Raw genomic sequence first — 72,089 nt, 5'->3', positions numbered from 1 at the left:
GCGAAACACGATTTTTGGTGAATTACCCCACCAATACGGTGTCTGCGTGGAGTTCTAAACAAAATTCTATTTCAAAACTTTAAAAAGTTATTTATTAAATATTAGATCCAAAGGGAAAAAATGTTTTTAAATTTAAAATATTCATACGTGATGCAATAGGGTTTTAGATCTAATTGAATTTTGGGTTTCAGGGTTGGGTTTTAGGAATTTTAATTTAATAGAATATTGTGTTCAAATCTAATTACTATAGCGTTTCCAATTTATATATATACATATTTATAACTCATAATTAACAATTTAAGTTGCTAACACAATACCAAATTCTCTCTACAATAACTAAATATGGATTCAGGTGAGTTGCAATATTTAATACATATATTCTTAAATTTGTAGCTACTGGTTTTGTAATTTGGATGCAAATTAGGCAATTCTACTTAGGAAGTTTGTTGATTTGATATTATAAAAGTTAGTTTCAATGTCGGACAATTTACGATTTGGTGGCGTGGCATAGTGCTGCAATGGAGAACATCGACTACATGTCTCCAAAGCTCCCTAACTATATAGCATCAAAGATAACAAGTTTCTTCCACTCCGATTCCAAATATCTCATGCCGATCGATTTGTTGGCTCTTTCCACGGATAGTTGGTCATTGTGGATGAGGATTTAGCTCTTCATTTACTCAATCCATTGTATTTGGTCTCCAACAGACAAATCAGTTCTAATCTAAATACTTACATTATTCTTTCTTTACTAAAACTTCAATCCCCTATAGTTTCTTGGTTCCAAACTATGATTATCACATTTGCAAGGTTGTACTTATTGCCAACCCAACATCGAGTCCTGACGATTAAACAATCATGGTTATGTTTGGTTCCTATGATCATCTAGCTTATATTAGACCAAGCAGAGAATGGACTTACATTTACCATGACTGGGGCATGCTTCATGATGTTATATACTGTCAACATCACTTTTTTCAATTGATTGCAAGGGTAGAGTTGTTTGTTTTAATCTGGCTGATAAATCACGTTTTACATATTTGCCCTTAGATCATAACGTACAAAACTAATAAATTTTGTATAGAAACATATTGTAGAGTCACCTATAAGGGAACAATTGTTGGTTGAAAAAATAACGAGGTGGCTTTGGAAGGAGAATCTGGGATATGATTGGAGCCAAAGTTTGGAATATGAAAATGAATTGTGAGACATGAGGCTGGAGGGAGAAGAAAAGCACAGGAGACTGTACTTTGTTCGTTAGTGATAACAGTTCTTCATCTATGATGACATTCAATTTCTCTAGATGTCAATCAAATTGTATATACTTCACAAATGATCACATTAACATGAATTTCTCTTGCCCAATGGCCTAAACACCAAAGGTCAAGTAGAAAATTTGTCGGGAATTAATATATATATACACAAATATGTAAAAGTCGAAGCAAGAAAGATTTCACAAATTATGACACTATTTTCAAATTATTATTAATGGCACTATCAATTGCTTTTAAGTTAGAATAAATATTAATACAATTTTTATAATCATATATTTTAAACTAATAATTATACCAAAACAGGATTTGAGGAAGAAAAAAAAGGACCTTAGAATTGGACCGATGGGGTCTGGGTTGTTTTTGCCATCCCCATACTGGCTTTAGTCCATCAATTCACATTGTTAATTTTGCAACCCAACTGCTCGCATTTACTCTTACTCCTTTAGAACGTCAATTCAGCCCGTTTGAGCTTGGGGTTTCACTTAATTTAATATACCTTAAGTAATTTATGAAATTAACTTAAATTGAATTAATCTAATATAAACAATGAAAAGAAATTCCTTAAATTAATTAATGAAATTGAGAGAACACAAATATCTTGTGAATGTGAGAAAAAAAAAAGTGAGAATGGTAACAAAAATTTTGCAAGTTTTTTAATTAATAAATTTTAAAAATATTTTTTAACAATGAATTCCAACAATTTTTATGTTTATTGTTGTTTGGATCCGACCATCATGATTTGAACATGATTTTTAAAAATGTGTCTTACATAATGTGCTTTTGTGTCATGTAAACCAAACTTCAATATTTACTTTAAAAATAGGAGTATATCATAGTCCCAATTGTTTTCATCTAGAATTATTAATGATACAAGTAACCTACTATATGTTAGTTTTTTATTGATTTTAAAATTTTGATTTAAGATAAAATATTTATTTTAGACATATTATGAAATAAATATATATATTTAAATAATGTTCAAATTCATTATTAATATGATAATTTAGTAACAACATAAAAATAATAATATTTTGATATAGTAAATATAATTTTAAATATTTTCAAGTAATTAATTTAAAGCTTAATTTAATATATAAATTATATATTAAATATTATAATATAGCCATTACAAATTTAAATATGTAATGTTTTATATTTGAAATAAATTTTAATAAGAAAATAATTGTATAATAAATATAAATATTAGGTAAAATACATTGGATTAAGAATAAGGGCTAAAAATATTATTTAATTGCAAGAGTGCTTTTCCACACGTAAAAACTGTTTGGGTTCCAAAAACTTTTGAAAAAGTAACAAAAAAAACACTTATATGAAAATTGTCGTGTTGAGTTAGTAATAAATGAAAATTTTGAAATAGATAAAATAATTATTTAATTACAATTTTAAAAAATATATATTGTGAAATAGTTTATAACTGGTTTTGTGAATTATTAGATAAAATGAGTAGGATTAGGATTATAATTATAATTGTAAATTCAAAAGAAAAATTCTCCAAAATCTAGTCATATATAATTAGAGGGGACATGGAGAGGACGAACAGGCAGGGGCGAAACCAGGGGGGCAGGCATGTGCCCTGGCCCCCCTAAAATGGGAAATTTTCATTTAGGTCCTTTAAATTTTTTTAAAATTTTAAATTAATAAAAGTAAAATTTTACTTTGACCTCCCTTAAAATTATAAAAATTCAATTTAATCTTTTAAAAATTCATTTTTCAAAGTTTTTGCGCACAATACGTGTAGGCTGTTAAACCTCTATCTCGGTCTCACCATCTCATCCAAAAAGTGACCGCGATTTCTCCACGCCTTATAAGCTTCCCCACCCCCTATAAAATCCAACCCATCTGCTTCCAAACCCTTAACCCTTCTTTCACTCACTCTACCTACTACGCATACATACATGCACGCATACGTAGAATCACAAATATGGCCAATTTGTCCCCCGACGAGAACCCACCAACCCCTCAAATCCCCGACTCTACGCTCTATCTTGTGCAGTTGCCAAATCACAGCAGCCTACCTTCCATCCCGACGCCAAGTCCTGTTCAATATAGCTGGCCTGGTTCCGGAAGGCATTCTAGTTATCGGGGAATACGAAGCAGGAGCGGCAAATGGGTATCTGAAATACGAGAGCCTCGTAAAACCACGCGTATATGGCTCGGAACGTACCCCACTCCTGAAATGGCAGCCACCGCGTATGACGTGGCTGCTATTGCTCTAAAAGGTCCCGACACGGATTTGAACTTTCCGGATATGATTCTTTCGTATCCAAAAGTGGCTTCTACATCCGCAGCCGAGATTCGAGCGGCTGCTGCTAGTGCTGCCGCTTCCAGGCTACCCATGCCAGATACGGGGTCATCAAAACAGGATCAAGGCAACCTTCAAAATGAGGGTACCGCTTCGACGTTTAGCACTTGCATGGAGTCTGGTTCAGGTCAGGAATATATTGACGAGGAAGAGCTTTTAAACTTTCCCAATTTGATGGTGGACATGGCAGGAGGAATGCTCGTAACCCCTCCCAGGATCAACTCACTCGCTTCAGATGATTCACCAGAGATTTCAGATATGGAAAGCCTATGGACTTACCCTTAAAGGGTCTCTAAATTTACTAAGAAATGGATAGCAGAAAGTACAAAATAAGAAATGTGATTGAAAAAGTAGATGAGATGATCACAAATGTGAAGGTATTTGTCCTTTTTGATCTCTTTTGGGGTGTTTCTGTCATGCCCTGTATCTGTATGCATTCCTGAGTATTGCTAGTTAAAGTTTGCTTGAGGTAAATTAAACTAAAGAGAGACTAACTTAATTTCGCAGCCAATTTCCAATATTAGAAAGCCTTCACCTTTTATATTATATGCCTAATGCCTTGAAAAAAGCCTAGTTTTCTAAGCTAAAGTCATGAGATGACAAAAGAAAATTGGGAAATTTTGGGAACACTATCAGTCCTACTTGATAGTTGAATAACTGGGTTCATAGCGTATTGGAGAAAAAAGTTGTGAGACTGGGATTTGATGCTCGATTCCAGCCTTTCGGTAAAGAATGAAAAAATCGGAAATATATAAGATGCTTTGATCCTTTTAACGGTGAAATCTTTCTTCATTCAAAATCAGTGTCCTGGTGGGATGTATGCTAATTTAAGTTCCCTCATTTTTTTCAACTTTAATGCAACTTCATCCTTTGCTTGGTATAGATTGTAGCGTTCGACTACAAACCCACAAAACGATCGACTTCACCTTAAAAAAAGATTAATCCCTTTAATTGAAAAACGAGTTAGGGCAGATCAGGAAAATATCTTATTAGCTTAGAAAGAAAGTTGAGTCTTGAAGGGCATGGCTACATAATGTCAAAATTCTTGCTTAATAGGATTAAGGAAGATTGTTTTTTTTCCTTCTTTTTAAGCTGATGTGGTAAAATATATTTCTCACAAATGAATTTTGGATGATAAACTATAAAGAAGGGGAGCTCATTTTCTTGCAATTTGTTTATTTAATTGAGGGATAGAGAATGATGATTTAAGTATGATCTTACCTAAAAACGCTTCTTGAAGTAGGATACAAATGTATTACTAATGAATAAGATTTGGGTCCTCTCTTTTAGTTTCTCTTCTTCCTGTTTTACAACATTTAACATGCATTCAAAAATACATTAATACGTTTGCTTCACTAAAATGTGATATTCCCATTACATAAAATCCAAATTTTATGAACTTTAAAATTTTCAATGATATCTATTTTTAGTAAAAGTCCCTATGACATTAACAAATATCTAATTCAATCAATTTTTAAAAATAATATTTATTTACTTATTTTTATAAAATAAATAATGAATTTCTCTTAAAAACAATATATATAATTAAACAAAATAAATTTTAAAAATTTAATATGTATTTTAATTAGTATGTAAATTAAAATTTAATCTGATAGTACCTAAAATAAATTTAAAATTAAATATTTTTTTAAAATTTTGATAAGTAAAAAAGTATTATATAAAAATAATGAAAATATATAAGAAAAAAATAATTTAGTCTCAAAAGTAACATTTACTTTTCTATAATTATTAAAAAAATCTCATTTCCTAAAAGTAATTCAAAAGGAAAATTATATTGTTGCAAAGTTAATATATACTAACATTGGTTGAGAGTGTACTACATGTGGAATTTTTAAAAAAAGTTGATATTCAAAAGTAACATGTAGTGTACTACATGTAGAATTTTTAAACTTCACAAGTAAGGTCAATGGGTTGACAAATGTCCTATAGGGTATAGTAAAATATTTAAGAAAAGAGAGACACATGCCAATTTTTAAAGCTATTTGTGGAATAAAAAAAATGCACTACTAGTATATCAAATACTCATCCTTTTTTATAATTATATTTGTTAAATAATTTTTTCACAACATCATGGGTGTGTCATAGTTTAGTATACTTGTTTTAATTCACTGAGTTGGTATCATAAGTCAACTAAACACCAATTGAAATTACTAAAATACTCACTCATATACAAATTAAGTTATATTTTATGAGAGTATTTTTTCCTTTTATATAATAAATAAAAATTTGATCATAATAATATTTGAACCCAAAACACTATTCATCATAAACAATTAATTTTACCATTGCAATCAAAAATTAATTAATTTTATGTGGACTTTTAATAAATATATTAATAATAAATATTATATAGGGGTGTTGTATAATTTAAAAAAATATTTAAATAAAATAGATACATGATAATTTTTAAAATTATTTATAAAATAAAAGAATATTAATGGATTTAAAGTTTTAAAGTATAAATAACATATTTTGTATTTTACGAATTACATAAAAGCATAGTATGGGAGCATCTATGTGCATTTCTAATAATATCTAACAACAATACAATTCTAATTTAAGTTACACTTGAAATAATTAAGTATTTAACACCTTAATCATCATGTTAACGAAAGTCTATTTCCAATAATATCTTTGAAGAGACGTTTACGCAATATAAAATATACCATTGAAGAATATGGTTATAAATTAATTAAAAGTAATAAAAATATAAAAGAAAAGCCAAGTGTCGATTGAAGATTACGTCAAAGAGAAGTCGATGGTCCAGGTTCAGATCTTTGGGTTTATAATAATACACGTGCTGATGTTTGACTCAATCCCAGGGGAGGTGTTTGGTTGCCACGAAAATAACAAGGCTAAGGATAACGACAAAATCACTAACGACAAATGAAAAGTAATAATCAGTCTCCAGACTTCTGACGTGGACAATCAACACAAGGGCCAAACAAGCCTTGACCTTGATGACAAAGACAACCTACCACACTATAGGGAGCAAGAGGGATGGCCTCCAAGCCCTAAGCAACCGGAGAACACTGTATCACCCACAACCCAAACATCTCAAAGGAAGGAGACATAGCCGAGTTGAGATCCAAAAAGTGATACGGACATCACCATGCAATTGAATAAAGATTAGAGCAAGACCAAAACTAAACACAAGATGCAGCGACCTTCAACCCCAAGATTTGGAGATTTAACACTAAAGACAACAAGTTCAAAAGGGGCACATTAATGGAGTACAACAAAGTACATGAGAAGATCTTGTTGGAAGAAAACTCGAGACCCAAGAGCAAAAAAGGAGGAAAGCTCCAAAGCAACCAAAGGAGATACCCATGAGACCATTGGGGGCAAGGAGAGGCCCACCAACAAAAGAGCAATGGTCAACTGCTGGAGGATATTTGGGAAGACACACACTCACAAGAGGAGCCGCCACTCAGGCCAACATCCGCAAGAAACCCCATCTCAAGGTCGGAGCAAACATAAAAGGAAAACAGAAGAAAAAGAAAAACGAGAGGAAAAGAGAGGGAGGGAGGTGGGGAGATGGAAAATAAAGCAGCAACTACTCTAAGGTCAACGGCACCCTCCTAGGGCCAGGGTTGAAGCTAGAAATTATTTTTGGGAGGGTCAAAATTAAGTTATGTATATTTATGAGAACTGAAAATTACCTCATCAGATCTCCACGTCCTAGCAGCCAAAAAATTACCACCACCATCCTGTAATATAGCCCCAAAACCAGCAGCATTATTAGCCTATCCAATGTCGCATCAACAAGCATATTCATAGCCTCAGTTGAAGGTCGTGTCCAGCGAGCTGCCAAAGGCATGTTGTTCAATGCCGAATGTGGTTAGCTCATTGACAGTAAGTCAATCATCTAAAAAGTCCCTGCACCAACGCTCCACATAAAGTAAACTCTGGTAACCTATTAGCATGGTAAAAAAGGTCCGAATGTACCAAATTCTCCAACAAATCATTACATACATCCTAGAGTGTCACAATCCCCATCTAGAATAATATTACGAATTAAGTTAACGGCAAGAGCTGGAAGCTAGAGAAAGTAGTAAAGCAATTATCATGAACAACCTCTTGATCACTTGGGCAAAACCTGTACATCACTCTCAACCATTTGAAAACATAACCTGGACGTCCCATTCAAAAGAACACCCCTATGAGTTAGCCTTAGTAGGAAGTAAATTATTATAAAGTCTCCATCCAAAATTTAAAATTTTATTAGGAAGCTTTAATCTCCATTATGTTTAATTCACAAGAACCCGAGCTTTCATTATGGTCCTAACTTTTAATCTTAATTAGTATGATTTTCACGCTTTACGTTAGGTTGATTATTTATTTGTGTAAAATTTTGGAATAAATATTTTAAGGTTAAAATATACTCTATTGCTATTTTTATTTTTAAAGATTTAGAGTCTCTACTTTTGGATTTAAAAATTTAGGTCTTGTTGTCACTGTTAAAATTCCACTGGTGTGACATTTTGAAATGAGTTGATTATTTATTTGTATTAAATTATGAAGTAAATATTTGAATGTTAAAATATAATCTAAGTCCCTATACACTTTGTACATTTGAAATTTAGTCTCAATTTTTCTAGAAATTTAATTTCTCTACTTTTCAATATTAAGAATTTAGGTAAGTTATTAACCCCTTAAATTATTTAGCTAAATTCAATGGTGTGAAATTTTAAAATTAAACAAAAATTACTTAGTAATGATGTAATAAAAAATACGTTGAAAATGCTTTATGTGAATTTTTGTTCTTAAAATAAGCATTCGAACATGTCATGTTAGAATAATTTTTATTAGAATAGTTTTCTTAAAAAATGACAACATTGTAATTGAAATAGTTAACAATATTAACTTTTAGACTAATTAATGAAATTATAAAAGTAGAAGTACCAAATTATGTCAAAAATAAAGTATGTGGATTATATCCTAGTTTTAGCATGGTATAAGGGCCAAAATTGAGATTTGACCATTGTCTCATAATGTAAAAAAGGTAAGGCAAACCCAAAAAATGACCCTTAAAATATTCAAATTATATATAACTAAATAATATTTTAATAAAAATTTAACTATTTGGGCTAACTAATAAAATTATGAAAATATATAGGATTGGATTATATTAGAAATTAAAGAACTAGGATTAAATTTCAAATTTAAGCATAATAGAAGGACTAAAAATGAAATTAAATCATTTTTTAAAATGCAAAAAAGAGGAAGAAGAGAAAATTGATAGATGTCCACGTGTCAATAGGAAGTAGGTGGACTTCCTTTTACATGTAGTTATGTAGATCCTATATGCCCCACGTAATTGAGTACCACTTGCCATGACGTGCTGAAAAATAAGGGATGGACTTAGCTCAGAGTCCGTAGACTTACGGATAAATGTGAGCCGTTCATTATTACTATAATAACTACTTTAATTTTTAAAATTTTTTTAATATGTAAAAAATCTAAAATATTAATTTAGTCCCAAAACTTCAAACTCTTAAATATAAATTTTAAATCTAATAAAACAATTTAAAATAAAAAAAAATCTATGCTGGATAATAGTCCGTGTATTTAGGCAGCCTATAATTTCTCGAAAAATAATTTCAGACATGCTGGGCACAAAAATATTCTAAGTAGAGATGTCACTAATTATTTTTAAGTTAGTGTGATTAGTCACCTATTAAATATGATTAAAATAGGGTGTTTTAAAATTTTCAAAATTGTTTTGGAGACAAAAATATTAAATAATTTTTTTGTATTTAAACTGACCTTAAGTCTATTCAACTATGATTTATTTTAAGTTCAATTTTTTTTTTAGTATTCTGTATTTCTGTAATTTATAGCCTGAGGTTTAAGATTGTTCCTCTCAACAATGTTGACTTCAAGATTCGAATTTGTGTTCTCTTATTAAAAGTTTAATGTGTCTTACCATTACACTTAACCATTTGTTAATAATATTTGCTGAATTTAAAGTTAAAAAAATCTTTTTAAAAAAAGTCGAATCTAGCTATGTTATACCAGATTTGAGTCCAGACGAATGGATTAACACCACTACAATGTCTATCCTAAAGAATAATACCATATTAGTATTGAAGAATAGTACTATATTCGTCTCTTAAAATTTTGATTAAATTATCCTAAACCATAATTTACCAATTTATATTTTACCCAAAATCGTATTTTAAAACAATTTTATTTTAATAAAATAGACCTCAACCATCTACGAGGTATAATTTGAGGAATAACAAAACTTGAATTTACTGCTATTTTTAAAGAAAAATAAACCCCGAGGATTTGATGAATTAACCATTTGTGATTCTTAAAATATTTAATAAAACTTATTTTTATTATTTTATTATTTGTAGCGACGTAAAAATTTTAGCGTAGCTTGGTCGCTAATTGTGGCGATTTATCGAAAAAAGTTTAAAATTTGACGTTTGATTTTGAAATAAACAGGGAGTCGCCACCGATCCTTTTTTCTAGGTGTGATTGGACACCTATTAGATCTCTTATTAAAACAAATAAAAGGCTGAGTTTAGGTCTACGTTAAAATCCAGAGAAAATTTAGGGTTAGGGAGTCAGTTACGCGCGAGGAAGGTATTAGCACACTCGCGACGCCCAAAATTGGTATATTATAAACACCTGTTTTCTTCATTTTGAAAAATACGAGTTCAATATAAGATTAAATCGTGATCCGTTTGAAAAGACAAGAATTTTCAATCTTTTTGATTTTTGTTTTGAGAATGATATACCGTTTTAACACGAGTCGATTGATATTCACCCAACATAGCGATGAAATCGATGACATAGTGTTTAAATCGGCACGTAACCTTGCTTATTGAAATAAACAAAAACACGAATAAATATGTTCGAAACTATGTAAAGCAAATTAATAAATAAAAATAAGCAAAAAGACAGATCTAGAAGCATATTGAAGCAAATATAAGTGTGACAATAATATTACAAACAATGAAGATACATGTAATACTAGAATAAAACATGAAATAGAAATAATGAATGTATACACATGATATTAAGAGTATGTATGTAAACTATATATAATGTTCGGAGTATATACCTAAGATAGTAAAAATATAACTAGTAATAATAAAATATTTACATAATATATACATATATATATATATATATAAAACAATATTTAAAAGGTATATATATATATACGTATGATAAAATAAATGTATTAATATCAATAATAAATATAATAGGGTAAAAATAAATATATATAATATATACGTAATATAGTACTAAGAATATATATATATACATATACAATATAGTATTTAAAAATATATACATAAAATTTACATATATATAAAATAAATATTGAAAATGTATGCACATAAGAAATATATACACCAATATATAATAATATAAAAAGGAAACAAATAATACAAAATATTGGAATGAAATGATGAAAACTACTATATATACATATACACGTATATAATAATAGTATTAATAACAATAATAAGGATTATATAAAATATATATACATGAGATAGCATGAGAAATGTACACATAAATTAGCATATAAAACTAACTAATAGAGTATAGACATATACATATATAATAAAAAATGTATGTACATAACAAAATAAGAAAATGATACATTTATAATAAGTACATGAAAATATTTATATATATGTAAATAATAACAATAATATTAAAAGTAAGTAATAATAGCGAAAATAATAAGAATAATATGGTATTAAGAGTATAAGAATATAATATTGAGAGTATATATACATATAATAAAACACACTAATATTAATACTAATAATAAGGATAATATAGAAAATATATATATGAAATAGTACAAAAATGTATAACTAATGGTATTGAAATATATACATAATAATAGTATTACAAAGTGTACACATAACATTAAAATATATACATAATATGGCAATGAAAAATACATACATAATATAGTATTAAAATATTTACATAGCATTTACATATTAGAAATAATAATGTTAAAAGTACCTATTAATAATATTATATAAATATAATAAATAATAATAATAATAATAATAATAATAATAATAATAATAATAATAATAATAACAATAATAGCAATAATAATAAAAATACAAAAGAAAATATGGCATAATAATAAGGTAAGGAAAGTAAAATATAATATATTAAATATAATAAGTATAATGGTAAATATAATAATGTTAAAAAATACCATACATAAGGAGTATATATATACATATATAATAAAATATACACTAATATTTGTAAATGATAATCAAATAATATTTAAAGTGAAATAAAATAACGAAAATACTACGAAAATAAACTAAAATCTAAAAAAGGACTAAATTTTGAAAAAAAACTAAGTTTTGGGGCAATTTTAAAAAGAAATAAAGAAAAAGGATCAAAATGTCATACGCGCATAACCTAGGAGGACTAAAATAGCAAATATTCCTTCCCATTAAAACATAAATATCAGTGAGGACTAAATTGAAAAGCGCGACAACTTTTTGGGGTAAATTTTTAAATAAAAAAAACTTAATTGCAAAGGCTTGAAAAAGCGGAGGGGCTAAAAGTGCAATTAGTCCCTCCAATGAAAAACATGCGGATCCTTAGAGCGGGTCGGGTCAACAAACGGGTTAGGCCAAAACGACGCCGTTTTGGGGCTAAAGAGCAGCCCCAAAACGACGTCGTTTTGGCGGGCTATATAAGGCCTAAAATTAACAAAAAAAAAATCATTTGGTGAGGGAGAAAGAAAAAAAAAGAGAGAAGGAAGAGAGAAGGGAGAGAGAAAGGGGGGCTGTCGGCCGTAATTTTTTTTTTTACGTTTTATAATATTATTCCTTTATTTATTTTTATGTATTTACAGATACAGAAGAACTGATTTCGAAAATAAAATGAAAAAAAATAAAAAATAAAAAATAGAAGATTCACCTTAGGTTTTAGTTTGATTTGATGCTATTCTACTGCTTTGATGTTTTGAATCATTCTTGTATTTGCTTTGCTAGTGTTTAAAACAAAGAAAAATCCTTTGTATTCATAGAAAAAATTCCCCCCCCCTTTTTACAAATGATAGATTTCGGCTTTTAAAGCCAATGTTTTTTTTTGTTCCTTTTGTTTATTACTTCCCCCATCATTCGCATGCTTTCTTTTGCTGTTGTGTTTGTTCTTGTTGCAGGTGGTGTCAGACGCGTGGAAGGCCGGTGATTGGCACCCCGAGCGGTGGTGGCGCGCGTGAAGAGGCTGGTGGCTGAAGGCATGAGGCTAGGGTTTTACTCTTCTTTGTTTTTGCTGAAAATTAGTTAAAGTTATGGGCCAATTGGGTCTTTAGGTTTTAATGATTTTGGGCCTATATTGGGCTATTGTAATTGATTTGGTTTGGGTTTATTTTTTTGTAAAAGGCCCGGGCTAATTTGGGCTTCTACATTATTCATTTTAAGATAAATAGACTCCCACCCTTTTCGGGGTACGATTAACATGAACCAAATGTTTGCAACTCAGCATTTGAAAAATCAAGGGAAAATATAATTTTAAGAGAAATTGTCCCCAACCATTTGCAAGGTACTATTATAGGTCAACTTTAAAATAAACTTTTCAATTCTAATTTGAAGTATATTTATAATCACTAGAAAAATCATATAAAATAATTTAATAACTAAATTGAATAAATCAACACTAAATTTAAGGATTACATTAAATCAATAAAAATTATGTCAAGAGACTGAATCAAATAAATTAGTTACAAAAACAATTACAACTATGCCTATAACTACTCAGAAACAATAATTTATTCTATTTGTTGTTACTAATCTTTTGAACCAAAACAATAGAGCTATGACTAAGTTGATCACATGTAATGACCTAAATTTTTAGGTCATCGGAAAAGTGAATTTTCGGGTCTTCGATTTTGAAAATTAGATTCGTAAATATTTATTAGAAATATTCACGAAGTTAGGTGAGAGACTAATTAGATTTTAGTTAAGTAAGTTTAGCTTAATTAAGGTTAATTTAGTGAAAAGACTAAATTGAATAAAATGTAAAGGCTTAATTAAAACTATAGAAAAGTCAAAGGATTAAATTAGCAAATAAGCCTCATGTGACAAGTGTGTGGTATATATAAGTACATTTGCATTATTTTGATTGATACAAATGTATGTATAAATATGTATTTACTTATTAAATAAGAAATTATATTTATAATTTAAAACATAATAATAATGATATAATATAATAATAAAAGAATAAAGAAATAAAATAGAAAAAAAAAGAAAGAACAGGGAAGGTGGAATGAAATAGAAAGGAAAGAAAAAGAAAAAGGAAAATTAGGGTTTTGAAGTTTGAAGGTTATTTGGTAAGTTAATTTAGTTTTTTTTTTTTGTAATTTTGATGTTTTTGGAATCCTAGGAAGAAATACTGTAATACCCCCTACCCGCATTCATTGCCGGAATAGGGTACGAGGTATTACCGGAGTTTACGAATTAAATTTTTTAACTCAATATTACTCATTTATAGATATCTAACATTCCCTACAATTTTAAACCAAAAACAATCCACATCAACTAATCCAATTCAACATATTTTCAAGATAGATTAACGCATATAGATTCACGCATATTTATAAGATAACATCATCACATACCAAAATCAGGTTTGTTAACCATACCAATGACTAACTTTACATTCATTTCACGTTAACATTTACTTTATTAGCTTATACATGCCATTGATTTTCAAAATAAAGTTTCTTGATATACCGAAATCTTGAAGTTGATAGTGTGATGTGTCTCCGACCAAATCCGACCTCCGAGCTCTTAACACTACAAAACAGGAAAAAAGGAAACAAGGTAAGCACTTTGTGCTTAGTAAGCTCATGTAACAAGAGTTATACTTACGTAATATTTTCAATACAATGCAATAAACATTCAAATATTCATTCAATGCATTATTACCCTAACATGCACAAACTCAACATTCAAGTTAGTACAATAATTTTCATGTGTCAATAATATATATATCATGATTGATGAACTCATCAATAACATGATTTTCATTCCCTTATATTTTTTTTCATATTTATCGCGTTGAATTTCTTGAAATTTTCGTGGATTTTCAGAGGTACACTTTTAGTGTACATTTGCGGGTCTGTCAATTCATATTCAGGTGTGCACATTTCCATTTCAGAGTGCACACTCTCGCAAACCTCATCCTTACAGCGAGATTACCAGTCCAGGCTAAATCCCTTGTGTAGCGACGTAAAAAAAATTCTCTTTCGGTCGCTAATTGTGGTGATTTATTAAACATTTGAAAACCAACTTTTGATTTTATTAATAAAGGGAGTCGCCACCGATCTTTTTTCCAGGTGTGACCGGACACCTAATAAATCATCCTTTTTAGAAAAGAAAACTTATTCTTGCACAAAAATGAAGGCCGAATTTAGGTCTACGTCAAAAGCCAAAGTAAAGTTGGGTTCGGGAGTCAGTTACGCGCGAGGAAGGTATTAGCACCCTCGCGACGCCCAAAATTGGTATCTTATTAAACAAGTATTGTCTTAATTTTCAAAATTGCAAGTTCAAAGTAACATTGAATCGTGATTCGATCAAAACACGAGAAATTTCAAGTTTCGTTTTCTTTTGAGAAGGACGTACCGTTTTAACACGAGTCGATTGATATTCACCCAACATAGCGATGAAATCGATGACTTAATATTAAATCGGCATGTTGCCTTATTTATTGAAATTAAAAATTATGAGTAAAACATTATTTAAAATAAGAATTCGTAAATAATACAAAACAACGATGCAATTAATAATGAAATGTTAAAACTGAGAATATTAAAACAACAATATTAATATTTACAAAAAATAGAAATGATGCACTACCAATATAATAAGAAAAATAATATATTCATAATGACAATAGAAAATAACAATATATACATAAAACATACATATACATATATATATATATATACATGACATACCAAAATGAAAATATACAACATATATTAGAAATATTAATAACAGAAAAATATATTTTATATATATATATGCTAACGACACTACATGAATATGTACTTATATGTATTAAAATATCTATATATATAATGGACATGTACTAATAATGATAATAAGAGTAATAATAAAAGACGCATATATACCAAATAATACATAATAATTTAAAACAAAATAGTAAGTAACAATAGAGAAAATGATAAGTATAATAATAAATATAACGATATATGAAAATAATACTATATAAAGAAAAGAATATATATACTCCTATAATAAAATATGTGTACTAATATTAATAATAAATATAATAGGGATAAAATAAATATAATAATATATACATGATATGGTATTAAAAATACGTATATATATAATAGTATTTGAGTATGTACATGAGACAATATAAAATATATACATGGAAATATACAAGAAGTATACAACTAATAACATTAAGAATATATATATAATATAAATATAATATATACAATATACACATATGATAAAAAGCTAATAATATGTACATGTATATCTACATACACATTAAGTAAAAGTACTAATGCTAACAATATTAATAATAAATATAATAATAGATATATATGCATATAATAGTAAGAAACGAAACATAAAGAAAATATATATATAAATAGCTAAGTATAATATAATAATAACAATATATAAAAATAATAGTGATAACAATATTACATATATAACATGATTAATATTTAAAGCTAAATTAAGTAGCAAAATAATATGAAATCTAAGGTAAATACGAAAAATAAATGAAAAAGAAGAGAGAGGGAAGAGAGAAGGGAGGGGGGAAAGAAATCCGGCCAAGGGGGGGCCGGTCACCGGTCGATCGTCGGTCGCCGCCCGTCACCGACCACCGTCGGCCACCGCCCACGGTGGCCGGAAAAGGTAAATAATTTTTTTTAACAATATATGTATATATAAAGAAAGAAAAAAACAACACAAAAAAAGAAAGAAAAAGATTCGAAAGAAGAGGAAAAAGAAAAAATGCAACCTTTTATTGATGTTTCTTTTGTGTTAAAAATTTGAAGGATTTTTGTGTTTTTTCTTCTTCAATCTTTGTAAAATCCTCCTCCTTTTTACATGATTTTTGAATGGCTTTTATAGCTATCTTTTACATGATTTTCTATTTTTTTTCTATTTTGTAGGTGGTGGTGGTAGACAATGGGAGGAAAAATGGGGCAAGTGGGAAAGTGGTTAGGTGGCTAGGTTTTTTTATCTTTTTTTGTTAGGTTTTTCTTTTTTCTTCTTTTTTTTTGGGGGTTAGGTTTTTTTGGGGTAGGTTTTTCTTTTTCTTTTTTTTTCTTTGTTTTTTTTTTAGGTTAGGTTTTTTTTGGGGGGGCTTAATGGGCTTTTGAATTGGGTTTGGGTAGATGTAAATGGGTCATGGATTAAGGGTTTTAGTGGGTTTAGAGGTTTGGTTAGGTTTTCATATAATTGGGCCCGGGCAATTTGGGCTTCTACACCTTGTAATATAAACTCATAGAGTATTGTCGGGATTACCAGTCCAGGCTAGATCCCCTACAACGACAATTACTCTAATAAGCTTGGATCTGAATTACAGTCAAAGCTAAATTGACTCGATTTGAATTACGTCCGGCTAAATCCATTTTACACATATTCTTGGAGGGCTATATCGGGATAGGGTCACCCGTCGGGCTAGATCCTTTTTACCGTCAATTCCTTTTCAGAAATCCATCGAAATTTCCTTTCATTCAACTGGGATTTCTTCCCCTTTTTATCAAATATATCAATGTTTTATCAATTTTCATACAATGAACATTCAAATCATATTCACATCAATAACATACATTTCAAGTATTTAAGAATATAATTCAAGTTACATGAACTTACCTCGAGACTTGCTTGTAAACAAAAATCTACTAATCCCGAACTTTTTCCTTTCCTCGATCTAGCTTTGTATTTGAATCTTCTAGATCTAAATAAATAAATTTAATTATCAATTTAATACATTTCATGTTCATATGTAACATTCTCTATAATTTCATTATTATTTATAATTCATTTAAAGCTGTCTACTTGAGTCATAATCATTAAATTATTTTTATCTTGAGATACAGAACTCTAAATTAGGATCGGCTAATTTTTCCTGAAACTAAACTCACATATATTCTTACCATAAAATTTTCAGAATTTTTGGTTTAGTCAATAAGTACAGTTTATTCTTTAAATTCACCCTTGTTTTGCTGTCTGATAGTTCTGACCCTTCTTTACTGAAAATTAATTGTCTCTTTATACAGGATTCAAATGATGTTCTTGTTTATTTCTCTTAAAAATAGACTTATTCAGGATTCTAGAAATATAAATTTAAGCTCTTATTTATTTTTATTCAAGTTTTTATGATTTTTCAAAGTAAGAACAGGGGAACCCGAATTCATTCTGACCTTGTCTCACACAATTCATTATATCTCAAGATTTACAAATCTATTGCTTACACCGTTTCTTCTATGAGAAACTAGACTCAATAAGATTTAATTCCATATTTTTTTCATCTTCTAATTCTATTTATAAAATTTATGGTGATTTTTCAAAGTTAGTCTATTGCTGCTGTCCAAAACTGTTTTAGTGCAAGCAGTTTATTACTATTTTTCCCCTAGGCTTTTAATAAATAATAATTTCGTCCCTACTCAATTAGCCTCTCAATTGAGCTGATTGTTCTCAATTAACACTTTATTCTATCACCTTAAACTAGTTTACAACCTTTGGAAATCATAATTTTAACACTAGACTTTAATTCCAAACATTTTCACAATTAGGTCCTAAAAATCAATTTCCATTAAAATTGCCTAATAAAATCATCTCATAAACAAATTAAAGCTTCAATTTCATTCTATTTAATCATAAACTTACAGAAATAAACCATGGTGACTTTAAATTTCATCTATGAAATAAGAAACTAATGAATTTAAAAGTAGGACCTAGTTGTAAAAGTCTTAGAAACACAGAAATTATAAGAAATAGGCATGGATTAACTCACTTGGTGCAAAAATTATGAAATACCAGCTTAGATAACCCCTCCTGTGGCATTTTGGCTGATGAGAATAAAGAAAAATGAAGAGAAATCTAGATATTTTCTATTTAGTCCTATCTTTATTTAGTTAATTATGCAATATTCCAATTTTGCCCTTAAATCATCAATTTTCCTGCTGATTTCATGCCTTGCCGTCCAGCCCAAATAAATTTTGGGTCTAATTTTCTTTTAAATCCTTTCTCATTAGACTCTTAAGCTATTTAATCATTTTAGCAATTTTACACCTTTTACAATTTAGTCCTTTTCATTTAATTGACTACCCAAACATTAAAATTTCCTAACGAAATTTTAATACCACATCGCTAACATTTTATAAATATTTATAAAAATATTTCCGACTCGGTTTTATGAGATAGAGATCTCGATACTTTGTTTTTACCCAATTTCTTCAATAATTTCTTTTTCTAACTAACCACTAAATCGGTAAAATTTTTTTATCGATATTTTCATCTGATTTTCCTATTATATAAATATTCATGCAAAAATATTAAAATAAATTTCTTTTTAAATCGGATTTGTGGTTACGAAACCATTGTTCCGATAACCATGAATTGAGACCATTACAAATACTACTTGAATTATGTTAAAAATAAGGAAGTTAATGAATTTTTTAGATGTTGATTAAGTTGAATAAATTGATGAATTATGATATTAAGTGATAGAAATTCAAGTTAGAAGTGAGAGATGGATTAAATTATAAAGAGAGATATAAGTTTTGTTATAGTAGGGATTAAATTGTTTAAATTGTAGAATTGATGTTTTATATTGAATATTAAGAGTTGAAACTTGTTTAAAGTAAGGATATAATGAAAATTTTAAGGTTTATTTGAAGAAAAGAATAGTTATGGTGGAAGGACCTAATTGGAAATATAGTAAAAGTTATATGAAAATAAAAGAGCGTGTTATTAAATAACAAATTTTGATAATTTTAAATGTTAAATTTTATGTAGCCAACGTAACACCGGAAATGTCATCGAAAAAAGGAAAGGATAAAGTGAACGAGGATATCGAATAAACCCGAGAATTTCGGTTTGTATTTCTATAAACTATGCTTAATGATTTAATACAATGTAATTGTCATTTTTAATAGTTAGAATGTATAATGAATGATATGATGGAAACTGTTACTACTTCTGTATTGAAATGAAATGATTTGAATACCCTATTAACAGTGTCGGGCTAGTTGGATACAATTGGCATGCCATAGGATTGGAAGTGTTTAGGGATATTTCGACTGTGTGCCGATGAGACACTATATGTGTCGACTACTGTGACTGTTCCGGATTCGTTTCGAAGTGTTACTCGTACCTGACTATGACTGTTACTGTTACTGTTTGTTACCCTACGGTGTATTTCGGTTTCAGCCGATGAAACATTGTATATTATCCCCGGTGTGTGGGTTGGATCCGCGTATCCGTTTAGGTCCGAGTTATGTTAATAGGGGTAAATGAAAGTACTGAAGATTGTCTGATATCAATTAAGTAACTGTGACTGATTTACGAATGTTTAAGTTATCGAATAATATGAAAATAGAAATATATATGAATTGCTTAACTACAGGGAAGAGATGTAAAATGAATGTAAGGGGTGAAACTATTAAGATTATGAAAGTAAAAAGTTTACGTTATAATGTATATACATAGCTTATTATTGTTTTAAGTATTAGTTTATAGAAATACCACTGAGTGCATACTCAGCGTACGGTTTGTTTCCGTGCACAGCTTAGGTATAAAGTAAGTAACAACTCAGCATCCAAGTCAGTTCCCACACTCAAAAACTTGGTGGTGTATCTATCTTTGAAGAATGGCATGTACCTAGGTTATCTAAATGATATCAGGTTGTAAGTGATGTTAATGAAGAACGTTAATAGATAATTAATGGATATAATGAGAATGTTATGATGTATAATCCTTTGAATTGAATATAATGGAATTTAGATGCAACTTTTGAAATGGTTTAGTTTAAGGCATTATTAAATATATGTATTAGATTATGATATGATGGTTTAATGAGTATTAAGTGTGTTTAATCATGTTTGGACTAGTTGAATGGAGAAATATTGAAATGCTTGTTGTCTACAATTTGCAAGGTTGGTAATTTTAAAATATAAGGTTTGATTTGAGTCTACATGGTTTGTCACACGAGCGTGTGACCAGACCGTGTGAGACACGTGGCTTGTACACGGGCATGTTGCTAGGCCCTGTGTCTCCTGCACCTAAAATGCTACAAATAGGTTTGCACACGGGCTAAGCACACAGACGTGTGCCTTAGCCGTGTGAAATTAGTGAATTTATAAGCTATAAGTCAGAATACTCCACGGGTAGAGGACACGGGAGTGTCCAGGTCGTGTGAACTACTATTCAAAAGAAGAAATTTTAAAGTTGCATGAAAAATTTTCTATGGTTTTGATTGAGCTCCGGTTTGATTTAATTATACTTAATAACTACTGTGGGCCCATTAAAGCTATGTTTAGATGTATAGCATTACATTTATTCTTATTTTATGTGCAAATGTACAGTAATTGTGACACCCCTAATTTGACCCTAGTCGGAAAGTGGTTTCGGGACCACAAAATCGAGTCACAAAAATAATTAATTGTTATATTCTATGCTTATTATTTGTGAATAAGTATGTGTAAAAATTTCATGTTTTAATTTTGTCATTTGGATGTGAAATTAGCTAAAAAGGACATATTTGAGAAGCTTTAAAAATATGATAGGCAAATGTCCAAGTGATTAAAATGTTAAATTACTAAAGTTGTGGACTTGCATGTCAAATGGCCCACTTTTAACATTAGTGGATGGTAATGATGTTATGATTTTGGCATTATGTGTATATTATATTTAGTAAATAATATTTAATAGTTTATATTTTGAAAACATGAATTAAATAAGAAAAGAATAGTGATAAAAACAGAGAAACTTTTCTCTTTGTTTTCTCCTTTTGCCGAAACCATAAGGGAAAAAGAAAAGAAAAATGGAGACAGTTTGCATGTTGAAGGAAACTAAGGATTTAGCTTGTTTAAGAGTTGTATCCTAAGTTGGTAAGTTTTCTAAGCTCTCCTCTATCTTTAACTTTGTTGTAAAGAAAAATGATGATGGATTGTGGTTGGAAAGCATGAATATGGGTTGTAGAAAAGAAAAGCTCTTTGATTAGTTGTAAAAAAAAATTACTACTGTCCAATTTTGTGCCTTCGTTATGCTGTCCAAAATTTGAACAAATTAATGGTTCTATTTTCATGCCGATTGGGGGTTGTATGGACAGTCCCATTTGTTGCATTATGCTGTCCAGTTTAGGGACCAATTAATTGAGTTATTACAGGATTAAAAAGAATGGATTTTTGTTGTGATGAGCTAATAAATTTTAATACTATTAAGTGTGTTCTTGCGGGATATAATTTTTGCTGCCTTGTGCTGTCCAAAATAGGACATATTGAATGTGCTTGTGAGTGAGTTTTTCAAAGGAAACTTTGTAAATTCTTATGTTTAAATTCCAATGTTTGCATGCAGGTAAGTTATGGTTATAGGGGTTGATAAATTGAGTTTAATAGCTAAAATATTATGTTATTCTTACTAAGTTTCAGTTGTTAGTAGTGACGTAACAATTTGACAATTAAATGCATAAATGACTGCTGGAAACTGCAGCTTGAAAACAAATTGTTCCAGCATGTAAATGCTGATTTGAATGTGCTGCAATATGTGGAGGAATTGGTCTGCTGCATGTTGGAAATAAAAGAAAACAATAGTTGTTAAATATTAGTTTTTGTTGCTAATCGAATGGGTTTAATTCATTGTTCAAGGGGCTATAAATTGGTGTTAATTAAGCTATTCGGATGGTCTAATAAAATAGTCTGAATGTTAAATAATGCTTGCTGTCTAGATTGAAATTATGCTAGAAGGTTGAACGATTGTTGTTCAAATGGAATTTTGGAGTGTCTAATGGACTCCATGTTGCTAAAATTTACATGAATAGAAATTTCTAAGTTTAAATTGTAAGAATTTGAGTTGTGTGGTTTAAATTGTCAAAGATGCATTCGGCAATTGATTATAATTTGTTAAAGGGTGTAAAGTATTGATAGTTCTAAATGGTACATAGTTAAATGAAGATGGAAGCTTGATAAAATTTTATTTAGAATGGAAGTAGGAGAAATGTGTATTCGGCCATGAGTTTGTATATTTGGTTTGTAATAGATTAAATTTGTTTATTCAAGCTCAAGAGCTTAGGGAGTCTAATTCGGATAAGAGAAAAAGCTACCTAACCGAATAGTCGATCTGTAATCGTTCGACAACTTCCGAGGTAAGTTCTTAAGTAATTGAGTTTGATTCCTTTGTAAGTTTTAAGTTTTAAAACAGGATGAATATGAATTATGTATATACGTTAAGGTCAATGACTTTTCTAAATGACGGCATATACGATATTATATTTTAAATATGTGAATGAGAACTTTACAGAGTAAATTGTATAAATCTGCTAGGGACAGCAGCAGTAGCGTGTTTTGGAAAAATTACCATAAATTGTGGGAGTTGAGTTAAAGGCTGAATAAATTATGTAATTAAAGATTGATACGTCTAGTTTTGTATAAAAGAAATCGTGTAAGCAAAGGGGTTGACGATAATGAGATTTTCAAGGTTGTGTGAGACAGAGTCAGAATGGCTCCGAAATCCCCTGTTCAGTATTTGGAAAATCATCATAAATCGTACAAAAATTATTATAAGATAAAATTATATGCTTAGACTCCTTAATGAGTCTAGTTTCAAACAAAATAAACGAAAACATATTTTGAATTCTGTACAATGAGAAATTAAATTCTTAGTGAAGAGTAGTCGGAGTAGTCAATTAGTAAAATAGGGGAACTTTAAGAAAAATCTGGTATTGATTGGCCAAACCAAAAATTCTGAAAATTTTGTGGATAGAGGATATACGAGTCTATTTTCATGGAAAATTAACGGCACATAATTTGGAATTTCGTAGCCCCAGTTACAAATAATTTAACAACTGTTGCTCAGGAAAAACAGCTTGTAGAGAATTTGTGGTTATGTTGTAAACATGGATAAAACTTGTTTTAGTTGCTCATAAGCTATTGATTAAACCCATACGTGAATTCTAAATTGTGATATTGTAAAATGATATATGAGTGTTAGATGGATCTTTGATATTAAAATTTGTGAAATTGTAAGTTTATAAGTATTCGAATATGAAATGATAGTATGGCATGAAATTGAATTATTCATTGGAAAATGATAGATGTAGATTCAGCCAAGGCAAAGTGTATACATGAAAATTTATATTTTGATTTAGGATTTTATGAGATGAATGTGAATGTGTATATTTGAGATAAGGCCGAATGGCCAATGTGATGAATGTGAACATGCATATATGTGATAAGGCCGAATGGCCAATGTGATGAATGTGAATATGCATATATGTGATAAGGCCGAATGGCCAATGTGATGAATGTGAACATGCATATATGTGATAAGGCGAATGGCCAATGTGATGAATGCGAACATGCATATATGTGATAAGGTAGAATGGCCAATGTGATGAGCGTGGAAGAGTATATATGTGGCGGTCGAATGGCTAATCTAAACGTGTATGAGATAGAGACGTGGTAAAGCCAAATGGCTAATGTGAGATATGTATGAGATGTGTATATATATATATGTGGCCAAATGACGAATGCGGAAGGTGTGTTTTATTAGATATTTGATGAGGTAAATGAATTACAAATATGATAGTCGATGTGAATGTTGTAACATGTGAATAAATATGCATGAAACTCTATGATGTAAACCCGGATTAACGACGGATGACCGGATGTGGTGACTATGTGCAGGTTAAGACCATGACTTCATGTGGAGATTTCATCGAGCTAAAGGTCTCCGATAATCTGAGTAGAGTTTAAAGCTATAAGACTTCGCAATAAGAATTGCTTATAAATATATTCAATGCAAAAGGTTAAACAGGTATGTACTCCAAGTTTATATGTGAGCTTGATTTGAGCTAAATCATAAGGTAGTTATGTGATGTATACGTGAGCAATCTATGAGACTATTCCTATGATTATGTGACATCGGATCAGTGTGAGGGGTTATGTGAAATTATACAATATATCTATGTCACATGAGCTCACTTTTATGTGAAAGTTTATCTGCCAATTATATATGATGAGATGTGCATATTCGGTAAAGGGATGGTATGCCGAAGGAAGAGTGAAATAAAAATACGAACAACTATGTTATAATTTGATTGTTATCTATTGACACTGCTTAAAACTTACTAAGCATTGTAATGCTTACTCCGTTTACTTTGTTTCCTCTATTTTTTAGATCTCATTTGGAAGCTACAGGCTCGGGGATCGTCAGCAACTAGTCACACTATCACTATCCATTGCTTGTTACTGTTATGTTTTGAATTATTTTATGGCATGTATAGAATAGACCAGTGGCCGAAGAATATTTTGGTTAATGTATATAAGCCATGCGAAAATGACATCTTTTGAATGTGTACTTATAGAAGTTTAAATTGTATCCCTGACTGTCTTTAGTACTTATCTAAAGGAATGTTCAAAAAAAAAAATAAAAAAAAATTACTGTTCTGATATGAGTTTCAAGTCCGGTAATACCCCTTTACCTATTCCGGCGACGGATACGGGATTGGGGTGTTACAGTAATGATCGGCAATACTCTATAATCCTGTTCCAGCAACGGGACAGGGTTAGAGGGTGTTACATCTCATCTAAATGTGTTGGCCCATTTATGAAGGTTGTTCTAATGGAGAAACAAATCGTAGAGAATTGGATTGAACTTGATCATATAAATAAGATTTTCTATTTTTTAGAGATTGGATTGAATGATTTGAAGAATATCTTAAATGTATCTTATTTATTCTGGACTTTATTAGGAGAATTTTAGTTCTATTTTGTGACTATTTTGATAAGGATTTGTACTGTATAGAGAAGAACTCTTGACAACACCCATCAATTCGTCACCTGCTCAAACTTGATGACACTTCACCTAGCCACCTTGCATTGACTCCAACAATGCCCTTAGCTAGCAACTAGCCACTCTACCCCCTACACATGTGGAGTAAGATGCTTGATGGTTAGGGTTGATGACCAACTAATCTCCTTCTATAAATACCTCATCTTTGCACAAAAACAATGGGAAGATCCATAAGACAGAAGACTATCTACTCACAATATAAGCACTCTACAGCCACTCTTAGTCACCTTAAACTTCCATTGTTAATGGCACTTTGCATTATCTATGGTGTGAATTATAATATTTGTGCACGCTAAAATTTTGTATAACTTAAATGTTTTGACTATTTACTATAACAACTTATACGCCATTAAACGAATTCTTCAAAACTAATATCTTTAAGTGAATATGTTTAAGTAGAAAATTATTATTTAAATAGTAATTTAAAATAGAAGGATATGATTGTAATAATTAAGAATTTGTTTTAAATTGTATCCAGTTTGAGCTAGATTTATTATATCGAATAGATGACCTGAGTATTAGATAAATGTACTTTCAAGATAAAGAAAAAATGTATCACAATAGTTGTTACCTATTTCCTATAATAGAACTTCAAATAGTTGGCATATACATATTGCTCCCCTCCATCAATTCTCTCATTTTCATAGCAGCATCTCCATCTATTTGAGCTCGGAAATTTGATATTTAGCTTGTAGCTTTTGAATACGAAATTGCTGCCTACACTTTTTCTGGTAGCCACTTTCGTGTAAAGCCAAGTTTAGCCAACTTTTGAATATTAACGCTGCGAAGTATATAGTTCACGAGGCTAATTATGCACTAGATTTGCTAAGTGGTCAAATCACCTTCTATCATTTAGTAATTATATTGAAATAAAGTTCTTTTTGCTTTTGATATTATTAGGCGTCGAAACTAAATATTCATGGGTGTCCTACAAGTGGTTCTTCCTCAAACTAGCAAGCTAGAAAACATGGGAAGTATATTATTCATCACTTTATTCATTTTAAGATGTAAACGAATAATATTATTGTGGATTGAATCATAAATAGAATAGTACAAAAATTGATATTAAATCTTTAATTGGTATGAAATTTTAGATTCCATCTCTCATCAATTTCTCTAGATAGATTGGTTTTTTGCGTTTAAGCTGAAGAAGTTGAAATATAGAATGAAATTATGTGCCTACATAATAATAACAATGTGGTTGAAAGCCTCTCAACTTGAATGAGGGATGATTGTTGTGAGTCAATTATTGCATCAGTTCAGTCCAACAAGAACAGGCATAATACCTCCCATTGAACTGAATTTTGAGTAATTTTGTTTTAATTCATCAATTGCTTTTGTCTAATTTTCAAACAAAAGGTTAATACATCATAATCAACTGGTGTGAGCTATGATCAATATATATTTATAATGGATTAACTTATATTGCATAATTTTTATAATCTTATGTGTAGGGTATTAGGAAGAAGAGTTTGTTGAAAAATAGCAGCCTAAGATTCTAAAAACAACAAACTATCACAAAGCATGATATTAAGCTTAATAAGGGCATTATTACAAAATGTAACAACTACTTTTAAATTATCTTTACCAACCATTGGTGTAACGTCCCCTAACCCTATACCGTCACCGGAACAGGGTTACGAGACATTACCACCAAGACTGATCCAATTTCGGTCATTAATTAAAATAAATATTCACACACATCCTAGTTTTAAGATGTCATCCCTTTAATGGGCCCTCGCGGTCCAATATGAACAGTAAATTCAATTCGGGACTAATTTAGAATCACTACGAATTTTTAGTAAATTTCAAAATTCATACTATATACCGTTACCAACCATAATTTACTTATTTCATCAATACTTTTACAACCTAAGTGACTCTCATTAAACATCCTGGGTACATGCCATTATCAATACTCAACATATTTTACCTTAATGAATTCGGGATCGTCTTGGGATACTGATTCAACGTACTATCTTTACTTAACTCAAGCACGAAACAAACGTGACGCTGAGTATGGTATACTCAAGTGGCATTTCTATAATCCGAACATTTAATAATATAACAAATACTTAAGATCATAATAACAATTACAATTATGCAATTATTTATTCATAGATAAATTTCAACTACTTACCATATAAATTTTATACAAATCATATAATAAACACAATAACATAATTGTTCAATTCTTAACTAAATCCATTATTATTTACTCCATTCTTTCACTTACTACTCGGTATAGCTTTCCTTAATTTACTCATAATTCAATATCATTAAACTATATTCAACTATACACTTATCAATCATATTCCATTTTAATTCATTTCAATAACTGTCAATTTCATTTATATCATATCAACTTACTATCCTGGTAGCTTTCCAGTATATACATACGATTCATATATCTCAAATCACATTTCAATTCATCAAGTGGCATCATATATCATCAATTCGAACTCCAATCATTTCATGAACCTTTGGTTCATATTTTCAATTTCATATCTAAATTTTCAATTCTCAATTCAATTTCTCGTTTCATTTCAATAGCTTGATCAATCAAATTTATTTGATTTATCTTTCGCTTATTACCCTATTAACAAATCCGGACTTTGACGGATACAGATTCCAACCCAAACACACCAAGACGGCACATTGTGTCTAAAACGGTACATAGTACTGGTCGATATCGACACATAAAGTGCCTAAAACGACACACGAGGTGCCTGATACGACACACGAGGTGCCTGAAATCGACACATAAAGTGCCGATCGATAAAGCCGGCAAATCCCGTACACTTCCAGATCCTATGGCATGCCAATTATATCCGACTCAGCCCGACTAGTTAATAGGGTATTTCATTCACTTTCTCAATTTAATAATTCTTTCATCAATATACCATTCTGATAATCACATATATTCACCCATTTTCACAATTCACACAATTTCATTCAATTCAACAATATATTTCAATTATTCACATTAATTCATAATTCAATACAATTCAATTCACTTTTCAATATCAAATATTCAATTATCACAATCTCATATATTCATATCAATTTCCTCATATTTCCAATCAATATATTTTTCAATATAATATTCATTCAATATTCAAATTTCTACATAAATCATATATATTATATAATTCAATCAATATAAATTCAATCAAAATAATTTCAATCAATATAAATTCAATAAATTCATCGCATACTAAAATCAATCTATTTCAATTGTAAAACATCATAATTCAATCACTAACATTTTCTATATGTATATAAATATAATAAATAATGACTAAGTTCGGATTATAGAAATACAAACCGTAATTTTCGAGCTAACTCCCGTTGACTTTGTCTTGTCCTTTCTTAGCCGAGATTTTCGATACCACATTGACTATGAAATTAATACAATTCATAATCATTAATACATTACTAATTTATATCTTGAGTTACAGAATTCTAAATTAAGATCCGCTAATTTTTCCTGAAACTAGACTCACAAATCTTCTTACAATAAAAATTTCAGAATTTTTGGTTTAGCCATTAAGTACAATTTATTCTTTAAATTCACCCCTATTCTGTTTGTCGACAGTTTCGTCCCTTCTTCACTAAAAATTAATTATCTCACAAAGATGAACTCGGATAATATTCTGTTGATTTCTCCTGAAATAGACTCATTAGGGATTCTAAAATATAACTTTAAGCCTCTAATTATTTTTCTTCAATTTTGGTGATTTTCCAAAGTCGAACAGGGAACCCAATTCATTCGACCTTGTCTCACAAAATTCATTATATCTCATAATTTACAATTCAATTGCTTATATCGCTTCTTCTATAAGAAACTAGACTCAATAATATTTAATTTAATTCCATATTTTATTCATCCTCTAATTAAATTTCTACAATTTTGGGTGATGTTTCAAACTTAGACTACTCTCTTTGTCCAAAATAGTCTTAGTACAAAATGTTGATTTACTTTAATTTCAATTTAATTCTAACTAAATTCACTTACTTTTCTATCTTAATTCATACTTTATTTCTACTCAATTTTAACCAAACTTAGACATAATTATCTATTTTTCATCATAAAACCATAATTTCGAAATTCTTTCAATTTAGTCCTTAAAGCATAAAACTTATGAATCACTTTACAATTCAATCCTTGTATCATTTTTAACTTGAATTTCTATCAATTTATCCCTTAATTCATCATTTTATTTAACATGGACAATATCTAGAAATCTAATAACTATCAAAATATCAACTTAATTTCATCAAAACTTTATTCTAAAACTTCTAAAACATCAAAATTAAGTAAAAAAGGCTTGATTGACTTACCTATTAGAGCTTAAAGCTTCAAACCTTCAATTTTCCCTTTTCTCCCCTTCTTTCTTTCTTTTTCTCCCCTGCTCTCTGTTTCGTTTCATACTGTTCCTATTTCCTTTCATTTGCTTCTTTAGTTTATATATATAATATAATATAATATAATATAATATAATATAATATAATTAAAATATAAAGTATCTTTATTATATAATAATATAATAATATAATAATATACTAAACATAAAAAAATCTTAGATTTTTTCACGGTAAACCGCCTCAATTTATACTTTTGTATAATTTCCTTTTAGTCCTTTTATTTTTTAATCTATAATTCAACTTTTCCCTTATTCAATTTAGTCTTTTTTTAATTACTCTTAATTAAATTAAATTCACTTAATTAAACTCTAATTAACCACTTAAAATATTTACGAATCCATTTTTCAGAAACGGAGACCTAAAAATACACTTTTTCGATAACGGTAAAATTCGAATCGTTACAATTGGTCTATAAATTATTACTAAATATCTTTACCAAACCTTAATCAACATAATTACTTTTTAAAATATTTTTACCAAATACTAGTAACATCCTCTCATTTCCTCACTTCCCTATGAATATCTAACATGCCTAGCTTGGACTTCAACTTCTCTAAAGTATTTCAAGGTAATGCCTCTAAGAATGCTCACAGTCTGTTAATATGTAAGTGTGTAAACTAGTCTAACAATTCCTTTCTCTTATCTTTTCCTTGATGAAGTTGCAAATCTCCACTTGAAATTGAGCCTTTCTCGTATTTCAATGTAATTTGTTGTATTTGATTGTCATCTTTTAACCAAAATTATTGTTCTTTAAAAGCATATCTTTGATTATTTTTGGCAACAATCCAATTCTTTAATAATAGCAACTATAAAATAGTAAAAACAATTTACTAATAAAACCAATGTAAAGTGAATTATTGAACATACGCTTCAAAGAAATTTTAATGCAATCCTAATCATTTTCTTTGTAATCCAAAGGGTTTAATTTTAAAATGGATTAATCTCTAAGATTGGACTTCCATCAATATTAACACAATTTAAAATTTAAAAATTTATTTCAATAAATTATCAATACCAAATTTGACAAGTAATAGGCTATTGTAGGACCACTTTTAACTTGTACTTAACATACTACTTCATAAACTTGCCCCAGCAAAAATAATGAAGATTGAAGAATAGAATATATATATATATATATATTTGTAATCATATTTTAAATATTCTACAATTACTTTAATTATAATTTGATTTTTATTAATATATTATATATGTTTTAATTATTTTTAATATGGGAGAATCCACCTATATATATGTAAAATTAATATTTTTATATTTTTATACAATTAATATTTAATTATTCAACTATTAAATTTAATATTTTTATTCATATAAATCATACAAATCAAATTTAATATAAATTAAAATATTCTAATAATTTATTTTATGAAAAAATCGATCGTAAAATTTTCATTAAATAATAAAATATGTAGAATCACAAACAACTCACATAATCTAAAAAAAAGTAATTCAACATTGAAACTTAAGCCATCGAGGATCATGTAATGTAAGATCAATTATTTTGAAAATTTAAATTGATAAAACCGGACCCAACTATATTATTATAACAAAAAATTATAAGATTTTATTAGTTAAACATTTTAGCCTTTCCCAGTTAAAACACTACCCTAGTAAGGGTTTCTAACTCAACTTGCCCGCTGAATGCTGATACTTCATTTACGCCCACCTCAAAAAAAGTTCGAAAGTTCAGTGGATGGTATTGTCTGGGTGGCTTCAATTATGTATACCAAATCCCCAAGACATTGGTCAATAATAATCATGAACCAAGAGTACTACATCCTATGAATTATGGGTGGGAATGATAGCTCTTGTAATTGGACCTCCCAAACACTAAACACTTCTTAAACAGGTCAGCTTGGATGGTTTGCACGCCTAAGACTCCGGCATAACTCCAAAATTCCATTTTGGTCCCAAGACTTTCCCAGCCACTGAGATATTAAAGTGTTATGTATCAGGCTGGATCATGAACTCATCTTTTTTATGCAACATAAGGTTGGATGGGTTTACTGGAACAGCTAAAAATTTCATATTATTATTTAAAATAATGTTAAGAAAATTTTATTATGATAACAATAATTCAAACCACAAAAGGCTTATCTATTCGAGTTTCAAGGTAGACCCTGCCTTCAACAAGTCTACGCAGATATAAGTAGAGCAATAGTTAAAAGGAAAAACAAAAATATTCTGAATGTGTATACATGATAACCAAATCACCAAGCCCACACAATATTGGCAACCGCCAGCTCTCTCAAACATTTTCCCAATACCTTCGAAAAAATTGCATTTCATTTTTATTTTTATTTTGTATAAATAGGATTTTCATAGATACTCTTATGACTGGATTTTTTTTGGGGAAATGGTGGAACTCCTTTATTTTAATTTTGAAATTAAGATATTTTTATGTCTAATTTAAGGTTTATATAGATGATTTTTTAAATCTGTGATTGTCCCATCGAATAATATTATTTCTAAAATTTGAATACAAATTTTTTATTAAAAATGTAATATATCCTATCATTATATCAATTATTTATTATTTATTTTCTTAATCATTAGTTGTACAAAATACCAATGAAAAGAAAATTAAAATGAAATAAAACATATACCAACTATATATACATATTTTTCCAGTTTTCATGAATTCGAGTGATAGCTCTATGTTACTACCCTTCCCAGGGTAAAAGCCTTTTTAACGGTTTGTAGAAATAAATATTAAAGAGGAAGAAAAATATTTATTTCTTACACATAATCTCCTATATGTGCTCTTTTCGTTGAAGTAACAAATAAAATGAACATAAGATTTTGAATAATACATTAAGAACAAATCATATGATAGGGTGTGAAAAGCCATTAGAATAAGAGTGATTTACATAGTGAATGGTGTGAAGAGTCGTTAGGTTTGATTGTCAGAGAAGATTGAGGAAATACTAGAGTAAAGTTTCGGTACTTAATTCTTGCTTATGTCTTTCTTTTTAGAGTAAGAGGTCTTTATAGATAAAGAAAGGATTAGAGTGAATCTTTATATCATGATTATTTCATTGTAAAATTCAATCTTAAGTACGATTTAAAATAAGAGATAAATGTAAATTTATTAAGAATTGATGTGATAATTATCTTAAATAACTTGTAAAAATACGTTTCAAAAATTTATAATGGTGTGAGCTCTATCCATAAGACATGCGGGTACTGTGATAAAAGAGTATAACAAAAGTAACAAAAGTGGGTGTATATATATATGTAAGAGATAAAATTATCCAGCAATTAAATTTAGAAATGTATCAACTAAAGATTTAATATCAAATTCTTTACTATTTTATAATCTTATCTTATATTTATGCACAACTTTAAGAAAAAGCAAATAATAATTGCTGTATGAGTAACTTATATACTGAAAAATAATTTTGGACAAGAAGAATTTGATAATTTGGATCGATTAATTACAATATCATAGTGAATAATATGGACGATAGTTATACAATAACTCATAAGGTCATTAAAACAATATTGAAATAGATTGCAATCAATTAATTGGATTCTTTCCTACTTCCCCGACATGGTGTTAATCGGAAGAGCTGTTTTGGAGACTTAAAACTTCATAAATGGCGACTAATTTTCACATTATATAGCTGGGCTTTTCATAGATAAACATTTGCATATGATCTCGGTTTGAAATTGTTTGTAAATCAATTGCATCATATTTTTATTGCTTTATCAGTTGTCTTGAGGTCAAAGGTTCAAACCATATATGATTATTAAATATTTTGTTATATTATTTAAATATTTAATTGAATTGATATTAGACCGAATTATATTATTAAAAATTATATTATTATTTAGATATTATTAAAACTCATAATTTTTATAAACTATATATATATATATTAAAAATCAATTATATTCATATTTTTATATAAAACCAATAAAAATTTATAAAAAAGAAATAGTTTCAAAATACAAATAATCAAACCAAAATCAACAACTTCATATTTAAAATTTTTATGCTATTATTTCTGGATTTTCTCTTACATAAAATTTGAGTAAATATACATTTTACCCAAGTGGCATGAAGTAATTGTAATTCATAAAATTGACAGAAAAATATGATACACAAATTACGAAAACATGATGATCTGGTTTACTCAAAAGAAGTTACTTCTTCCTGGGTTACCGATTTCAACACGTCAAAGATTTCGCTTCCAGTCATCATCTCAATATAATACTAAAGAATGCATAAGTTCAAACCATAAATTATTTAACATTAGAAATTAAAGATTACACTTATTTAACACCAAATCCTTTTCGGCAATTTGGTGAGTAGAAATTAGGAAGGTGATTCATGTCTTAAAAAACAGTAAAAATATTGAAAATACCCCTTCTCCTACTCTCTAACAACCAAACTTTCTACCAAATTACTAGTTTTTATATAAAGCACTAAATTTATTTCTCCAAACACTCAAAATCCCCATCTTCTCTTTTTCTTGTAAATCCTGGAGCAAAACCATGAAGAAATCCATGGAGATAGTTGATTCAGCCTCTTGGTACTGTGCCCTTGCCTTGTTGACCTTAATACTGATGGGTTGCATCAAGACAAGTTCCGTATCATCAGATGAAGCTGCGAGAGGGAAGCAGCTTCTGAAGCCACCCTGTGATGAAATCTATGTGGTAGGAGAAGGGGAGACACTTCACACCATCAGCGACAAGTGCGACGATCCTTTTATCGTGGAGCGCAACCCTCACATCCATGATCCTGACGACGTTTTCCCCGGCCTTGTTATCAAGATCATCCCTTCTACTGCTGGGAAACTCTAGAGGTAGCCATTCGTCGCTTATCAAAGCCCCAGTTGGTAAATTGGTGGGGATGGTGGATCCTCTCTACTTCTCTCTTATCCAAATTCCATGCACACACGACATATATATGGGGTAAAACGATCCTTATTGAAAAGTTCATTATTTTGCTAATTAAACTCGAATGTTATCTATTATCCCACCATCTCCCTTACACTTCTCACTCTCTTCCTTTTATTTCCTTGTATACAATGAATTTTGAATATTTACATCAATTTTAACTCATTAATAGAAGAGTTCATTCATTTGGGTCGATGGTAAAATTGATTTTCAGTGACACTAATTTATGTAGCGATGAGATTGATGAAATTAGTGATGGAATATATGTTTAATTAAATTTCATTGTAGAAGTAGTAGTAATATGAAATAATGAGATAATGAACATTAAAGATATTATTTAAAATTGGTATATAATAAATTTTTAACAATATTTCATATTTTAAATTTAATAATTATAAAATATTAAATTATTTTTATATCTAATATTATTTGAATAAATAAAACTATTGATAATGATAATATTTGTTTCAAATCTATATTATTATTTAAGCCACTAATTGAGTTGATGTCACGAGTCAATCAAATATTATTTCGATTAAAGAAATTATAGAAATGTTCTTTCGTAATTAAATTAAGTTATATTATTTGAGGGTACTTTAGTCTTCTTATTTTAACAAAAACAAATAAAAACATGGTGAAATTAAAACTCATGTCAATTAAATTGGTAAAACCTTAAATTTCTGACTAAATCAAAGCTTTATTTTAATATGCATAATTTAATATTTGCATAAATTGTATATCTCTACTATTATTTAAGCACTTGACTGAGTTAGCGTTACGAGTCAATTGGGCACAACTCGATTAAGGAGATCACAAAATTATCCTTTTGCATTTAAAATAAGTTATATCATTTGACGATACTTTAGTACTTTTATTTTTAAAAAAATACTTATATTTATTGTGGGATTTGAACCAGCACCAATGCGTAAAACATTAAATTTATCACTAAACTAAACTTTATTTTAATTTTTATACATTTTATTACACCCATGAACTACATATGTAAAATAATATTTTTGATTGAGATGGTATCACAAATTAACTCGATATTAACTTAAGTTCAATGACTGCACCATGATAAATAATTGTATTTGTTTAATATTTTAATATGATATATTCATATGTTTAAATTTTATTTTGTGATAATTTAATCAATTTTTATTTTAAGGGCTTATGTGAAGAGATATTGGTGTGAAAATATTTATCCAAACCCATTTTAAGTTGGGCCGAGTCCTCCCCAGCCACAGAAATCAAAATCAGTTAGGGTGACTGAATGGAAAGCATAAAATCAAGATTTGGAGGATTAATACATTTCCTTTTATATAATTAACTTTTAAGAAAGTAAAAATCGAATGATAACATTTATTTATACAAAATAGAAAAGAGAGAGAGAATCATATTAAAAAAAAAAAAGAAGGCCACCAGGTGTCACCATCTGGGGTCCTTAGAGAGAAGAGAAATACGCCTCCTTTTGGGTCCCTCCGTTTCTCAAGAAGGTGGGGCTGCCTGGCTGCTTCCTTAGGGTTTGTGCCTTTCTCTTCTCTATTCCCCCCCACTTTCCCCTTTTCCTTTTAATACCATCTCTGTTCCATGCCCCACCCTTTTCCAAGATCATCAAATCAAAGGCTAAATTTCAAATCCTACCCAGTCAACTACTTCTCTTAACTATAAGATATTATGGCTCTTTTTTTTAACACAACTTTTCCATAAAATCTCTTATCTTTTTAAGCTAATCCTGTTAATATTTATGTTTTTGTGGCTTGTTTTGATAGGTTAAACATATCTTGTTTGTTGTGTAAAAGATGGAGTGCAATCGAAATCAAACGATCGAGGAAATCGACGAAAGCATCAACAACAACACCGCCGTCATCATCAATGAAGAACGCCATCAATCCAACAATACAACACCCACTTTCTCAGCTTCTGACGCCACCTTAATGGACCCCAACCAACCCATGAAAGAAGAGGATTTAACAGATACGGAGCCGCAAGAATTGGCTAACCCAACCCTGGTTCAAGTCGTGCCTGCTGCTCGAACCCAACGGTCTTTGGCCCCCAAACGCCCATCAAAAGACCGTCACACAAAAGTCGAAGGCCGTGGCCGTAGGATCCGCATGCCCGCCGCTTGTGCTGCCAGGATTTTTCAGCTCACTAGAGAACTGGGTCACAAGTCCGATGGCGAAACGATTAGGTGGTTATTAGAGCATGCCGAACCAGCTATTATTGAAGCTACAGGCACTGGTACGGTCCCTGCTATTGCTGTTTCCGTTAATGGAACTCTCAAGATACCAACTTCTTCAGGGAAACAAGAAGGCGAGTTGCCAAAAAAACGTAGGAGAAGACCTTCTAACAGTGAGTTCATTGACGTTAATGAGCATCAAAGTTCGGTGTCTTCAGGATTGGCACCCATTGCTCCCATGACCTGTAACAGTTTCAATTTGAATTCACAAGGGTTGGTTCCTATATGGCCTATGGGTACTTTTGGCGTACTCCCTGCTGCACCTGGTTCAAACCAGGCACAGTTGTGGGCGATTCCAGCAACTGCACCGCCGTTTTTTAACGTCACAGGTCGATCAATATCTAGCTTTGTGTCTGCTATGCAACCAGAGGTGCAGGATTCCAGTGTTGGGTCGATGGGCTCAAGTGTTTTGCCCACTTCTAGTTCAGGTGCTACTAGTGTTAGTAACGGTAATAATAGTTCAAACCATAGTACTACGCAGATGCTTAGGGAATTTTCTTTGGAGATTCTCGATAAGAGAGAGCTTCAATTCTTGGGTAGTCCTGCCAACCAGCAAGCCCCATGTTCGAAGCCTGATCACAAACACTAGGTTAAGTTTCTTTGATTTCGATGATACAGAGTAGAGTTGTTAGGCTCAGGAATTTTCTCTTTTTTTATATATATATTTGTAGTAAAAAAAATTGGGAAAAAAGTTCCTAACAAAAAAAGTTTATCAAAAGAGAATTTTTTGGCCATTTTATTATTTATTTTCCTTATCTATCATCATCATCTTCCTGTTCCATTTCCATTGCTATTCTCCTTGGAAATGTTTATGGGAAGAAAGCTTCTTTTTTTTTCTTTCTTTTTTTTTTTTTTCTCTGTTAAATCTTTCTGGTCCGACTGATGGTGGGGTCACGTGCATTTGGATACCCACGTGGAAAGTGGGATCACATCTTTTGGGGACGCGTGGGGGAGACCCGCGGACCAGGTCGAGCGGCTCAATGTAGGGCACGTGCGGAGACACGTGTACTTAGGGATGCGGATCCAACCGAACCACAAAAATCTCTTGTGCCGATCTTTATGGGATTGGGTTGGATTAGGGTTTGATTCCCTTCCTCAAACCCTAATTTTTTTTAGGCAGACCAGATTGGGCTCCTGCTGACAGTGTCTGTTTCGTGCTTGCTAATGCTAAACACGTGTCTTAATTTTGATTGATCACCTTATCACCTATATTTGGTATTTCTTGTACTCAACTTTGTTAATTGTGTATTCATTGTGCTCTTCCAAAAAATCTTTGTTAATTGTGTATTAAAATATTTTTATATTAATTATCGGGCACGTATATAGACAGCCACTCAAAAACAATTTAGAATGGATATTGTCAAAATCAACACCATTTATCTTTCACAACACAAAAGGGCCTTGAGTCAGAATTCTGGAGGATCAGACACTACTTCGAAATCAACAGGAAGCTGATCTATTTGAGTCAAGTTGTGCATAGTTCAACCTGAAGGTTCGAGTTCAATCGATTTTTATATTTAAAATAGAAGTCGAATTGATTACTTCATAAAAATGAATTTGATTCTTATGCTCAACTTCAAACTCGATTATTTCTGCTCAAACTCCAAGTTTAAATTAAAAATAATAATAATGCTAATTGAAAAATAAATGAAGAGATGAGTAAGTATTAGAATACTCATATTCATCTCAATTAATAGTATAGAAAACAAAAAGAGCGGAACAAAAGGGTCATACAAGTATACAAGTATCCTCTAAATGAATGTTTCAGGCTTGGTTTCTGCATTAACAAATATCTGATAAAGAGATGCATTGGAATATTCATGCAAGTCACATACAAACAGGACTCACTAATAAGACAGTTTCTAATTTCTCCAAGGAGGCAACAATGATAGTTACCTGATGTCGACGAAGCTCTCAAAACTGAAGTTGAATGTTTAGATTCTTAGTAGATAAAGCAACTGCTCGCCTCTAATGGTGACAGTAAGTTTCTAATATAAGATGAAGTATTTATGGACGATGTCCACTTTGCTTGTTGAGTTGTATGTTCTGAAAAATGCTTGCCATTCAACCTGACCAGGATGCATTACAATTAGAAAAAGATGCACATAAAAATTAAATATGATTCCGAAAGAACCAGAAACTATTCCAGTAAGTGTATATTATGGGAAAGGGATAAACCAAGGAAAAAAAATGCAACTTGAAAAGGATTATAGTATAGCTGCAATTACTAAAGGGGTCTAGAATAATACATCCATATACTACATCTTACATGTATTGGTTCTTTTGTGTTGAAAAACTTACCAAGCCCTCTGAAGTCAAAAAACTATGGCTCCTCCTCAAGCAAAAACCACATCTGATCGGAAAACATACTTGATACCCTTGGAGACGTTTCGAGCTTCATGTAGCATACATTTGTCACCATGAATGTGCAGGAGAGCCATTCCCTCGGCAGGAGCTACCTGCATAGTTACTATTACATCACTAAAGGATATCCAAAGTAAGCCATACATACAGATAACTGAATATGAATTTGAAAAAGGAAATTGTTGTTTGGGGAGGGGTGCCACTAAAATAATATAAAAAAGACGTAAAGAGAACTTGCCTCTGCTACAACACGATTCCTTGAACCATAGAAGACGGTCTCCCCTCCAACTATTGGCTCTGATGCAGAATCCTTCGTGTTGCTTGAATCACTTTTGTCTTTGGTTTTGGCAGCACCACTTAAATATACTAACAAAGTATAAACAGTGTGCTTTCCCTCTCCAAGATCAGCACTTTCATCAATATGCCGTCCAAAGTGCTGACCAACCTTGTATCTAGAAGTATAATATTGATTGCATGGTAAATACTAAAACCGAGCATCATAATTGACTAGAGAAGCAAATTAAACAGTTAAATGATTGAAAAACCGCCGGCATACATCATAACATTTTGTAATCCAACTCAGGTATACTTAATTCATAAATGTAATCCAACTCAGGTATACTTAATTCATAAAGTTGCATATGTGGTTTCTAAGTCAGCTAGGCAATAGGCATGGCCAAATTGTTCTTTAATTTTCGAGAAGCATTTCAGAGCGAGATAATCTAGTATCAATTGGCAAAAAGTTATGCAAGTTATTCAAAGTAAAAGTAAGTATGAGTTTATGGGAAGAAATCAAACATACCTGTAAAACCTAATATTCGGATTCAAGCCAACAGCAACTTTCCCCCTAATTTTAATATCAGAGAGTAGTTTGCTAAGTCCAGACTGCCATACCATATCTGCAAGAGCAGGATCATTAACAGCTATTCGGTCATTGTCTCGGTAGGCTTCACCTTTTGCTGGACCAAGACTTCCTTGGTGTTCAAAACCAGCAGACTCGGCAGCTTTAATAAATGCCTTCGATTCAGCAGGCGTGAAGAAATTCTGCACCTGCATATGTTGAAAACAATAGAATCATCATTAACATCCAAGGATTTCAGATCATATTCCACCACAAAAGCAATTTCACACCAAAACTTATATGCACCAGAATTTGGGAGTGAAACCTTATTGCTGATATAGACACAAACCATTGTGTGATTTCTACATTTTATACTGAAAAAGTTGAAGTCTTGAGCCTTGTAACTGAATATGCCAAAGTCAAATCCTATCCAATTTAAAGCAAAGTCCGCACAAAGGAATTCCAAAATAAAGATTCAATTACAAATACAGGTAATAACCAAATTCATCTTAAACTCGATCCACATCCAATCTCAATTTTAGAATTTAGAAAACAAAAATGCTTTTGTTTTTCATTAGAACAATGAACAAGCTGCTAAAACATCTAAACCAGGGTCATTTCTATTCACTTTTCAAACTAACTTCAACCCTTTTAACAACCCAGATTTGAATCCAAAAAGCTTGAAAATATGAACCTTTTAACAGATGATTACACTATGATTTGAACAAAAATGAAGGGGGGCCACAATTGCAATCAGTAAATTTTCTTTTGATAAAAACTAAAACGTATTAAATAAACTACAGTTAAACTATATACAAAAGCATAATCTCATGATTTCATTAAAGAAGAGTGAAATTTAAGATTAAAATGGGAATTTTTTTTTAGAGAACGGACAAATTGAAGAGAAACGTACGGTGAAGAGATCGTTGTCCTTAAGGCGTGTAATCTGAAGGTTCAATTTGGGTTGAAGAACAGGCCATTTCGCTTTTGGTGGTGCTTTCTTGTTATAAGCTGCTCTTCTCTCCCCCATTTTGCAATTCTTTGTCGCTGCCCCTGCCCTTCTTCATTCAATTCAATTCAAGAACAAGATGATGATTTGTATTGTATATTGGTTAGAAGCCCATTACGATGATGGACCAAGTTAAAATCCTAGATCTACTTGGCCCAATCTAATCAACCCAACAATTTCCATAATTCAATCACAAATAAAATCCAACTCAACTCATTATTGCCGGCTATTCTCCTTTCCTTACATTCACTTAAATTTTTAATTTTTGATTCAATCTTTTTATTGATACAGTTTGAGGAAAAGGATAAAATTTTATAAATTTTAAGTCTTTATTATCAACATATTTAACAAAAACTCTAATCAATTTCCAAAGCTTGAAAATTGAATAAAAAAAATTTTGATATGAATTTCTTTTTGGTACGCGAAGAAGGATAAAATTATAATTAAACTAGATGAGTCAGGTTATTTTAATTAGATTTTGAAAATTTTCATCTAAGGGTTGCATATAGCCAAAAGCCTTGAAAATGGTATTACTGTTAATCGATCAACGATTCGGTTATCCTTTTTAAACACATATGTCACCCTAATTATTTAAGAATGTTGAATAAATTTTTTTAATAGCTCATAACACGACTGAATGGTAGAACTCAACTGACTCATCTTAAATCAACTGAATTGTAGTCATATTATTCATGTCGAGCACAACCTATTGAAGACTAAGACACCAAGTAATTGTAGTCATATTATTCATGTCGAGCACAACCTATTGAAGGCTAAGACACCAAGTAATTTGAAGTTACTCCAAAACTCCCCAAAGCTAGGCGTTAAGTGCAGAACAACAGAATTGATACAAAATTAGTGTGTAAAAACTTGAAACCTGCAAAAATATATTCAAATTTGTTATTATGATGTAAGGAGTTCAAACGCGTTAAGCAGCAAGTCAATTTTAAATAACTTATATTTGAAACAAAATTTATTAAGGGTGAAATTTTTAGAAATAATTATCAATTACCCTTTTCAAAATAGACGAATGTTTTGGATCAAAATTTTGTTAAATAATAGAATCAAAGATTTTATTACTAATATATATATATATATATAAATTGCAACTATAAATAAATAATTGGTATGAAATCATTTTAAGTTTACAATACTGTAAACACTTTGTTATACATACTAAAATAAAAATACATTGATGATAGTTACTGAATTACAATTTAGTACTGGTCAATAAAAGAATTTTACAATCTTTTCATTTCCGTATGGACCTCCACGAAATAGCATCTCATAAGTCATAACGCCCATTCCCCTCTCTCTCACACAAACTAAATGCTGCCGTATCAGTTTTGGAAACCGCCATGGCAAGTTCAAAGCCGTACACCAAACTCAACTGCCATTTCATGTAGCAGCGCCTCTAAGATGCCCTTCTCTAACTCCGCCACAATCGCTTCCCCTTCTTCCTCGTACGCCATTACACTCTGGAGTTTAATGTCTGGCAAATCTTTATCAATTAAGGCATCAATGTCTTGAAGAACTCGACAATCAGATTGAGGAAACCTTCTGATTTTCGAGCACAAGGTGTCTATTAGTTGAGACCCATCCATGTAACTAAAACCAGGGCCGACCCTAATGACCCAAGGCTTCATATTAAAATAAGGCTTCAAAATTCCACTCAACAGTTCATCCACCAGATGAAACAGTAGCTTTCTATTGCACCGCTGACTCAATTTACCATTATCATTAGCAGAACAAGTAGTGAAACGTTCGACATAGTTAAAAATGGACGGATCAAGAGGATGGGAAGGAGAGAACCAGGACGAGAAGGACACTGGGGTATCTTTGTCTATGCCACTACGTCTTAGTATTCTTGCGATGTACTCATATTCAGCTTCATTGCTAGCGGTGGAGATGGTGAAAACCTGTGCCTGCCTCGGTTCTTGTTTGACATACGTTTGGGTCGAACTAGATAACTGTGAGCTATATTTCGGTCTTTGAGCATCTAAGACCTGAAACGCATCCAAACTATAAGCTGATAACAAAAAAGCCACATTTCCTTTGCAATATTAATAGGAAAATATACATGTTGACATCGTTTTTGCTAGTACGGTACCTTTTTTTGTGGGATTTTTGCGGCCGGAGCCGGAAGAAGGGTGGGGACCGTGGTGTTGAGGAGATGGGTTTTCCTGCATTTCTTGTCGGGAATGTCAAGTCTGGAAGGACGAACGAAAGGCTCTTCTTTCTTGCTTCGGATGATTTCCGATGCTTGTTGAGGTTTTTTCAGTCGTGAAATGAACTTTTGATTGGGCCCTTTCTTGCATTTGCTAACGGCTCTTGGCTGCTGCTGCTGCAGCTTGTGTTGCTCTTCTTGTTCCTCTTCAATAGCCTGCAACTTGGGCTTTGGTAACACTCTGATGGGCTGAAGCTGGATATCAATATCAGGAGATGATGAAAATGATAATTTTGGTGGTTGAAGATTATGATAATTAGTGGATGAATTTTTGTCTGGTTTGCCTTTGGATTCCAAGAATCTAAACTCTATTGAACTGGAATGTTTCGAGTGGTTGACAATGCTTGAAACATCAGCAACTTTGGTTAAAGCTCTGGAAATTCTCTTGAACTTAAATTTGCTAACAAGCTCTTCTCTGTCTCGCTGTCTGTTGCGAACTGCGTTGGTTATATTCATACCAACTTTCCTTTTAAGCCTCTCTTTAACCTGCTCCACTATTTCATATTCATTTTTGAACTTTTTCATTTTCAGTGATGAGAGACGAGACATAACCAACTCTTCACAAGCGCTCATGTTTTCTTTGTTGATTTGAAGCGAAAGGCGATGATGATGATAATCCACATCTGACCTCCTTGCAGACGATGGTCTTGGAGTTTCCGGCAATGAGCGAGTGCCGCCCCTCATATCACCATGCAATGAACTTTTTTGACCAGACTTTGAGGATTGAATATGGTGGCTTAAACGTGACTTAGCTTGAAACGATGGCGAGTGGCTTTCAGGAAGAAGATCAAGACCCATCAGTCGAGCAACCAAAGTAGGAGTCCTGGTCCCTGGGGTCTCATTATTTGGGGCACCAGCTTTTGACCTTATGTCTAAACGTGTTTTGATTTGAATTCCCGTCTGCATTTTCATTGAAAAAAAGGGGCATTAATCACTCACTTTCCAAGAATAAAATTGTGATACTTTTGAAAATGATAATAAATAAAGGCAGGAAGCCAAGGAGAAAAGTTACAGGGATATTTAAAAATTCTTCTTCTTTAGTGGTCGATGTGAATGAAGCTGAAGTTAACGTTGAGGCTTCCTCCTCTGTGTCTGTACCTGCATTGCATCGGGACACGTTACTCCCCCTATAATTTCGAAACTAGAAAAAGGAAAAAGAAAAAGAAAAAAGAAGAGAGTGAGTGAGTGAGTGAAAGAAGGAACCTTTAATGGTGGAGTCTCGAGAGAGAAGAGAGGGAAGCTTGCTACGACTGGTGTGGTGTTTTAAATGGCAACGGAAACGATGGGAACCAAACAAGTGAAAGACGGCAGTGATGCAACCAGAGAGAGTAGTTTGAGCAGAGTCTCTCTCTGATGTTGTTCTGTTGGAGGTGGAGGAAGGTTTAGCCATTGGCCCCCCACTACTCCAATACCAATCCCTTCCCATCTCCGGAACCCCAATAAGAAAAAGGACGAGGGGATTCCTAGTAATGAAAACAAGGACGATGTTTGAGGACGAAAAGCTGAGAATAAAGATTAGTGGAGAAAAGCATGAAAAGTGAAGCATGGGACATAAATGAGACACATATTCGGGTTTGCATGAAACAAGAGTTTTCAGATGGAATTGGTTAGAAGGCTGTTGTGGTACTACTACTAAACTAAACTAAACTAGCATATATTATTATAATATTGGAAAGTGATGAGGAGGATATACGACCATCTGAATACGCGCATTGCGGAGATAAACAATCTCCCACAGGGAAGCTCGATGTACAATGTGATTCTTCCATCAGCAATGTCAGCCAGATACCAACACTTTTTATCCTTTGATCTTTACTTTCCCGGAAATGTGTTAAGCAGCGGCCCACTCGCATCTATCAGTACCATCGTCCTCCCTCACCCCTTCTAGCAACAATAGATAGTACTACCTTCCCCACTCTTTTTCATTTTAAAACTGGAATTCCATTATTATGTCATCTCTTTTTCTGTCATTACAATTTATTACTCTCATCAGAAAATATATATACACTTTTAAAATATTTTTTTAAAAATATAATTTATTACACTTTCTTTTTCCTCTTCCTCTACCATTATTTAGTTTCTTGTTTTTTGTTTTATTTAAAATGGATTGTATCATATTTGGCCACATTTTTAATGAGCATAATAAAAAAGTTAGAGAGAATTTTAATAAATACTTAAAATTTTATTTAAACATAATTATATTAATTTTTTTCATCTCTTAATAAGAACTTTTTAATTTAGAGTTTTTAAAAGTTTGTTACTATACCAATTAAAATTATGTACAATTATGAAAAATATTAACACGAAATTAATTATTTTTAATTGCTCATTTTAAAATTAAAAATAATTAAATTACTCTAATTTTTTAAAAGGAACTAATTTAGTCAATTTTAAATTAAGAAGAATTGGAGAAGTATTTTTACTTTTTTTTCTATCTTAAAACGAAAAATATTGACTTAAAATCAAAATCATAAACCATTTACCAAAAAAGGAAAAAAGAATCACAATCCATTTTCCACCTTTACTTTCCACCCTGTGAAAGCATTCATACCCTCAAAAGCAAAATTACAAAATATTGACTAAGATGCTACGAATTAAGGTTTTTAAATTTATAGACATTTTTCAAAGCAAGTAATAGAACAAATGTTTAAAGAACATAGGAGAGATTTTATTTAGATGTTTTTTGCATTGAAATTTCTACTCTAAAAAGCCAACTACTTTTTTTTATTAAAAAAGACAAAAGAAAAAATTGAATTAAGGATATTAAATGCTTGGGGTTGTGCTTTTTTAACCTCATTCTTCCATTTCATTAAATTTCTAAGATGTGATACATAGAGTAGTAGAAGGAGATAGATTTAATTCAAAATTCGAACACAAAGAAATAGAAATGTAAGTATATCAGTTTAGGTGGCAACAAAATGGGTGAATCGGGAAGGACCATTCCTCGCATCTAATCCATCATATAGTCGTTTTGTTGTGTTGTTAAGGATGGGAAGAAAAAGGCAAAAGAAAATGGGAGTGGGGATTAATGGAGGAAGCAACATTAATATTATGTATCGTTTATAGGAAAGGGAGGGGAGGGGACCCCAAAGCCATGGCAGGATGCGCGGCATGTGATGGAAGGTGTGGTGGAGTAGCAGAGTGTGCAGGAATTCCGACAAAGGTAGGCCATTAATACAAGTTTGAACTGTGTCGGGAGCCTCCTTTAAACTGATAATAAAATCCCACTTGGGACTGAGATTGAGGCCTGTTTGTTGATTCCCATGCACCTTTCAAGTCTTTCTCAACGCTCAGGGACCACCGCGCCGAGGGAAAGCTGTTATTTTTTTAATATTAGCTCAGGTGGAGGAGGTGGTGGTAGTGTTGGTCCTATTCCTTTTTGGGGCTCAATCCAAAGGCCTTCCCACTCTACTATTCGTAGCTAAGAATGACAATGGGACGGGATTAATCTATGTTTTGCTTATCTTCACTGCCACCCATTTGACCATAAGCTTCATCTATCTCACCCCCAAATTGGATATTCTTTTTATATAAAATGAATAATTAATTTTAATTCAACTTTGGTTTTTTCTTTTTTAAGTTTTGATGAAGTTAATAATGAACAATTCATCTGAAATTTGATCAAGCAGATTTTTAATAATGAATAGATATTGATTTTCGAGTTAGCCATTTAAACTTTTCACCGTAATGAATTTTTTAACCTTTAGTTTTATAAAAGAATTATTTTCATTCTTCATTTAGCTTTTAAATTTACTCTGTTTCTTTTGTTAAGCCATTCCAAAATAAAAAGAAACATCAACGTTTTTAAATTTGTCCATGTGACATATATATGGATTGTCATGTGTATGACACATTAGCATTTAATTAATTTTTAAAAAATTTAAAATTTATTTTTAAAAGTTAAAATAATTAAAACTATTAAAATTATATAAAGTATTTTTAATATTTTTGAATTAATTAAATATTGATATATCATCCATATAGGAATCTACTTATATACCATGTCAACAAAGTTAATAAACATTAACTTTTCTATTCAATTTATGGTGATTTGATAAAAATAAAATTTAATTATTAAAAGAGACAAAAAATTAAATAAATGACAAATAATTTTTCTTGTAAAGTTATAGGATCAAAAGTTCATTATATCTTCTTTTAAGTCAATTGTTGATAGCTAAGAGCAATCTACTTATTATGATAGCTAAAATAAAGGTGATATTGCTTAAGATAATCTTTTAAGTTGACTCTCAAGTCCGTGGTTTTTGTCCTTCTATTAAATGGCATTCCGCTTAAGGTTGTGTATTATGTTTAAAAAGAAAAATTGTCCTGTGTTATTAATGATTAGTTATTGTTAAGACAACTTAAATCTCGTAAAATTTTATAAGATTTATTTTACCTGGTTTAAATACAAATGAATATTTATTTTTAATGGAATAGATTTATCCGACAAAATTTAGTAACAATTCAAATTAATTTTAATTAATAAAATAATAATTATCAATTAGATTAAATTTTTTCACAACTCAAGTCTGAACATTTAACTCTCAAATAATGTGTTTTTTTTTTTACCTTTTATTAAACAAATTTTCTCTTAAAACTAAGAGTAGCATGTTATAAATGATTTGTTATTTTTAAGTAAACTACCATATGATATAAAGTTCATTAGATTTAAATATTTATTTTAACTTGAATAAATTACTCACTCATTTCAAATAAAATAAAATTTACTCTAACTCTTAGTCGATAAAATTTAAAATTAAATTTGATTTCAGAATAAAATTTACAAGTTGATTATTTCTTAAATTCAATTAAATAATAATCACCATAGTTTGTAACGTATAAGAAAGAAAAGTTAGCACCATAACATTTAAAGCTACAGTGGCAGTTCTCGTGAAATTGTTGGGAATTCCTTATAATGGCCGCATGGAAGACGCTGCCAAAAGGTAATAAATGGCCATAAATAGCAAAAAATGATAGTCCATCAATGGCTTGTTCATCCCTTGCTTGCCTAAAAATTACAAAACATTTCTGCTTCCCTTGCGCCACCGTCATCCATCTCACTCTTCCTCTCCATCTCATCTCAAGAGTCTTTTCAATAAGGGCAACCCTATCTTACCCTTGTATATTTATTGAACCTTTCGTATGGCATCAACATTCAAACAGTGCTTAGTCTGTCTGACGCTAGTCTTTCAAATAACCAAGTCTAAACCCTCTTTCATTACATAAATGCATTCAACAACCTTATTAATGTGGTTCAGATGTCTGATCTGATCCCTATTATTAAAATTTTTGCACACTTAAATATATCTTTTTTTTTAAAGTTTTGAGCAACCTTTTCCCTTTCTAAGTTATTGTGAAGTACTTTTTATCATCCTCCAAGAACTGTACCAAATTATTATATGCAGTGCAGCAAGGCGCCTTGGGAGGAAGAGACACTCCCTGCCCGGCATATAAATCAACCCAACATATCAGTTAATGTCATCCCTCTATACTCAAACCACAACTTACAGTGAAGACGCAACCTTCTGCATTTCACAGAAATTGGTTTCATAAAAGATGACCACTAGTATTCCACAACATGTTTTTAGTGTTATCACCAACTTACATGAACCTAGACCACTCAATATTTGAATCTAAACAGGACTTCCAAATTTTGCTTCTCCAAAGCTCCTACCGTCATACCTTATTAATCAAAGTAATAAAGGTCACCACATCTGTAAGATGAAAGCGTCGCCACCCCTATTATTATAATACTGAAAAGTGGAATTTGTTTAAGGCTTTTATCTGTTTTGCTGAAAAATGTTAGAACGTGATGGATAAACTCCTTTCATGGAGTTTTAACCATATAAATTTAACAAACAATAAACCCATATCTTTAATAAATCAATACACAGTGAAAGAGATATTTTAACTTTTACTTGTTAGTAAACACAAAATTGAAGTCTAAGGTTTGAATTGTAAATTTTGAGTTAAAATTTATTGATGAATTTTTAAGAAAGTTAAAATTTCTAGAAATTTTTTGAATATAAAGAAAAGTATAATTTGATTCTTCTTCAAGAGTCGTTTGACTTGATATTAGATGGATGTGGATTGTTTTAAGTCTAGTGACGACTTGCTCTTGAGACGGGTTTGAACCTCCTTCCTTTAAATGATTTGAATCAAAAGACAGACTTTTTTTAGAAATAACTTTTAACTTTTTTTCCACAATTGAATTGGATTGGAAGGCGGCTTTTCTATTGAACTAATGCGGCATTCAAGTTATTCGGCTTCTTTAGAGAATTTTGAAAAGATCTTTTGAGTTTCTTGAACTTGTGTTCTTATAAAATAACTTGGGATTACCCTTTTTATAATGTCAATTACTTAAATAAAAGAGAGTTATTGTAGAATTTTAACTGTTCCATTTGATTGTTCTACAAGAGTTTAATCTCTTTTATTTATCATTTATCTATTATAATATAATTAATTAAAGATAAAATAATTATTTAATATTATCACTTAATTATTTTATTTTCAATTAGTGATAATATAAAATTTATTATTTATCCCTTAATAAAAATAATTATGACACAAATATGATGTTATCATTTTCATTGTGGTAACTTTGACCCACAGTAATTTTAGTTTGACAAGTGTCATTTTATAATTGGCTTGTAAATTTTCTTCGTCTACAAATGTCCCCTCGAGACTTGATCACGTACACAAGTTTTGAAGTGCAACAAATGAGCTAGTCTTGAAATTACATCTACATTATGTGAACTTGATTTAATAAAAAAACAATTATTAATCTTGATTCAGAATGAGGGAGGAATACTTCTTTTCTTGTCTCTCCCTCGAGATAGTTTTTCCTTTACTTCTATTTTAAAATTGAGAAGATTGCTTGAATTTAAAAGACTATGTATAATTCGATGTAGCTCTAACTCACAATGCGCCATACATGATGCGTCATACATGTTATAATGATTCTAAACGAGTCTTTTGTCAAAATTGGTGAAAAAAAATTCTTTAAAGTCGATGTCCTCATTTTAAGTGAATCCCTTGACAATATATTTTATATCTTTCAGTGTTATCATTTGAATTTCATTTAGTTTTGAAAATCAATTTACAGTCAATCGATTTCAGCCTATATGATATGACTGTTTAATGACTTCGATCTATTTATCTTATGAATTGATTTAACTTAATTAAAAGAGAATGAATTATCTTCTATTCCTATATCAAATTCATGTTAGATAAATGGCGTAGTCATCTAAAATTGTCTTTCCTTTCTCTTATTGATCTCCCTATAGTCACTTCATCTCAAGGATGTTGAAATGCATCATTCGTCCTTAACCTTTTAAACATTTTAATTTACTCCTCAAATTATGAATATAGTTTCAATCAAGTCATTCGGTTCAATTTTCCATTAGATGCCAGTCTCTGCTTTTTAATTTAATCTCCAAATTATGAATACATAATCGATTGTGCTTTATTTATGGAAATTGCGAATATAATATATACTGTAATGTTGAAACCCAAACGAAAAGCCAAAATTTTACAGTAGGGTAGAAGTTAATTTGTGTATTCCACTTTAAAACCTCAGCTTTCAGCTAATTTCATATGTTTATCTCATACAAGAACATCCCGCAGCGCCTTTTCTTGTCTAGAGATTAACATGGGATCGCTTGTTTTATTCATATATCGAAACTCTATGACGCTTAAACCACTGAAACCGGCTCAACCAGTGTAAGGGGAACTTTTATGTAGTTGTACGAGGAGCAAGTAATGCTCTGAAACTCAGCAAGGAAGCTATAATAAAACAAAAGTATACCAGTTAGGAGGATCTCTTTCATTTCTTTGATGCAGAATGTTTGTTCAAAGCATCAAGCACGGCTGTTTTTGTTGGCAGCGACGGCATTGCACCTCTCTCCATTACTGTGAGGGCTCCACAGACATTTGCAAAAAGTAAGGCATCTCTTAACCGCTTCTCGTCCTGTTAAAAATGCAAATTCACAGTCTGAACTTCGACTCTTCATGTTCATTTAAATTGCACTAACAATGTTCCAGGGGTAAGTTTAGTTATATGGAATTTATCAGTAACCATTAGGAAAGAAGATACTGTAAATGATGTATCTTAACCAATGTAACAACTGTAACTACCTGAAATAACTTTGAATCAGAAGCTAGGCTATTCAATAAGCCACTGACAAACGCATCGCCAGCCCCTGTCGTGTCTACAGGTTTAACTTTAATGCCAGGAACCCTGCCCTTAAATGCCTGCAGAGGATATATAGGTTGATATCACTTATTTAATCAGTGCATCATTAGAACTCGGATAATCTTTAGTTGAGGGCATTGGCTCCATTAGAGATGTGCAAATTTCGGGTGAAACTAAATTAATTTAGTTAACGATCGAATTCGGTTAATCGGTCAGTTAATCGAATTAATTCAATCGGGGGTCGGTTAATAATATTTTGGAAGTTCGATTAACGGTTAATTCGGTTTAAAATTGGTCAGTTAATCGAATTAACCAAATCTAATAAATAATATTATAATATATAAGTATTCGGTCAGTTCGGTAAATTTTTTGGAAATATAAATTAATCGGTCGGTTAAGTCGGTTAATTTTTTATATGTTTTATATTTGTTTTAACCAAAAATAAAAAAATATATAACTTTCAATTAATTCTGTTAATCGACCGGATTAACCGAAAAAGTTCGGTTCGATTAAATTTTTTGAAAAAATTTCGATTCGGTTAACGGTTAAGGGTTTAAAAGAATCGGTTAATTTGATTAATGATAGTTCAGGTTGGTTAACCGATTGAACACTCTTAGGGTCTATAAAAGATTTTATAGGTCCACAAAAAGTCCACTTGGATTGTGAGAAATATTAGTGAAATTCATAACATCCAATCTTTTTTCAAGGAAAAGCAAAGAAGAGGTAATCATACCTTGGTGTAATATCTACAACCCTCTGATCCCTCGGTTACAACCAAAAGCTTAAGATTAGGATGGAAAAGCTTCTTCATCACCACGTTATCATCATAAGGGTCATCACCTCCGGTTAAGAATGTAATTTCATCCTCGCTTACCTGCATTTTCTTAGGTTAGCAGCAAATGAATGCAGTAGCACGACATTTCATAAATGAGTCTCATGATAAAAAGAAACCATACCTTAATAATGTCCGATTGATCCCATATACTCATTATTCCTTTTCGAGCAGCCTCTGGTGATGGCCATAGTGGCAATCTTAAATTTGGATCATAAGAGAGCATGCTTCCAGACTTCCTGGCAATGTTCATTGCTGCCAAGTGAGCTGACTTGCATGGTTCCTCGATCAAACTAATAGAACCATAGTGAAAGATGTTTGCCTACACAGTCAATATTGTTTGGAGGTCAGAAATTTCCAAATCCTACTAAAACCAATCCCCTTCACATCGACTATTTGAAACAAAGAAGAATAAGCCAGGAAGAAAACCTGCTTAATGAGGTTTGTATTGAGTTCCGACTCATGAAGACGCATATCAGCACTTGGATGACGGAAAAACATGAACTCACGTTCACCATCAGCTTTGAGAGTAACAAATGCAAGCGCAGTTCTTGCAGTTCGATCAAATCGCATGCCAGAGTTGTCAACATTGTTTTGTTTTAAAATGTCAGCTAACATGTAGCCAAATTCATCATCGCCTACCTGATATGGAATTGAAATAGTGTTTGGAACTTGAAGTGTATCAAAAGTAAAAAAGCAAATTTGCAACAAGAAGAAAGAAGGATTAGAGGTACACAATGATCACAATATCATTTGTGAGAATGTATCCTTCAGCCAAAGTTCTTAAATGAAGTATATTTCATAGAATTATTGCAGTGATGTTTGAATTTACCTTTCCTACGAAAGCGGATGATCCTCCTAATCGTGACACCCCAACAGCCACATTTGCAGGAGCACCACCAGGAGCCTTCTTGAAAGCAGGTGCTTCAGCCAGAGAAACCCCTCCAACCGTCGGTACAAAGTCGATCAACAATTCACCGAAGCAAACAACTAGAGGTTTATTCTTTGCAGCGTTGCCGTTTGTAATAGCAGTACGATCTTCAGCTCCACCAACAATATGCAGTTTCTCAATACCAGTGATATTTCCTGACATTGTTTAAACCAAAAATAAAAAACTTAAAAAAGAGTTAACTCTCTCTAACCACTCCTAGGCCTAGGCCTAGGCCAATTTGTTCACCTTGAAAGCACTAAATTACACAATCCATTTTGAGTAACAAATTCAATCAATGATTTCTCGAAACAGCTAATTAAAAACATGCCACTGGGATTAACAAGGAAAAATATAATCCATTTCCCACTTCATCTTTATTGAAAAAGTAATGTCTTTTAGTGTAAGATCTTGCGGTACACAGTATACCATACAAAGCATGTGATTTGGCCAACATGTAAGCAACAAGAAACGAAAATTTCGGGTAATTTTGATTGAAATCACAAACTTTAGACAGCAATCAAAATACCATGATGAAATATATATCTTTATAATTGAAAGAAACCTAACCTCAAAAGCAAGAATTTTTAAGATTACTCGTTAAAGATGTGTTGTACCAAATACAAAAAAAGAAGTACTTGATAACAAAAGAAAGCAAAAAGTTTTGGGGGATGAAAGAAAAAAGAAGTATGATTTCAAAAATCGTCAACAGCAACAAAACAAACAATCACAGGTGAAGGGATTCACACAAATAATCTTGGGTGCATAAAACCAACTTAAAACCCAAAGTAAGAAAATGGCAGAGCATTGAAAGAACATATTGAATCATGAAAAAGAGCGGAACCTGTAGTTAATTTCCCAGCCATATTGGAAACTTAAGGAAGATTGAATCAGAAAGAAAGCAATGGAATGGCCAAAATCCCGGTGTTTTCAGCAGATAAAGAATGCGGCATCGGGTATTTCTGGTCCTAAGAATAAGAAAGAAGTGTAAAGAGAGGACGTTGGTGGCTAATCTTGAAGGATTCTTTGCTAATATAAAAGTTGACAAGTGTTACACTTTGGTCATCTGTGTTTTATATGTTGTTTTTTTACAGCAATTATTTTAATTTCATTTATCTTATTCATGTTTTTGTTTTGGATTCAAAAAATGACACTATCTTATTTACAATTTGGATAATCTTGCTATTTCAAAGGTTTTTTTTTTTTTTAAATTACGCAAATGAAACTAATTACATAATGGTATGAAAGAAATTCAAGGATTATATTTATGTTGAGATTAATTTATTTTTAGAATTTACAAATTGTCGTGTTGTGATAACACTAAAAAAAATAACATAAAAAATAAGGATTGTTGTGTCCTACGTGGCAACAGTTTCAGTTGAAAGCGACTTAAGTTCAACCACTGGATGTGAATTAATTGGAATTATTGCAACGAATCATTATCCAATGATTGATAGTCTTAGCCGTACTTAATTATTGAAAACAAATGCTATATTTTGGAGAAAATATAAGAATTATTTGAAAGAAATTGTTATTACCATTTAATTCATAAGACACGTATTACTCGTAAAATAAATTTTAGTATAACACTTAATTATAATTCAATCTATTTAAGGATAATTACAATTACAATGTCATCTAATTTAGCTTGCCCAAAAATCATTATAGCTTTAATGTTGTAAAAGATCATCAACTCTTATGAGAGAAGTCTTTGAAAGTATGATTATAAGGTAAATGCTATATATGTTCTTATATGTTGTATTTCTATCAACTCATTCTTCATGATTATTATTGTACACGATTCTAATGTTTTTTTCTTGAGCTCTTATAGGTTGTATCTCTATCAACTGAGACACGCCTCTCTTATAGAGGTTCAGGCAAAACCCTGACATGGTAATAATATCTTTGATTGTTGAGGGTAGTAAAAACCTGAGATCTCTAAAGAGTGCACTAACTACATAATCATCAAGACTAAGTCATTTCTTGGTTATTTATTTCATCCAACCTTATATATTTATGGGTGTTACATAAATGTGACTTTGATCTTTAAATTTTATTTTACTTATTTCCACGTAATTCATTCAATATAGATTTTAAGATGTTCATATGTATACATGTTACTTTTGTTTTGTGTTTTAATGTTTTAATGTTGTGCAAGTTGTGCCCTAATTCATCTAACATATTGGTTCAATTTTAACTCTAATTTCATTTACTTAAAAATATAAATATTGCTAATGAATTCTTAGTTAGGTTGACAAAAACTGAAGATTGGGGACTTGAGTGTTCATGGTTGACTTTCACTCTCTCAAAATGTTATGCGTAAGATAATTAGTTAATTAATTTGAATTTAGTTAGTTAAATTAAAAAAAATATATTATAAAGTAAAATCTAATGTCGGGTAAAATGAGTGATAGGAAAGCTTAGCACATTTTAGGTATGAGTGACTGCTTTATACCTTAAGATCTTAGATTGAGTAAAGAATAAAATATTAAGAGATTAACTTATTACAATAATATACTTTAATGAAAATTGCTTTTCTAGTTTGTGTGTTGAATTTATATTTATATTTGGAGAGTTTTAAGTTTTAAATTTTATAATATAAGTGTCTTTAGTAATATTTCAATTTAATGAATGACGATTCTTTGTCTTAGAAATTTCCTAAAGTTATGTGCCCAAGCCTTTTCTACTTCAAGCTTTAAAAGCATCATACCAACTAAAAAGGAAGAATGTAGATGTGAATTTTATGATATAATCTCTTTCGGTGCAGAGACAGGAAAGAATATTAGGTAAGAATTGTTGGGCAGTGTCACATCATGGGACGAAAACGATGCATACCGGCAGTTTTGAAAAACAAGGATTCCAGGTTTAATTATTGTTTATTTTGAATTCCATAGATTCTTAGTTCTTTTATTTTCTCTCAAAATGTTTAATTTTTATTTACTTAAATTAAGAGAAAGGCAAGAGTAAATACAATTTTAAAATGTAAAATGTTTTATTATCCTCCTATTTTATACATAATTAATTTATATTAAAAAGTTAAGATCATAATAATCAATCTTTTTCATTATTTATTTAAATAAAATTGGTTAAGTTTAGTTTATTTTTTGCTAATTTTAATTATTTAATTTAATGTAATCAATTTCACATCATTTCTAGTCGTATTAGTTAATATGGCCTATTCCAATAGTAAATTGGAACATTAAACTTTCAGCTATTTTACCCATTTGACCCAAAAAATTATTTATAAATTTAATTTATAGATGTTATTTCTACACATTATTTTTATATTTTAAAATTTAATTTTATAAATTAATTTAATCTATAAGGTAAATAACGAGTAGTATATTTATAAATTTAATTTATAGACGTAATTTCTACACGTTATTTTTATATTTTAAATTTTAATTTTATAAATTAATTTAATCTATAAGGTAATTTTTTTATAAATATATTACATGTTTTTAAATTTAAAATTTTTAAGTCTATTTAAAATTAGTTTTTTAGATACCATTTAAATGTTTCTAAATTTATAAATATATTATAAAAGATGGAAATCATTAAAGTAGGTTCTAATTTTATCAAAAAATTAATTTAATTATGCATATTAAATTTAAATTAATTTTTAAATTTAATAATAATGCGAGTGATGTAATAATAATTAAAAAACATGATAAGTAGTTCAATATTATTTTAAAATATAAAATATGTAATTAAACTTGAAAAATAAAAAAATTGAGAAAATAAGGAGGGGTTAATGTTGCAATATGCCTATCCCTTTTGTTGGGTGACTTTGGCCATTTGTTGGCCGACACCACACACCCCTCAAAAATATTTTTTTATCAGATAAAGGGGTGTCGGCCATCAGTGTGCCAACACCAAAAATTTTTTTTTAAAAATATATGGGTACCGGCATTTAGTGTCTAAAACCCCAAAAATTATATTTTTAAATAGAAAAAATAGTGGTGCCGGCTATCTAGTTCCCATAACTCAATTTTACTGTTCATTTTAAGTAATTTGAGTAAATATTTTTGAACCAATGTGATCATTTTTATAAATATTAAATTTTTTTAGGTTAGATGGATAAAATAGACTAATTTTTTTTTTTTAACACCAACTAAAATTTCAATCTATACCAAACATACTGACTCATTTCATCCAATTACGATTGCATCAGTGGGAACAATATGTACTAACAACTGGACATAATGTGAAATTACATAGATGGTAAAAAAATAATACGTCCAGAATGTAGTACTAGCTACTTAACCCAAGCAAGATAATACATAACCTTTTATTTCCTTTCTTGTTAATCCAAACATAGTATTAACATTTTGAATATTTTGTTGCTTTTTAAATAGTTGACCACTTATTTAATGTAAAATAAATAATAAAATAGCTAATAATAAGGTAAAAATGAATTTGGTTTACTGTTATTATATTTTATATAACATTAAGAGTTTAAATGTTGAAATCACTTTACAAAAATCAGTTTTATGAAAGCTCGATTCTGACTTAGACCAAAGTTAGTTTAGCTTTATTAATATCCAAAATATGTAAGCTTAGACCTAAATTTGACAAACAGGGGCTGAAGCTAAAAAGTCAAAACCCACAAATGGTTATTTGCCCATCACATACTGGGACCAGTCATTGTAGCAGTAGGGTTTGTATATTTCAAAAAGAATTTAATTTGCCTCACAGTATTTAAAATGCTTTGTCTTCTTTATCTTTATCTTCTTTTTTCTGCTTCTAATTTAAATCCCAGTGGGGGTTTAGAGAAGGTGGGGATGGAGTTAACAGATTCATTTTTTATTATTAATTTTTTTAAAAAAAATCCTTTTTCACTTTAATATAAAATTTGGTATAACTGTTTTGAAGTCTCTTTTTACTCTCGAGGGTTGAATTTTTTTCTACATGACAGTCAATTATTGGATTTCGTGTCAAATGATATCAATATTTAACACTATTAGAGAAAAATATCAATTGATAAATGAAATTAAAGTTTAAATACCAAAATCAACATTTTGAAAGTCAGGCATTACATTGAAAGATTTATTAAAGTACATGGGTTAAATTTGTAATAAAAGAAAATATATTATTTGTTTGGGTAATCTACAAAAATAGTCACTTTTGTTTGCCTCGGGTTACATTTTAGTCACTTATGTTTAAAATATTACATTTTAGCCACTTATGTTATTATTTTGTTACGAAGTGATCACTCTACCATTAAGTTCCGTTATTTCTCTAACGGTAATCCTACGTGGTAGTCCAACTTGATTTTAAGTGCCAACTTGGATTTCTAAATGGGATGAAAATAGATTTTGATTAAAAATTTAATTAATTAAAATTTTAAACCTAAAACTTAACTAAAAAACTGTTTATATCTTCTTTTTAATTTTTCTTCCATCATTTCTTTTTTTCAATGGGTTTTTTTCTCATTTGATTGGAAAAATTATTATTAAGATCAAAATAATTAAAATCAAATTGACTGCTTTATAAAGATGGATTCAATGGAGGGTTCATGTATGTCTTCTTTGTATTCCTCTATCTCTTTTATTCAATATTAAAAAACAAAAGATTAGATTTTTTATTGTTTAATGAAAACCCTAAATTAAAATTCTTGATATTTTCTTCTACTTTTTGAAATTGTTTGTAAACATGTATTTTATTTTGCGTCAGTAGACATCCCATAAAATGCAACAAGAAACATGTTTTCATGAACATGTTTCATTCAAGCTAATTTTAAAATTTTCGGAAAAAAGGCTATTACTTTCACTGTTCTTGTTCCTAATTATTATGTTTTCTAGTTCTTTTACAGTTCTTGAATAATTGATTTTTCAATCAAATTTTTTCTGATCTGAATCAACTTGTATGTTCACAATCTCTTTGTGGGTATTCTAGATTATTCTTTCTTATTGCTAATTTCAACTATTTTGATCTTAATAATAGTTTTTTCAGTCAAATGAAAAAAAAAACCATTGAAAAAAATAAGAGACAGAAAAAAATTAAAAAAATAGATGAATAGTTTTTTTAGTTAAGGTTTAGGTTTGAAAATATTAATTAATTAAAATTTTTTAATTAAAAATTTATTTTCATCCCATTTAGAAATTCAAGTTGGCACCTAAAATCTAGTTGGACTGCCACTTAGGATTACAATTAGAGAGATAACGGAACTTAACAGTAGAGTGATCACTTCGTAACAAAATAATAACATAAGTGACTAAAACGTAACATTTTAAACATAAGTGACTAAAATGTAACTTGAGACAAACAAAAGTGACTATTTTTATAGATTACTCTATTTATTTTAGTTTATTGAATTCCATGTTTTATTTTTATAAAAATATATACAATGTATAGCTATGACTAAAATTCAATTATTAAATTAATACAAAAGGATAGGAATGAATAATTGAAACTTATATTAAAATAAAATAAAATATTGTACTCTTTAAATCCCAATACCTCCATTTACCAACCCTTGGCATATTTTTTTTTTTATAAGCCAATATGAGGTTCAAGATCATAATCATGACACCTAGTTAAAGAAAAACACTCCTAATATTTTGGAGACACAAGATTTTCCACTCCTCCAGTTAATTAACGATATATCTGCAGAGAGAGGTAAGTAATTTTTTACAAAACATGGAAAACATTGTGGCTGAATATTTGCGATCATCTTTTTAAGTAGTAACTACAAAAGAAATTAATATAATTTGGGGTGAAAATTCCACAACAAAGATGGGGATCATATCCAAACAAGTTAAATGCGCATTTGAGACTAAACCTCAGACTTATCATCTTCAAAATTCATAAGCCTCATAAATAAGAGATAGTTTCCGTTTTTCATTTGCAGTAGAAATATGCCAAAACTAGTCAAATCATCAAGCCACACAAACTGAGTCCATGAACCACCAAAACTAATTAATCAAAAGAATTTTTTTTTTATTGAAAATGGTGTTTATACCTTTTCTGCCTAACTCTTCCTTCATTCCAACGGCGCAGGACCCTTTTTTTCTCAACCCGATACTCTACCGTAATATTTTGACCCCAATCCGACTCTAAAAGAAATTTTGACCCACCCGAACTCCAGTCCAAAAATTAATTATATAGTCGACCCCAATCTAACTTGATTCGAGTTCATTTTTTTATTAAATTATGATTAATAAATTAAAAATCTATATATTTTTAAAAAGACCGCTTGAGAAAATATATATTACATTATGGAAGAAAAAAAGTAAGGAATGAAAATGAGAGGTAGACTTGAAAAATAAATTAAAAGGAGGAAAGAAACTAGTGTAAAATGAGAAAAAATGGTAGTAAAATGAGGTTGATAATGATAAAGTTTTAAGAATTTTTTAAATTAATTAATTCTCTAAAATTAACCCGATCCACTTCAAAACTTGATTTCAAGAAAAAAATACAATCCTATCAAGTCAGATAGACTCAAAACCCATCCATTTCCGAGTTTTTTTTTTCACTTTTTCTTTTTGCAATCCTTAATCTGCACGTACAATCTGCCCGGCAGCCCAAGTTGGGATGGGCAAACCAACATTAACCAACAATTACTCAAAACTAAACCCAATCCATTTCCAACAATTATCCTAACCCAAACCCTAGCCCAATTCCAGTCCAACAATTTTCTGGGGCCTCCTCTGTATAATTTTGTTTGCTTTTATGGTAGCTATCCTTCCAAACAATGTAGTCCCTAATGTTTGAACTTATGTTCTCTTTTTAGAAGTGTAATGTGTCTTATCATTACACTAAAAACTTATTTGTTATAATATTTGATGCATCCTTAAAGCATGAGTTTAATATGCCATGAGCGAATAATAGCACAACACCTCATAATTAAGTAAAACAAAAAATAGTAGAGAACGTATAAACAAATACTAATGACTTTAGATAAACATAATTAATAATACTTATGATTATTATATTATTATTAGGTTTTATGTTTAGGGTTTATATCAGATTTCTAGTTTAAAGGTTGAGTTTATGATTTAGGGTTTAATTAAGGTAAAATTTAATGCTTTCACATGTTATGATTCTAATAAAATATGATTCTTGAGAAAGTTAATTAAAAGGGATGTTACCGTTAGGCTAAACGCTAAAACATGATAATAATCAATTAACATTAACAATTTGGATTAAATATTTAATAATAAATTTTAATTGATTTTTAGATTTTTTTATTAATAATGATAATTGTGAGCAAAATTGTTTCAAAATTGTCCTTCATATATTTTGTAAATATAATAATGCACATATAAAATAATGTATATATAAAACTTGTTTTTGAATAAATTTTAAAAATTATGTATATATAATACTTGAGAAGAATCTGTTGAAATAATACAAAAATTAATTTAAAAATGATGAATATAAAATACTTGTAAAAATCCGTTGAAATAATATAGAAAATTAATTAATAGGACAAATGAAGAAAGCAACAGCTTCTTCTTTTTACGCTTATTAATAAACTAACACTCTAAACCAATATAAAATAGGGTTAATTTTGTCTTAATATATATATATATATATATATATATATATATTAACTTTTCAATCTACATTGACAAGTAACTTTCCCATACTTTATCATGAAAATCACATTACCATATTCATGAGAAATTAACTCTAAAGAGAGTTAGATCCTAAGCAAAGTAAGTAAATTTTAACATACAAGAAAAGTGACTATTTCCCATCATACCAAACGATACCTGAGTTTTAGGTTTCTATTTTTTATTTTATCAGTGATGAAATATCATGCTGTTGTTTACTTACAATGTATGAAAATTATGTATTGCATCGGTTCATAGAAGCACAACTATTTAAATGAATAATTACATCTTTTAACAATAAACATAATTATTTAATAGATGCTTACTTGAATAATCATGACTATTTGTTAATAATCAAGTGACATAACTTTTGAATTTAAGAGACATAATTCATCACTATTAATAGTGATAACTCTTGGTTAATAACCAAGAAATATAAAGTTTTAATTACTAATAACTTTTCATTTATAACTGTCGGACCACTATATATATTTTGAGAATATCATGATAATAGTCTTATATTCTGAGCCCTAAGAAGGAAGGAACAATCTCTTATTCTACCATTAAGGTAGAGGAGTATTGCAGAGTTGGTTGAGTGTTGTTGTCAGGTCCTTAGTTGAATTGGTTGGTAGTCCAAAAATTTGGCGGGATAAGACGAGTACAATTGCTATGTCTGCCAACTCAATTTGTCATGCTCACACAAAGCATGTTGATTTAGAGTTGCATTTTGTAAGAGAAAATGTGTTGGATGGTACGCTATTGGTTAACTATATACCAATTAGTTTTTTGTTGAGTAAGCTCTAGAAAAGAAGTATGGAGACTGTTAGGAATAGAATTGTTGAGTCATGAGGTGTAGTCTCCATAAATACTCATTGTACAAAAAAAAAAAAAAACACTAATATTTTATCTCTTCATTATTTTGCTTATAATTTTTGTTTCTTGTGGATCATGGGCATGAAAACACCAACTTTTAATATCATTGCCATTGAGCCCCATCTTTTTCTTCTAAAATCCAAAACCAAAATCAATTTGGATTGTGTTTGCCCCCCATTTTTGTAATGTGATTTAGAATTCCACCACCAGACCCACCAACACAAATCATGGTTGAGACAAAGGGAAAAAGCAAGTAACATTTTCAGGGGATGGAATTGTGTCATTATTGTAAATATTGAAGTATTTAACATGCTATCGATAAGTATATGATTTTAAATTTAAATATTTTAGCAACATACTCTGAATTTAGCGAACTCTTTAAAGGATTTTCGTACGTGGTGGTGGTTGCATCATCATTAAAGGTTCAGAAATCCTTACAAAAAAATTGTATTTTTCTGAAGACATCAAGTTTCAAATTCAATGAATTGCTGACAGCGGTAAATAACATAATACGACGAATCTTTTAACTTCGCCAAGGGTTTGTATATTTTCTTCATGGACAATATAATATCTGGCCCTATCAAATGCACCTCTTTTTTAACCATAGTTTGTGCATATTATACATCCAACCTTGCTGGGTCTATCATTATCATGGGATTTGCTTTTGGCCTTAGAGAGAAAACTAAATGTTGCCCCCACCTCCGTTGACATTGTGACAACTCCAGTCCACCTTCATGTTACTTGCCTTAGACCTGAACCTTCCTTCCCTGCCTATCCTCTATCTTCTAGTTTTTCTGGTTTGGGATTTCGGGACACCACTCTATATAAAAGTAAGACCAGACAGCCGTTTGCTTGGACCTGTTTGTGTTGGGGCAAGTTGAAGATTTTTTATGATATAGATAAAATTGAATCACATGAGGGGTTCTTGGTGATATGAAGCATCCAAACTTGATTCCTGAAGCAGATGAACATGACAGCGGAGCGTAATCATCCAAGAATTAGGATAATGAATATCATTTGTGTCAATTCATTTAAAAACTGATTTGGGTATAAAAGGTGTTTTGCGGCCATGCCCCATAGTATCCGATTACAGGAAGGCAGGGGTGAAGAAGTTTTATGAGGAAAGAAAAACAAAAGAGAAGTCAAAGGCTATCCTTATAAAGGCAGCGAAGCGGAGATTGTTTCATGTGAAGGGGTCATCACTTCATTATGGTTTCCATTAATCATTCAACAAGTAGAAGTGGAACCACCCACATTCGTACCATACAAGGATCTCTTTGGTTTTTACTTTTCACTTGCTTTAGGAGAATAGTTGTATTCCACTATATACTTTGCCACTAATACTTCTAAATAAGGGGATTACAAATATTTTTAAAATTATTATACTTGATAAATAAAAATCGTATTATTATAACTGTTCAAATTAAATTTTATAAATATTTTATTTTAATTGTTTCAAATTATTTAAAATTTATATTTAATAAATCATATTATCATAACAATAATTTACCATAATTTTTTATTCTAAATTAAATATTTGTTAATACTAATATAATATGAATATGACATAACAACAACAATAATATAATGAGTTTAGAGAAACTTTTGAATTGACGAATATATCGTTTATTGTTCATCATATTTGTGAATTTGTTATTTTAAATTTTTATTATTTGTAAAATTTGTTACATTTATAAATAAGAATTTTGATTTTATTAAAAGAAAAAATTATTTTAATTTTAAATGATTTTTAATTATTTATAAAATAGCTTTATAATTCATATATAAAGTTTTATAAACAACAATTTTTATAATCTAATCTCATATATTACATTTATTAATTAGATATTATCTATAAACTATTAAAGTGAATTTATTGACTATTAAGAAATTTTTTTACAATGAATAGCTTAATTTTCAAAATATCATTTCTAATAGTTTGTATAAATGGTTTAATAATAATTAGAAAATATTTATTCTCAAATGTTTAAAATATCAAATTGTTTATATATGTTAATTATTTTATTATTTATTATTAATGTTTCTTTGCATTAATTACATGAAGAAAAACTATATTATACAATGAATATGATAAACATGTTTTAATTATGATTAGAAAATTTATTATTATGTTATTTAAAGAGTTAAATAAATTAATATATTTTAATTATGTTTAGTAGTTCAAATAATGAACATTACTTTCCACTAATTACAGTAATTAAAATAAATTATTTTTAAAAATAATTAAAAATAAACGAGTAAATTACGTGCAAATATAAAATTATGAGTTTAGAGAAACTTTTGAATTGACTAGTATAACATTTGTTGTTCATTATATAACTAATTTTGTTATTTTAATTTTTTATTTATTTATAAGATTTTACCATATGTATGAATAAATTTTTAACTTTTACTAATATATTTAGTTTACTTAATGAAAATTTATCATACTTATAAATAAAAATTCTCATTTTATTGCTAAAATGAATTTATATAATAATAAATAAAAATGTTAAATTATATATAATTACTTTATACCCAAAAAGAAAAAAAATAGTAACATAAAAAAATGAGTTTAGAAAAACTTTCCGACCGATTAAAATATATTAGATTACTTATTATATTATTGCATTGGTATTAAAATAATATTTTATTTTATTGGTAACATCAAACATATTTAAAATATTTTATTTAATATAAAGTTATACTATTTAAACATTTTAGTAAAATAAAACTAAGACTTAAGAATACATTAACGTTCAACATTTATTTAATTAATAGCTAAAATCTCTACAAATGTTAGAATTTCATTATTATTTTCAATCATAGTTTTATGGTTTGAAATCTTTTATTGTTGTAATATTTTAATTATCAAAATACTTATTTTTTAATTATGTTCAACAATTAGAAGAATACTACTTTACATATAATTAATGAATTTAAAAATAAACTTATAAAATTACATGCAGTAACTTTTATTATTTTATAAGAGTTGTGTTTGTATATGATTTTAACTCTAGAATATAATTTATGTATTCAAATTAAATTTTACAAATAATTTATATTATTTATTTTACAACATTATGCTTAAAATGAATATTTTATTTTTCATAATAATGTTAAACACTTTAAATATTAAATGGAAAATATGCATAAACTCACATTTTATTATTTTATAGATTGGTTTCCTATATTATGATAAGCACTTTCTTTTTCTTAGTCAAAATATATTTTTTCTTAAAGTCCCAAATGAGAGAATTAAGTAAAAGGTCAGTAGAGAATAAACAACATTAGCACTGAAACCAAACCTAAACTGAAGAAAAATACAAATTTAAACCAGAAAAACACAATTAAAAGTGAAAATAAAAAGCTAGTAAGCTCTTGAGAAGACGTCATCTTTGAGCCATCAAGCATCAACTTATTATTATTATTGTTGTTATGGTAAAATATTAAGCAGGAAAGGTTGGAGATTAGAAAAGACAAATCTAAATAATGCTATCATTAAACTAATATAAGAAAACAAACAAAGAGTGATAAACATGTTAATTTGTATTTTTTTTGTGTTTAATTTAGTTTATTGTTAAATTGCATCATGCTAATTAAGTATTTTTATGATCTAAGTTTGTCAGGGATGCAATCGGTCGAAAATAAGTTAAAAAGAGTCAAATTGAAAGACAATAATTAAATTGGGGCCAAATCAAAAAGATGGAGAAAGCCAAGGAGTTATCAAATTTTGTTGACTTTCTAAAAAGTCAAAAATAGGAAGATATTATTTTATTTTTATTTATTTTATTTTAATTTATTAAATTAGTTAGGCTATTTTTAGTAAACTCCATGTATATAAATAGGAGTATTTTGTTCTTTGAAAATCATCCCTTCATTTTGTATTTCTACTCCAATTTGGAATAGAATTACTTTTCTTTTTCTTTCACTTAGATGTTAACATTCTGTAGCTTTATTTCAAATTTTTGCTTCTTTTATAAAATTGGGCTAATTTCCTTCCAAGTACTTTTCCTTCCCAATTTTCATCACCTTTCATACAAATCCCATCATCTTTCACAACTTTCAAGCATGAATAATTTCATGCTTCACTAATTTTTATCTTAGCTTTAGGCCAGTGTTCTTTCCGGTTGGGAATCGTGAGATATGAATTCGTGTTAAAAATCCGTCCCATCGGTATTCATTTTTTTTTCCTAAGTATCCGGATAGACCAATCATCCCTTAAAGTTAAATTCGATTTCAAGTTAAAGTGCACGTTGGATTGGAGTAATGTTTGCTTACAGTTGGAGATTCGAGTCGGCCGTGCTGTATTCAGATTTCCAAGAATAAATCAAGGAATAAGTGATCGGGTTTAAATGACCCACGCGGTTGAGGCCGTTAATTCGAGTTGGGTTCTTCAGAACGCAAGGCTGCCGGAATCTTGAATTAGGAACACGTGTATCTCTGTTAGATAGTCGGTAAGGGTTGGTTTGTAGGTTGTACCGGAACCAGCTACTAGAGGAAGAATTGGTGGTTAGGACATTCTTAACTACTATAATTAGCTTATCAATTGGAGGAGAAGATTAATTTTCGAGGATCGATTCTTGATACGAAATTTACCGAGTCTAAGGCTAAGGCTTATCTTATCTGTTTACATAAATCTGAATTTATTTTCAGTTTACATTTATTTTCAATAGTATTCAATTGTTTATTTAAGCTGATTAGATTATTTTACTTTCTTAAGCATTCTCAAACTCCCTTCAATTTACTTGTTTATTTTTGTTACAGGTACGTTTGGATTCGTGGACACAACTCTTGCCATGACCCTTGACACGACGAATATTCTGTTTATAAGTGAACACGAAAGTTGATTACGACATCCAATCCCTGTGGACTTGACCTTACTACCACTCTTACTACTATTTAGAGTTATTTTAGTAGGAATTATTTTTGGTGGTTTCGATGCCTATCAAAGAGGGAGAGGACAAACTAGTTCTTTGGAGATCATTTTAAAGTCAACCAAGTTGATATCAAATTTGTTTTCCATTATTTTTAAATGCTTTATTAATAAACTCGTCCATCAATTCTCTATCAAATTTCAGTTGGTATTTGAAGGTTTTTTTTTTTTTAAATATCGCTTAAATTATTAATTTTGCCATGAAATACTAAAAAACAACACCAGCCAAAAACAATGTAGCACATTTTTATTCGATGTTTTATTATTTTTAGAGATAAAGTAGGATAAAATTATAGTTTACATTATTGTTTTTAGAATCAGATTGAATTGATCGGCTACACCGGTTGGATTGAAAATGGATTTGGGTATTAGTCCAGAATAAAGGTTAGATTGATTGAACCGAACTAAAAAATCAGTTGAATCGGTCAATATTATTTTTAATATATTTTTAAAATTTTATGTTTTTCTGAATAATTTATTCAATTGAACTGGACAAATCTCTTAAATAAAAAATTAGTGATCTAATCGGTTCAACCACTAATTCAATTAAGAAAACTTTGGTTTTGTGGAGTATGCCTCGCATTTCGGTCAAATTAAGACACAAACAGAGAAGGACGTCGTGCTGAGGAGTCATGCGACAACGAAACAAGGGAGAAGCAGAAACAACGTCGCGATGACACGATAGGGGACATGGCGACGTGCCATGCAATTTTCTCTATTTTCTTCTAGTCAAAATTTGATTATTTGTCCCAATCAAACTCTGATTAGTGTAGATTATTTTAAGATTATTTGATCTAAGAATTTAGCCTATAAATTGGTCATTTTCTACCCTAGAAAGACTACCCATAACACATTTAAGTATTAGCTTTTACAAGTTTTTAGGGAATTTTGTGTTTAAGTTTTGGGGGTTATTATTTTTGGGTTTCGAGGTTTAGTTTTTATCTCTATCTTTGTAGCCTTCATTTTTGTTAATTTAGTGAATTATCTTTACTAGTGGTTTTTTACCCTATTCAGAGGGATTTTTCCACATAAATATTTGTGTGTTTGATCTTTTCAATTTCATTATTATTTTTTTTTGTTCGTTGCTTACATAGGTCTGTCCCCAACAAATTGGTATTAGAGCTTGACTCAATTTTCGCATTTAACCTGTTCAGAGATGGTAGCAACAAGATTCGACATTGAGAAGTTTGATGGCATCACAAATTTCAACCTGTGGGAGGTTCAAATGATGTCAATTCTAGTTTAGAACGGTCTGAAAAAGGGTCGTTACCTAAAAAAAGCCTGATAATCTAGATCAGTCAGAATATGAAGAGTTTGATGTAAAGACATTGCCTGCAATTCAATTGTGCCTCACGAATAGTGTATTGTAGGAGGTGTTTGTGTGTAGGGTACTCGTATGGTCCGTGTTGCTTAAAGGCATGCACATGTGCGTACTCACATTTATGGCTATGCATTACAATGCTTTACGGGGAAACATTGTCAATTATTACCTGACATTTCCATGTTTAAACTCACTAGGTGTCTAGTTTTCATTGGTGCTTATTAAAGCGTATTTTAGAAGCTTCTTTGGACCTAAAGGTTTATAAAGTGATTGGGTTCGTGAATGGTTGCTTCTTACCGAGGTTGAATTTTTTCAAAGTTTCCAAGTTTTCCAAATTTCAAAATTTTTTAAGTTCCAAAATTTTCTTTCTTTGTCCTTTGAATTCATGTTTTACTAGAGCTAGAGTTTATTTTGGTAAGATCAACTATCCTTTAGTGGCTTTTAGGTTTATTTTCTAGTAAAACATGGTTAGAGAAAATTAAGGTAGGGAGGTAGGAAGTAGAGTGGAGGGTATTAAAGAAATTCGAGGGTGAAATGGCCACAATGGACCATCTGAGTCAATGGTTTAGTTAGATGCACCACTAGGTGTAATAAAATGTGATGGTTGTTACAATAGAGGAGGCTACTAATGAATACCTACGAATTTTAGTTTAGCATTCCTCAAAGAGAGAATGAACTAAATACTATTAGTAAGTTGAAAAATAAATGTAAGAAACCAAGGTTTTACTTGCCCTTCTACGAAATAGATGTTGGTTTCCGCCTACCACCACACGATTTTATTTGCGAGAGGTTGAACTATTATAGAGTGGCCTTTGGGCAACGATTTGGGGCTTCGTGGTGGATTCTGATTGGGTTTCTCATACCATGCATTTCAATTCATCAATGGCACCTAAGACATATGTGTAGTTTCCTAACTACGAAAGGTGATCCATGGGGTCTTTCCTTCCATCAAACTTCACCTTAGGAAGCTTGAAGTTGGTAGGATAGTCTGTAGTAGTGATGTGAGGGGCCAAAGGATCATTGGCTTTAGAAGTCCACTCAGTATAATCGAGGTGTATAGTTTAAAAATCTTGCATTTCTTTTCAAAGAATCTCTATTTCATTCTTCCATGCCATATCTTTGGCTAAAACCTGTTGGGGGACATATCCTAGATCTCTTTGTTGCTGTGCTTTCTTATTAGTTGCGTAAAAACCCTAGCCCGAGTCCGATCACCGGTTTAGGCTATGAGGTAATTCCGAGCTAAACATTTAAAATTCCATTTACAAAATAATTCAACAAAGACATAAATCAAGCTGAGTACAAACTGATCTTGAGTTATATATATATATATACACTATTTCCATATGGCCAAAAATATTTACAATTACAAAACATATATTAGTCAACAGCCTAACCTATACATGCCATATCGAGACCAAAATATAACAGTACCAATAAGATCGATAGTATAATGAACTGCTGACGATACCCGAGTCGGTGGCCAAAACCAACAATCTATAAAACAGAGAAATAAGAAATAGAGTAAGCTTTTGAGGCTTAGTAAGTTTTAAGCATTTCATTCAATTAAAGATTGTCATTTAAAATGAACATCAAGTATCACAAATCTCGTATTCTAATTGTAATTCACTTGGCCGATTATGTATATATGAATACACAAGAAATTTCCAGCATTTATTTCACTTTCTATATGACTTATACAATTATTTTTAGTCACATACTTATATATAATGGCCTACACTGACCAATAGGTCATTGTCTTATTCTCAAATACCAAATCCACCCACATGCATAGATATATCGTTTTTAATACTAATAAATTACTTTGAGATCAATTCACATATGAATACATAATACGTACCTTAACATGTAAAATATATATATTACTTACTCAACAATGGTTACCACGAACATTCAACGTCGTATTCTTACTTAACTTACTGGCATAGGTCCTGTCAAGTTTTAGAACTCGAAACACATTTCTAGCACAAGCCCGCGGGTCTTTAACCCGGATTCCATTCCAGCACGTAGCCTGCGAACTTCAAGTCCGGATATATTTCCAGCACATAGCCTGAGGACTTCAAGTCCGGATATATTCCCAGCTTATAGCCTGCGGACCTCATGTCCAGATATATTCCCAATATCATGCATGCTTAATCATACTTTAACACATCTCATTCGACCTATCACTTTAGTAGTCATTTACTACATTCGGATATAAGCTCAATATGCACATCATCATTCACATTTCGGCTCAAGAGTTATACTTAATATCACACATTCATTTCACCATTCAAGCTTAAACTCAAAGTGACCATTATACTATGAATTGTATACATGCACCATTTATTATACAACTATATTCAAGTACAACCCAAACCCGCAACTCACTTAATATAATCTTATAAAGCATCGTCAATTACATACTAAAGGAAACTACTCAAAACTTACCTCGGATATTTTGAACAGTTGCGGATAGGCTACTCGATTGCTTTCTCCTTTCCCTTATCCGATTTAGTTCTTTTTGGTCTTGAGCTTTAATTTGAACAAATGAATTTTGTTTAATTACTTACTCAACTTTAATTCTTTAATAGTCACATTTGACAAATCATATAATTTCAATGCAATTTATGATTAATAAAATGTGCCATGACTCGATATCATGCTTATTATATACACGAATTTATTTATATAATATATATATGTA

General features: G+C 30.2%; 6 protein-coding genes and 1 long non-coding RNA gene across 7 annotated transcripts; 3 read left to right on the top strand and 4 right to left on the bottom strand.

Annotated features, from left to right (window-relative positions):
* The first annotated feature begins 3,110 nt into the window (after nucleotides 1-3,110).
* LOC108463608 (ethylene-responsive transcription factor ERF027-like) lies at nucleotides 3,111-4,396 on the top strand. Its single transcript, XM_017763527.2, has one exon. The coding sequence runs from the start codon at nucleotides 3,217-3,219 to the stop codon at nucleotides 3,880-3,882; it is 666 nt and encodes a 221-aa protein (XP_017619016.1). The 5' UTR covers nucleotides 3,111-3,216; the 3' UTR covers nucleotides 3,883-4,396.
* Nucleotides 4,397-14,193: 9,797 nt separating this feature from the next.
* On the bottom strand, nucleotides 14,194-27,688 carry LOC128280499 (uncharacterized). Its single transcript, XR_008270588.1, has 3 exons — nucleotides 27,643-27,688; nucleotides 17,508-17,592; nucleotides 14,194-14,435 (listed from the first exon to the last, which is right to left on the bottom strand). It is a non-coding gene; the product is annotated as an uncharacterized LOC128280499 (long non-coding RNA).
* A 6,775-nt stretch (nucleotides 27,689-34,463) lies between these two features.
* On the top strand, nucleotides 34,464-35,263 carry LOC108463561 (uncharacterized). The gene has a single exon (XM_017763485.2). The coding sequence runs from the start codon at nucleotides 34,656-34,658 to the stop codon at nucleotides 34,962-34,964; it is 309 nt and encodes a 102-aa protein (XP_017618974.1). The 5' UTR covers nucleotides 34,464-34,655; the 3' UTR covers nucleotides 34,965-35,263.
* A 1,152-nt stretch (nucleotides 35,264-36,415) lies between these two features.
* Nucleotides 36,416-38,022, top strand: LOC108461610 (transcription factor TCP19-like). The gene is made up of 2 exons (XM_017761503.2): nucleotides 36,416-36,583; nucleotides 36,833-38,022. The coding sequence occupies exon 2, from the start codon at nucleotides 36,863-36,865 to the stop codon at nucleotides 37,886-37,888; it is 1,026 nt and encodes a 341-aa protein (XP_017616992.1). The 5' UTR covers nucleotides 36,416-36,583; nucleotides 36,833-36,862; the 3' UTR covers nucleotides 37,889-38,022.
* Nucleotides 38,023-38,935: 913 nt separating this feature from the next.
* Nucleotides 38,936-41,609, bottom strand: LOC108461727 (uncharacterized). Its single transcript, XM_053019059.1, has 5 exons — nucleotides 41,418-41,609; nucleotides 40,466-40,713; nucleotides 39,898-40,115; nucleotides 39,601-39,754; nucleotides 38,936-39,368 (listed from the first exon to the last, which is right to left on the bottom strand). The coding sequence occupies exons 1-4, from the start codon at nucleotides 41,532-41,534 to the stop codon at nucleotides 39,636-39,638; spliced, it is 702 nt and encodes a 233-aa protein (XP_052875019.1). The 5' UTR covers nucleotides 41,535-41,609; the 3' UTR covers nucleotides 38,936-39,368; nucleotides 39,601-39,635.
* A 1,041-nt stretch (nucleotides 41,610-42,650) lies between these two features.
* Nucleotides 42,651-45,722, bottom strand: LOC108461968 (uncharacterized). The gene is made up of 4 exons (XM_017761966.2): nucleotides 44,944-45,722; nucleotides 44,753-44,838; nucleotides 43,624-44,640; nucleotides 42,651-43,519 (listed from the first exon to the last, which is right to left on the bottom strand). The coding sequence occupies exons 1-4, from the start codon at nucleotides 45,284-45,286 to the stop codon at nucleotides 42,881-42,883; spliced, it is 2,085 nt and encodes a 694-aa protein (XP_017617455.1). The 5' UTR covers nucleotides 45,287-45,722; the 3' UTR covers nucleotides 42,651-42,880.
* A 5,458-nt stretch (nucleotides 45,723-51,180) lies between these two features.
* Nucleotides 51,181-54,734, bottom strand: LOC108462963 (probable fructokinase-7). The gene is made up of 7 exons (XM_017762885.2): nucleotides 54,539-54,734; nucleotides 53,599-53,852; nucleotides 53,196-53,408; nucleotides 52,891-53,088; nucleotides 52,668-52,808; nucleotides 51,877-51,993; nucleotides 51,181-51,709 (listed from the first exon to the last, which is right to left on the bottom strand). The coding sequence occupies exons 1-7, from the start codon at nucleotides 54,558-54,560 to the stop codon at nucleotides 51,566-51,568; spliced, it is 1,089 nt and encodes a 362-aa protein (XP_017618374.1). The 5' UTR covers nucleotides 54,561-54,734; the 3' UTR covers nucleotides 51,181-51,565.
* Nucleotides 54,735-72,089: the final 17,355 nt, after the last annotated feature.

The sequence above is a fragment of the Gossypium arboreum genome, chromosome 9 (genome assembly GCF_025698485.1).
Source record: "Gossypium arboreum isolate Shixiya-1 chromosome 9, ASM2569848v2, whole genome shotgun sequence".
In the NCBI taxonomy this organism is placed as follows: Eukaryota; Viridiplantae; Streptophyta; class Magnoliopsida; order Malvales; family Malvaceae; genus Gossypium; species Gossypium arboreum.
The sequence above is the reverse complement of the archived record's forward strand: the minus strand, read 5'-3'. Positions and strand labels throughout refer to the sequence as shown.

What these genes read in the sequence shown, in the direction of transcription:
- LOC108461610 (XM_017761503.2), top strand. Translation starts at nt 36,863, where the DNA reads ATGGAGTGCAATCGAAATCAAACGATCGAGGAAATCGACGAAAGCATC.
- LOC108462963 (XM_017762885.2), bottom strand. Translation starts at nt 54,560, where the DNA reads ATGGCTGGGAAATTAACTACAG. An exon ending in CATCCGCTTTCGTAGGAAAG is followed by an intron (nt 53,409 to 53,598) that starts GTAAATTCAAAC and finishes ATTCCATATCAG; the next exon opens with GTAGGCGATGATGAATTTGG. An exon ending in ATACAAACCTCATTAAGCAG is followed by an intron (nt 53,089 to 53,195) that starts GTTTTCTTCCTG and finishes TTGACTGTGTAG; the next exon opens with GCAAACATCTTTCACTATGG.
- LOC108461968 (XM_017761966.2), bottom strand. Translation starts at nt 45,286, where the DNA reads ATGCTTCACTTTTCATGCTTTTCTCCACTAATCTTTATTCTCAGCTTT. An exon ending in AAGAATTTTTAAATATCCCT is followed by an intron (nt 44,641 to 44,752) that starts GTAACTTTTCTC and finishes ATGAAAATGCAG; the next exon opens with ACGGGAATTCAAATCAAAAC. An exon ending in CAAAAATCCCACAAAAAAAG is followed by an intron (nt 43,520 to 43,623) that starts GTACCGTACTAG and finishes GATGCGTTTCAG; the next exon opens with GTCTTAGATGCTCAAAGACC.
- LOC108463608 (XM_017763527.2), top strand. Translation starts at nt 3,217, where the DNA reads ATGGCCAATTTGTCCCCCGACGAGAACCCACCAACCCCTCAAATCCCC.
- LOC108461727 (XM_053019059.1), bottom strand. Translation starts at nt 41,534, where the DNA reads ATGGGGGAGAGAAGAGCAGCTTATAACAAGAAAGCACCACCAAAAGCG. An exon ending in CCGAATATTAGGTTTTACAG is followed by an intron (nt 40,116 to 40,465) that starts GTATGTTTGATT and finishes TTATACTTCTAG; the next exon opens with ATACAAGGTTGGTCAGCACT. An exon ending in TCGTGTTGTAGCAGAGGCAA is followed by an intron (nt 39,755 to 39,897) that starts GTTCTCTTTACG and finishes CTATGCAGGTAG; the next exon opens with CTCCTGCCGAGGGAATGGCT.
- LOC108463561 (XM_017763485.2), top strand. Translation starts at nt 34,656, where the DNA reads ATGAAGAAATCCATGGAGATAGTTGATTCAGCCTCTTGGTACTGTGCC.